The sequence below is a fragment of the Mus caroli genome, unplaced genomic scaffold (genome assembly GCF_978045245.1).
Source record: "Mus caroli unplaced genomic scaffold, Mus_caroli_1 scaffold_11, whole genome shotgun sequence".
Lineage (NCBI taxonomy): Eukaryota > Metazoa > Chordata > Mammalia > Rodentia > Muridae > Mus > Mus caroli.
This window is the reverse complement of record NW_028227266.1, coordinates 76,486,862-76,558,626: the sequence shown is the minus strand read 5'-3', so window position 1 is coordinate 76,558,626 and position 71,765 is coordinate 76,486,862. Positions and strand designations below refer to the sequence as shown.

The window sequence follows — 71,765 nt, the reverse complement described above, 5'->3', positions numbered from 1 at the left end:
ATGCTTTGCATGGTTTTCCCAAAATGTGTTTGTCTCAAATACATGGCTCAGCTGCTCTAAGTAAAGAATTTCTCATCCTTAAAGTGACGACCTTTTCCAGTTCCCTTAACCTTCAAAACCTTCTCCTTTAGACTTTTCTCCTTCTGGGTCACGTCCTAGTGTCCCATGCCTTTGCTTATCTCAGAAAAAGAAGGTTCATTTTAGCATACAAACCATGTCTTAAAATGGTCCCATGGCTTCATGTCCTAGAAAATAAGATCCTGAGCCACTCAACACACATGAACATGCATAGGCAAGAACTAAATGATTAAATTATATAATAGATTTATAGTCTTATGCAGTAATGTTAATTGTCTCAATTACATTTTTTTCTTAAATATTTTTAGAACTTAGTGTATGTAAAACATTAAAAGTAACTATTAGTAGGCTACTGAGTAAAATTTCAATTTGTGTAAACATCACATTAAAATGTCATAATTTTACCAAGGAGCAATAAAAATTACATAATTGATTAAGTAATGTAATTCAAACAGCAAGCTGCTACAATGTCCTCTGATTGTCTCAACTTTACCACTCCTTGTTCTGTGAAGAGCTGTCTTGTAGCAAGAAGGGGAGAAGGGATGGAGAAGGAAAAGGAAGAGGGAGGAGGAAGAGGAAGAAGAGGAAGAGGAGAAGGAAGAGGTGGTAGTGGCCAAATCACCCATGGGTGGGATTTTACACAAACACTCTGATATGGTACCCAGCACTGTTACAGGACACACCATCTTTATTAGCAGCTAGTTGGTAGAATAGATCATTTTCTCTTCACCTCTGCTGAAACAAAGCCAAATATATAAGTCAAAGAGTAAATATATCCTACAGAGCTACCCAGGTGTTTGGCACAGATCGACAGTCCCTGCTACTCCGGCTATTGAGGCAGGAGGACTCAAGCTCAAGGTCATCCTGAGCAACCTAGAGAGACCCGAGATCCTGCCTTAAAAAGCACGGAGAGGTCTGTGGCTGAAACTCAAAGAACGTGCGAATCCCTCAGTGTGGCAAAAGAAACAGGGGGGCTTTATACCTACTCTTGTCCTTCTGTTTCACCCAGCCGGGCTTTTCCTTAAATCATATGACTTAGCCCAAGGGATTTGTCTTCTCAAGAACATCCCCGCCCACACTTGTAAATCCAAAGCTCAGGGCGCAGAGGGAGTATTCGTGCAAACTCGGGGCCAGCCGGGGCTATAGAGTGAGCCTTGTTTCAGAAGACAAACAAACAAACAAACAGAAAACCAAAACAGAACAGAAACCTGACGAATGCCTTCCCGTCTTATGCGTCTAGACCCTGCTGCTTCCTGGCATCGCTGACATGGCCCTGTACCTTCTTAGGAGCATTTCTCTCTCCTGACCTCTTTCTCTAACACTAAAACTCTTCTTTGCTCAAGGGCCAGGTCAGATCTGTTTTCCTCCTTTGATTGAAACCATTCCCAGGCCGCTTGTGTGACCCTACTATCTGTAGTCCCACCTGAGAGACATCTCTTTTCTATGACTTTCCATGTCATAATATCCAAGAATATAATCCAAGGGCTGGGCTAATTAAATGAACTGCCTGCCTCTCAGGCCCCTCACAGCAGGGAGGTTGAAGGAAGAGGAAACTCCCGAGCAAATGAAAAGTTTGAAAGAGATATTGGCAAAAGGTGAGGAAAAAACAACAACATCCTTAGTTAGGAAACCGGATGCTAAGTTAGAATGGTTGGACCAGAGTCAGACAAACGCCTTTCGTGTTCTCTCTGAGGAAGGCCTGGGCCTCTGGGCCTCAAGCAACCTTCTTGTGATGGTATTTGATTGCAGTTTGCCCACCCTACTCTATAAACAATGCCCAGCACCACACAGTGATTGCTCTGGTATGGAGCTAGGAATACCCTACGCTCCATACGCAGGTGGCCTTTGACAAAGTTCAAATAGTCAAGGTTAATCTTCATTTCCTCTGTGTTCCTCTGGGGCCAGAACATTGCTGTGGTCTCAGGGATGTTAGCTGATATGGCCTAGGGTGTTATTGCTGTTCAAGCTATGCACAGGCCCTTGCTTTGAGCACCTCAGTACCCTCTTTCTGCAGTAAAGCGATGTAGGCTGGAATAGGCAGAGATCCACCTTACTTCTGAGAGAGGAAGTATGGAAATTGCTCTTTTCTCTCTGACCTCAAAAGTAAGAAAGGGATTTTAGATAATTTTTGACTAAAGAAAGATTCTGTGGTCATAAAAAACAGGTGAATGTCACCCCACACGGTGGCCATCATGTACTCCCATGCCCTTGAGCCAAATTTATTGAGATCCTCTATATGCTAGGTATCATTCCCGATGCCGTGACTACAACACTAATATTTCCTAATTTAAATATTGTATGAGTAAGTAAAGGACATCAGGAGAAACCCTTCTCTTCTGCACAGACCTTGGTAGTGAGTTACTATTGAACATCCTGTAGAATAGTGGGTGGTGGAGAGGATCTGGTGACATTATTCAGGAATTCCAGATCCTGTCAATTGTCTCTGACTGTTAATCAAGGAAGAATAGATACGTAGCTGGTTTCTCCCAACGTGGGTAAACTTCCAAATAGTTTGTTTGAGCCAGTGACCACTATGCTTCACATTTTCTGGACTGTGTCAGTTTTCTAGGTCTACTGTAGCAAAATACAACAAGCTAGGGGTCTTCAAATTGCAGAACGTTACTCTCTCCTGGTTGGAGAGTAACAGTGGAAAACCAAGGCACTGGCAGGGCATGTTCCTTTGAAGCCACACAGAAGAATTCTCTAGCTTCTTCTCATTCCTGGTGGTATCTAGAGATACATACTCAGCTTCTATCAATCTTGGCTTCCATGGCCTCTCTCATTGTGTGTCTGTATGCCTCCAATATTAACAACAAGACAACGACAACAACAACAACAACAACAACAACAACAACACCACAAAACACAGCAAACCCTGATGGAAAAGTCATTGGTAGCCAGTAGACATCGGATTTAGAGCCCTTAACTTAGTTATATCCAAAAAACCTGTTTCCAAATAAGGTCAGGTTCATAAGTACTCTCTCTCTCTCTCTCTCTCTCTCTCTCTCTCTCTGTGTGTGTGTGTGACAGTAATGAGGTTATGCCCTGTAACTAGAGTTTAAGCCATATGGGAATCAACTTGGGAACTGAAAGGGATGCCATTGCTCCTAGCCACAGTGTCCACTAACTGGCAACCGTTGGCTAGCAGCAGCCCTAGTGTGAGACAGGATCTTCTGCAGCAGCCCTAGTGTGAGACAGGATCTTCTGCAGCAGCCCTAGTGTGAGACAGGATCTTCTGCAGCAGCCCTAGTGTGAGACAGGATCTTCTGCAGCAGCCCTAGTGTGAGACAGGATCTTCTGCAGCAGCCCTAGTGTGAGACAGACAGGATCTTCTGCAGCAGCCCTAGTGTGAGACAGGATCTTCTGCAGCAGCCCTAGTGTGAGACAGGATCTTCTGCAGCAGCCCTAGTGTGAGACAGGATCTTCTGCAGCAGCCCTAGTGTGAGACAGGATCTTCTGCAGCAGCCCTAGTGTGAGACAGGATCTTCTGCAGCAGCCCTAGTGTGAGACAGGATCTTCTGCAGCAGCCCTAGTGTGAGACAGGATCTTCTGCAGCAGCCCTAGTGTGAGACAGGATCTTCTGCAGCAGCCCTAGTGTGAGACAGGATCTTCTGCAGCAGCCCTAGTGTGAGACAGGATCTTCTGCAGCAGCCCTAGTGTGAGACAGACAGGATCTTCTGCAGCAGCCCTAGTGTGAGACAGACAGGATCTTCTGCAGCAGCCCTAGTGTGAGACAGACAGGATCTTCTGCAGCAGCCCTAGTGTGAGACAGACAGGATCTTCTGCAGCAGCCCTAGTGTGAGACAGGATCTTCTGCAGCAGTCCTAGTGTGAGACAGGATCTTCTGCAGCAGCCCTAGTGTGAGACAGACAGGATCTTCTGCAGCAGCCCTAGTGTGAGACAGACAGGATCTTCTGCAGCAGCCCTAGTGTGAGACAGACAGGATCTTCTGCAGCAGCCCTAGTGTGAGACAGACAGGATCTTCTGCAGCAGCCCTAGTGTGAGACAGACAGGATCTTCTGCAGCAGCCCTAGTGTGAGACAGGATCTTCTGCAGCAGTCCTAGTGTGAGACAGGATCTTCTGCAGCAGCCCTAGTGTGAGACAGGATCTTCTGCAGCAGCCCTAGTGTGAGACAGACAGGATCTTCTGCAGCAGCCCTAGTGTGAGACAGACAGGATCTTCTGCAGCAGCCCTAGTGTGAGACAGGATCTTCTGCAGCAGCCCTAGTGTGAGACAGACAGGATCTTCTGCAGCAGCCCTAGTGTGAGACAGGATCTTCTGCAGCAGCCCTAGTGTGAGACAGGATCTTCTGCAGCAGCCCTAGTGTGAGACAGACAGGATCTTCTGCAGCAGCCCTAGTTTGAGACAGAAAGGATCTTCTGCAGCAGCCCTAGTGTGAGACAGACAGGATCTTCTGCAGCAGCCCTAGTGTGAGACAGACAGGATCTTCTGCAGCAGCCCTAGTGTGAGACAGACAGGATCTTCTGCAGCAGCCCTAGTGTGAGACAGACAGGATCTTCTGCAGCAGCCCTAGTGTGAGACAGAATCTTCTGCAGCAGCCCTAGTGTGAGACAGGATCTTCTGCAGCAGCCCTAGTGTGAGACAGGATCTTCTGCAGCAGCCCTAGTGTGAGACAGGATCTTCTGCAGCAGCCCTAGTGTGAGACAGACAGGATCTTCTGCAGCAGCCCTAGTGTGAGACAGACAGGATCTTCTGCAGCAGCCCTAGTGTGAGACAGACAGGATCTTCTGCAGCAGCCCTAGTGTGAGACAGACAGGATCTTCTGCAGCAGCCCTAGTGTGAGACAGACAGGATCTTCTGCAGCAGCCCTAGTGTGAGACAGACAGGATCTTCTGCAGCAGCCCTAGTGTGAGACAGACAGGATCTTCTGCAGCAGCCCTAGTGTGAGACAGGATCTTCTGCAGCAGCCCTAGTGTGAGACAGGATCTTCTGCAGCAGCCCTAGTGTGAGACAGACAGGATCTTCTGCAGCAGCCCTAGTGTGAGACAGACAGGATCTTCTGCAGCAGCCCTAGTGTGAGACAGACAGGATCTTCTGCAGCAGCCCTAGTGTGAGACAGACAGGATCTTCTGCAGCAGCCCTAGTGTGAGACAGGATCTTCTGCAGCAGCCCTAGTGTGAGACAGGATCTTCTGCAGCAGCCCTAGTGTGAGACAGACAGGATCTTCTGCAGCAGCCCTAGTGTGAGACAGACAGGATCTTCTGCAGCAGCCCTAGTGTGAGACAGACAGGATCTTCTGCAGCAGCCCTAGTGTGAGACAGGATCTTCTGCAGCAGCCCTAGTGTGAGACAGGATCTTCTGCAGCAGCCCTAGTGTGAGACAGACAGGATCTTCTGCAGCAGCCCTAGTGTGAGACAGGATCTTCTGCAGCAGCCCTAGTGTGAGACAGGATCTTCTGCAGCAGCCCTAGTATGAGACAGGATCTTCTGCAGCAGCCCTAGTGTGAGACAGGATCTTCTGCAGCAGTCCTGGAGCAATCATCCAGTCATCCTGCTCTGCTTCAGTGTGCATTTGGCATATACATTAACAGATATTATATAGCATGTATGACATTTTTAACCCGATCTCATGCACTAACCGTGCATCAACAATTTTCTCATGACATCCGAAGTTGTTTGGAAAAATAGTTTCTAACGCTCTACGTGAAGGGTGTTCTACCATAGAGCACCCACAGCATTTATTTCTTACTAAGCTTTGGGCTGTTTAACTTTCTTCCTTCCTTCCTTCCTTCCTTCCTTCCTTCCTTCCTTCCTTCCTTCCTTCCTTCCTTCCTTCCTTCCTTTCTTTCTCTCTTTCCTATTTATTGATTGAGTGATTGATTGGTTGGTTGGTTTTTTTCAAGAAAAGGTTTCTCTATGTAGCACTAGCTGTCCTGGAACTCTCTTTGTAAGCTAAGCTTATGTCAGACTCACAGAGATCTACCTGCCTCTGCCTCTCTAGTGCTGGGATTACAGGTCAGTGTGCCACCAGGCCTGGCTCTAATTTTCTTTATTATAAATAATGGTGGGACTAGATCTGAATACACATTCAGCAGACATCGCATTTCTTGTCACCTTTTCAAGACCTGCCACAAAATAGAAGGCAAGGGCAAAGATATGGATATTTTAAAGCAATTGGCATTGTGCTTTAAAGCGGGGGAACTTCCCTTCTGCTTCGTCACAGCCAGCATTTTCTGTGAAAACCAATCCCACTTGAGCCTTTGCTTTATGTTATGTGAGTTTATGTTGTTCCATGTGTTCATTGCGGTCCTTTCTTTAAAATATTTTAACTATGTATTTTTATCTTTAAGTGGTAAAACACATATAAAACCTAAAGTTTATCACTTTAGCCATTTTTACATCCTCACCAACAATGCCTAAGAGCACAGCTCTGCAGTGAAGTACATTTATAACGTTCAACCAATTTCCATCTCACAGAACTGAAATCCTGGACTCATTAAACAACTTCCCATTCTTTCTTCCCACAGTTCCTGGCAACTACCATTCACTTTCTGTCTATGAATTTGACTGCTCTCTATGTTATATAAGTCGGACAATACAGTATTTGTTCTTTCGTGACTGCATATTTAACAGCACACTGTCTTCAAGATTCATTCATGCTTTAAAACTGATCAGAATTTCCTTCTTTTTAAAAGTTACCCAATATTCCATTGTGTGTAATATTCCATCTCCCCCCACCCCAGTTGGTCTGTTGTTGGACATTTGTGTTACCCTAACTCTCACTAGTGTGAATGATGTTGCCCTGTATAAGTACATCTTGAGACCATGCTTTCAGTTCTTAGAGGGTATATGCAGAATTAGATATGTTGGATCATGCAATAATCTTACTTTTCATTTTTGAAGGACTTCAGTGCTCCCCTGTTCTGAAGGGCTTTGAAGAAATAGCTCTTCTATGCTCTCCATGGATCTTGGACACAACTCCATGGCAGCTAGACCATGGGAAAGCCTGTTACGACTGTATCTGACAGTTTCAAGGACGTAGCATTCTTTTTTCCTTCCTGAAGAATCCATCTAATAAAACCTGGAGAGCTAAAAAGAGCAGATACAGCCTTGTGGCCATTTCAGCTACTCCTCCAGGTAGCCTGCAAAGTTGATTTCCCGGGACCCCTACCAGCCCAGGGCTGCTACAGCTACTGCCAAAACGATGGGAACTATTAAGGCAACGCTATTGTCCTGATCTCTGAATTGGGCCTCTCCCCCCACAGAAGAAAAGGGGGTCAAAAGCAGGCCACCGACACACCGCTCCGAGAACAACCACAGATTGTTCCAGCCCCAAGTCAGCGCTGGATGTCCTGACCTCAAGATGTACCCTGATACTGCTAAGTTCCTGCTTCCCCGTGTAGTCGCCAAAAGAAAAATTTCCGCTGCCCCATCCCGCCTGCTGAGAAGTACTTCCTCTTTTTCCGTTGCTCTATTCCTCCTGCTGAAAGGCACTTCCCCTTTTGCTAGTGCATTTAAACCTCGGGCCTGGCTAATACATTGGGGCTTTGATGCAGTTTAGAACATTTCCATGTCGTTATTCGCACAAGGCCCTCGTCTCTCTCTACCCCCCATTTGGTTCTTAGGAGAAGGTCCCCTCAAGACCCTCTAATAACTGGACCTGCTGGACGGGTCAAGATGAAGTCTGCTTTTCTGCACTGTCATGTTGGTGCAGTGGGAACTGGCTAGGGTAGCAATGTGTGCTGTTAGCAGTGTAGCATAATACAATATATTACACTAATTATTATATTAATTAAATATAGCACAATCTTTTTTTTTCAATTTGTATCTATTGCTGAACACTCTGATGCTGCGTCACCTCTAAACACACTGGCAACATGGCAGCATCCACCTCTTCTGAATGATGAGACTGGGAGAGAGCAATGTAATGTGACCATGAGATGGCGATTCTCTTTGGAGACTCCACAGAAGCCCACAGAGGTCATGAGTGAGAAGCACAAGATGCCCACAGGTAAAAAGGAGCAGGGACTTGACTCCTGGGATCCACTTTGACTTTCCCATTAGCAGAGGTTTTCTGTTTGCCATCCTCACTGACTTCATTGCAAACACACGCACACACACACACACACACACACACACACACACACACACACACTTCTATGTCTGCACAATAATGAGTTGATGAGGTGGGCATTTTCTCCACCCTGGAGAGACCAGTAGCAGTAAGGCTTGTTTAGGAGGGATATCTTTGCTTTGCATTCCTACTCTCTAGCGACTGGCCTCTGGTCCCCTGGGACTTTCTCCTATGCACCATTGGCTTCAAACAATGAAGGACACCCTTTCTCTGCAGAAAAGGACTTCGGCCTTGAGGTCCTCATGCCTCTTGTTCAAGAATAGTCACCATTGCTTGCTCCAGACCCCAGGAAGTGTGTTATCCTGGCTGTTTCTTTTTCCGTAATTACAGGAATGATGCAGGCAGGGCTGAGGCTCATGTTAACTGAGCACCTTCTGCTGGGCACCGGGCTAGAGGAACACTTCCTGCTTGAAGGACTTCATCACGCACGTGTTATCATTTCCATGTTTATGGGGGAACAAGAGGGAAAACGGGGTCACAGAGTAGGTTTGAATTCCAGAGAATCTATTCATTTTGATAGCAAGGAAGATTCTGTGGGATATGTATATATATATATATATATATATATATATATATATATATACCCATTGAACTTTGTACCAAAAAATGATGTCTTTGTCAGGACATGCATGTAGCAGACACTCACTTGAAGTAAGTGTACACTAAGTTTCGGATTTATTGGGTAGGACATTTGTCAGCCCTTTAGAATATAAGGACAGCTGGACAACCCTGACCTCAGCCTCAGGAGTCCTGGGTCTATCTCCCTAACATCTCCCCATTGCTGGAAGTAGTATCCCGTGCCTGTGTGCTAACTGACTCTCTCAAAGGCCAGGCCCTCGGTGGCTCTGAGGTGCCTCTCCTGCGTTAAGCATTTGCCTCTAGTCTAGCCAGCCATCTCCAAGAGTCATCGGGTAAAAACAAGACCTATGGGAACTAATTCTGTTGATCAATAAATGGTTCCAATCGCTGAAGAATCAGCCACCAAATGCAGACACTAGTGCATGTGCCAGCAAGATTTTGCTGAAGGGACCCTGATATAACTGTCTCTTGTGAGGCTTTGCCAGTGCCACAGAAGTGGATGCTCACAGTCATCTATAGGATGGAACACAGGGCCCCCAATATAGGAGCTAGAGAAAGTACTCAAGAGCTGAAGGGGTCGCAACCCTATAGGTAGAACAACAATAGGAACTAATCAGTAACCCCAGAGCTCGTGTCTTTAGCTGCATATGTAGCAGAAGATGGCCTAGTCGGCCATCATTGGGAAGAGAGGCTCCTTGGTATTGCAAACTTTATATTCCCAGTACAGGGGAACACCAGGGCCAAGAAGTGGGATTGAGTGGGTAGGGGAGCAGAGCGGGGGGGGGGGGGGAGGGTATAGGGGACTTTTAGGATAGCATTTGAAATGTAAATGAGAAAATATCTAATAAAAAACATGTGTGTGTGTGTGGGGGGGGGAAGAATTAAACCACTACAACAACAAAGACCCAACTTGCGCTGAGTGACTATTGGACTTGGCTATAACTCAGTAAATGCTTATGGCCTGGTATGTTTAGGGTTCCAGAAGTATGTTTATTACTCTCCATAAAGCGCTTTGAGAACCTTGACTGAATCATGTTTTTTGGCTTGTTAGTGTAATTCCCAGGCAGGGGCTCATAAGGTCATACACAGCCAAGACAAATATGTGACATTTCTATAGTCCAGTTGTCCTTTTGTTTACAGCCATAGGGGCCATCCAGGAAAGGAGAACTGAACTATTTATTCTCAAATGCTTGCTTTCAGGGGGCCGAGGAAATGGGAAAAACATTTGTAGACAGGGCTATTGTGTTTGCTGCTGGCTGCTGTCCAGTACTTATGAAAAGGGCGCTCTCACCAAGTAGACGCTTTGTGTCCCCGTAAGAAACTGTTTCCTCTGTCTGGAAAGTGAGTTGTGTTTCTTTGTTTCTAAGGTTAATAACCCAGATGCATGAGGCCCTTTGCCTCCTTCAGAGTAACCTGATTTTGCGGTTCACTGGGTTCTGGAGTTTGTGCCTTTGCCTGTAGGTGAGCTGAGTCTGGAAGACTGCTGGTATATTGACATGGTGGTGTTATACCGCCACCATGGGGGCACTGCTGGAATTTCAAGGTACTTAGAAAGCTTTGTTTTCGTCTCCAATGTCCACTTTCAGAAGTGAAAGTGAGCACGTTAATTTTACATTATGTCGTTCAACTCAAGTACTATTAAAGTTATAATTTATCAAAAACCATAAGGACACAACCTGCCTGCGGGAAGGCTTTGGAGGGGTAGATAGCTTCAGCAGGTGTGTCTGAAGGACTTTAAATAGGAAGAGTCTCCAAAGATCCATATAGTGAAGGCTTGACTCCCAAATGCAGCAATGCTTAGAGTAGGGCCCAGTGAGGTGATTGGATCAGGAATGTTCTAAACTCATCTACAGAAAGTAGGTGAGTCTGTCGGTGAGTTCATAGATGAGGGCTATTAGCATATAGGGCCTCGCTGGAGGAAGTAGGCTACATAAAGAGAGAGTGCTCCATCTCCCCTCACCCCTGCTCGGGGAGAGGGCCACTGAAGGCTATGTCTCCCCTCACCCCTGCTAGGGAGAGGGCCACTGAAGGCTATGTCTCCCCTCACCCCTGCTAGGGAGAGGGCCACTGAAGGCTATGTCTCCCCTCACCCCTGCTCGGAGAGAGGGCCACTGAAGGCTATGTCTCCCCTCACCTCTGCTAGGGAGAGGGCCACTGAAGGCCATGTCTCCCCTCACCCCTGCTAGGGAGAGGGCCACCGAAGACTATATCTCCTCCTTCTATCTGCCTTCTGCCTGTCACCAGGTGAGTGGCTTTGCTCTAGCACATGCCCAGCCATGATGCTGTCTCATGATGGCCCAGAAACAAAGTGGACGGAACCCTGTGAATCTACAGGCCCAAAGAATCTGAGTGGGTTTTCTCTGTGTTTCTCAAAGCAATGGAAGACTACTAGCCTGATTTAACCTACAGACCAGACATTTCAGTCTTCCAAGCCACAAGTGTAGTGAACCTCTGATAGGATTTCTCCAGCTCAGCAGTAGAGCTCTGACTGAGGCCCTGGGTTGGCATGGCATGCACACACACACACACACACACACACACACACACACACACCACTGACAGAATTCATTTCACCACGTTTTGTCTTAAGTGACACAGACTGTTTCAGTCATTGGTATTTGGAAATTATTCAGTGAAGGACTGCTTTGTTGCTATTATCTGACACTGACTTTGCCTTTGGGCAACCTTATGCAAGACGAAAAGTGTTGTGGGTAAACTTGCTCGAAACCCAGTGAGGTCAGCACCCAACCTGCTGCTAGAGAGGATGCTCCTGAGACCCCTGGGAAGTTGGAAGAAACAAGTAACAGCACCAACATTGATGCTAATTGCCAAGGTGGGGATGAAATCATATTTTAATTGCTTGATCCTTTGGAATCAGAGAATCATAGAAAGTACACTCCTCCTCCTCTCCCCCCATGGAGCAACCAACCGGGTGTTTAAGTCACTTTCAAATTAAAATGTGAGCCACTGGAAGGGTGACTAGAACCTAAGATTTCCCACAAATCATCCAGTGCTCTTTATGTAGCATCAAGATATCACCAATGGTCACCAGTCCATATCGCCTTCGACTGGACTAGTTACAAAGCTACTTCATCCAGCGATGTATTAGTCCCCATCTTGGCAATGGAAATAGCGACACCCTATTGCAGAAGGCTGTGATGAAGATCAATGAAATGATGTGGGTCGAGCATCGAGAATTGCACATCACTTGTTAACCAGTGTGCATGTCAGCAGAGATAATTGTAGATGAATCCAACTATAGAAAGTAATACAACCCCCCCCATGCACCCTTTATCATTTGTCTCCAATGTGCATGGCTGGCCAGACTGTGCAGTATCATCTGTGGGCTCCCCGAGTCTCATCTGGACTGTTCTTTGTGTTATTGTCACACACGGATCTGTCATTTGTGTAGGCTCATGTAGTCGCAATCCTAGTCAACTTACTGAGCAACTCCATCATCCACGGCATCTCTTGCGCTGACCCACCTATTCTAACCACACTAATCCCTCTTCTCTGTCCCCGATGTCCTGGAACTTGAGGAACCTAACTGGCACAGGGCTTTGTTGTCTTGGCATTGATTCACTAGGGACTCATCTAAGATAGCTGCTCAGATCAATACTTCATCCCGTTTGTGAGATTACTACCTCATCTTAGATGATACAGATGTACCGTTGTTTGCTTGAAGGATAGTCGAGTCGCTTCTTCAGTTTGGCTGCTAGGAATAAAGCCGCTACAAACACGTCTTTGTACAAACAGGAGTTTTCATTTCTTTGGGACAAATGACCTACAGTACAGCATCTGGGTGGAATGGTAACTACATGCTTAGCATCAGAAACCCTCAAACTGTTTCCCAGAGTAGCTGTTATCATTGTCCTGACCAGCAATGTAGCTACACTCTTTTTTTTTTTTTTTTTATTTCAGCATTCCTGGTAAGTTGTAATAACATCTATTGTGCCATGTCCTTTGTCTTTCCCAAGTAGCTAGTAACATTGAGTGGCTTTTCATGTGCTTATCTGCCCAGTGTCTTCACCTGCTAGGTAAAATATTTCTTCATATTTTTCACACATCTTATAACCGAACTGCTGTTTGCTAATGAGTTTTTTTTGTGTGTGTGAGCAATCACTATTGCTAGCTCTTCACATATGTGAGATACAAAGACCTTGGGTGTTTAATTTTTAGTCTAAAGTACCAACATTGGATTGTGAGTAACATTACCCACTTCAGTAAAAGCCACCACCCAAAGATTGGTGACCAAAGAGTACACAGACTCTTATGATTTGAAGACTTATTGACTCCTATGACTTGAAGACTCTTAGGTGACTCTTACAGCACACAGGAACCATGATAGTGCAGATCCATGCCTCACTGTGATATGTTAGAAATGTGCACTATGATCACTGAGAAGTATGTAAAGATGGACCTTTAGCAGAAACGAACGAGCTAATAGTGATGAGAAGATTACATAGCCCAAACCAGGAAGAAATGTGCACAAAAGGACCAGGAAACAAACAAACAAACAAACAAACAAACAAACAAACAACCCAAGAGGTTGATGTACCTAGGCCTGGCCAAACCATAAATGCCCACAGATGAAATAACTGCAATTAAAATATTTTACAAGTTAAGGCCTAGTGTTGAGAGGCTTTAAGGGATGTAGCTTAGTTAGAAAACCAGATAGGTATATAGAAGAATGGAAGACATGTTATGAAAGTGCCATCTGGAGAGATGAGATGATATCATGAAAATATCATCTAAAGAGAGCTGATGTGACTATATTAATCAAGGTAAAGACCAAAGCAGAAAGAGAGAGAGAGAGAGAGAGAGGGAGAGGGAGAGGGAGAGGGAGAGGGAGAGGGAGAGGGAGAGGGAGAGGGAGAGGGAGAGGGAGAGGGAGAGGGAGAGGGAGAGGGAGAGGGAGAGGGAGAGGGAGAGGGAGAGGATGCTGTCACAGTCAACTGCAGTGCAATTGACTGAGAAAGTGCATTTCAAATCTAGAGGCCAAGGCAGCCAAGCACAGAGCTCAGGTTTGTTGGAAAAACCAAAGTGGAGAAGACAACCCCAGTCACCTTGGACGCATCACCCCAGGTATTGAAAGAAAAACAAGAATACGAGTATAGAAAAATCTGCACATTGCCAACAAAGATCCCCCACTGAAGGTGCCAAGTGGACATTGTATGGAAGTGACTACAGAATTCTCCATGAAAGGCCAGATGATGAGCTATTAAAGAGATTTTTAAAAACTGCAAAGCACCGAGATAATTCAGAATCTTTTGTGAGCAGAGAAATTATGCTAGACATCAAGAATAATTATCTAGAAAAATGCTCAAGGATTTTGAAATCAGGCTACACACTTCTAAATAAACACCCAGCCAAAGAGAAAACTCCAAGTGTTAAAGAACACTGACAACAGCCAGGTGTGGTGGTGCAGGGAGGGCAGAGGCCCGCAGAGCTCTGTGAGTTCTGGGGCAATACACAGTAAGAACCTGTCTCAAACCAAACAAAGAAAAACATCAGAAACAGCAACAACCAAACCAAAACCAAAACCAAAACCAACCCATCCGCTAAAACCAAACCAAACCAAACCAAACAAACAACCTCACCCCACTTATAAGTGAATAAAGAAAATGGGGCTGTAGATGGTTCAGGGCATAGGGGTGCTTTCATGTAGGCCTGACAACCTGACTTCAATATCCTGATCCCATAAGGTAGTCAAGAGACCTATCCTCTGACCTCCATATGGGGTGTGGATGTGTGCGTGCAGGCTACTGCATGCAAAAAAAATATATATATTTTTTCAAAATAACAGGGACGTGACAGCTGTGGCAACAGTGAAAACACTCACCATCTTGTGTTAGAACGAAAGGTCATTTACACCTAAATATAATAACGGAACTAAAGTACATCTCAACACGGAGTTTCCCACTCCCAGAGGATCCAGCGCCCTCTTCTGGCTTTTGGGAGCACCAGGCATGAACGTGACTTGCAGACATACATGCAAACAAAGCCGTCATACACGTAAAGATAAAAGCTCAGTGTGGAGTTTCACTTTACAATCAGCTGTTCAGAATAGGTATTTGTAGAGGAAGATAGGCAAGACCAAACTCTGAATGAAACTGCATCAAAGAAGGCACCAACAGAATAGGTGGCTCTACCATCTAGCTTCAAAGGGATGAAGGCTTCCTTGTCGGAAACACAATGGCCCTAGAGGAGATCTGAGAGAGTGCTGAGATTTCACAAATTTTGAAAAGAAAATCAAGGTCTAGAGGGAGCAAACAGCAGTCCCGATATCAGAAGTCCCAGGAAGACTCAGAACAAGAGCGGTCTTCACCATACACCCGGACTGGCTTTTGCTTGGGACTCACAGCCAATGAGAATGCCTTGAGTTGCTGGAGCAACTGTGGTCACGTGGGGACCGTACTCTGAGAAAGCACAGGCCCACTGTGGAAGTCTAGGACCTGAGGACAAAGTGTCACATCTTGGACATTTTACTATTTAAGTAGATAGGTTGGTTAGCTTAGTTTACTTTAGTTTGGTTATGAACTCGAAGCCAGCCGAAATCAGGCTCTCTTGCCACTCACACCTAACAGCTCTACACATGCCCAGCACCAACACCTCCCACGAAGGCTGAGAATACTCAAAACACATAATTCTATTTTGACACAAAGTAACCCAAAAGCCAAACTGAAAGACTTGTCTCTAGGAAACTTGACAGGCGTGCTGTTTGAGAAGTGACTGAAAGGGTAAGCACTTTTATCACCACCACCCCTACCCCCCATTTCCCCCCAACCCGACTCCCCAGCATCTCAGCTTTGTTTCCAGCGTGGCTGGGTTTTTTTCTGATTTCTCATATTGTTGGAAATGTCTCCGAATGCAAAGGAGGTTAAGAAGACGTGGTAGGCTGGCTAGAGTTCAGGGGGTGTGTTGGCTATAACAGGAGAGCATCCTCTGAGAGGACAGCAGTAGGGGTAAGAAGGCCGTGCTTGGCTTTTACTTTCCACCCATGTGATGCCTAGGAACAGAGAGGTTAGATTTGCTATTTATCTATTTGCCAAACCAGTGTATGAAAATACTAGGGTTTTGTTAAGAACATAGTTGAACCTGTTTTGTGTAATTACAAGAACCTTCTGTGTGTCTTACAATAATGTGATGCCTCCAGCTCGTTGCCAGGCAGCTCTGATAAGTCCCTGGCAGACCACTGGGACAGCTCAGGTGAAGCCTAGTCCAGCACTGGCCTTGATATGCTAATGAGCTAACCCCAAGGTGGTGTTTTTTTGCTAGAGAACCAGCCCAAGGCTGTGAGCCTTGAAGAGTACAAAGCCACTACCTGACGAAATAATACAAAAAGTAGAATTGGAAATGATCCTGAGATGGACTTCCAGCAGTCTGGCTGAGCCCAAGCAGGCCCAGCTGTCAGTGGTCTCAAGGGCCTCCTGGGCCATCAACCAGTGCCACCCTCCTACACTGTCACAGTTGGACATCAAGGCAAACGTGGGGTGAGCCTGCAAGCTTCCCAAGTTTTCTCACCAGCGTAGATTCCCCAGTATAATCCTGCGGCAGCATCTCTGCCCAACCGTCTGTCTCTCCACCGGTGGAAAGTCTGTGTAACTTTTATTGGTTTTTGTTCTGTTTTGCTTTTTTGTTGGAGACAAGGTTTCTTTCTGTGTGTCCTGGCCATCCTGGAACTGCAGGATGGCTTGAAGGTGTGTGCCACCCCACCTGGCCCTATTTAATTTTTATATTATCAAGACATTATAAGGGTTGTTTGTTTGAATAAACCTAGAGTATTTGAAAAACAAATCTTGAGTGGACATCCTAATTGCCAAATACCTTCTAGCTCATAGGGGTGCTCTCCACAGGTTTGAATGAGTCTGTATGGCTCCCCCCCACCCCCACCCCCATACCCCGCTAGAAGTGCTTGTGTCCTTTCTGAACACAAACTTCCTAGATTGACATGTGAGCTCTCAAAAGGCTTTAAGATACCACAAGGAGGGGCTTCATGTGTAGAGAAGGCGTAGGGTGTGGTTCTGATCTCTGACCAAAAATGAATGCTGAAGGTCCTGTTCCCCAATTGGTTCTCGATTGATCAATAAAGATGCTAGCAGCCAGTGGCTGGGTGGAAGAGGCAGGACTTCCAGTTTCTGCCCAAGCAGGCTAGCAGGCATAGAAGGAAAACGATTTCCCATGCTTCGGAAGGAGAGGGAGCCATGAGCCATGTGAGATCTTGAGTGGAATGCCCACTGGCTGCTTCCCTAACTGGGTTTGGAGTAGCAGGTGGGAGATTAGAAGCATAACTAAGTTGAGGACAGAGGTGTTGAGCTGGGAGTGAAGATAAGGGCATGTTTGCCACGCCCTCCGGTCGAGTCCGCTTGACAGGCTGAGAAGCCTAAAAGCCACTGACGAGGCAAAGAGTTTCACAGAAACTCACTTCCTGGAGTTTTGGCGTTATCATTTACCCACATACTTATACTCTATTCCCGAGTTAGTCTGGTGTATGGAACTACGAGCTCTCTTTTAACCATAAAGGAGCCAGGGAATCCCACTGAGATAGAAATCTTCAGTACAGGCTATATTGTATATTAGAAGCAAGTTGGTGAATTCTCCTGACAAATGGAGATTTTCCAGTTACTTAAAAGTTACACTCATATAAGAATTTAGCAAGGCCTAGGAATTAGGGGGGGTTGTGATATTGCATTATTCATGAGGCCTGCCAAGAGCAGAACCCCCTGGTGCTGTCCTTCACAAAGTTCAAAGGTATAACACTAGAGTGTGAGATCCTTACCTGTCACTAAGCTGACCCTAGGCAGGACTGCTTTATCTTTACTGTAAACATTTACCTGGTTCCTGTAAGTCCCTTTGAAGTCATTTCTTTGTTTTGTATCAGGTAACGTCAATGTACTCTCTGAGCAGGATGTGTGTGTGTGTGTGTGTGTATGTGTGTGTGTGTTGATGTAGCTATCCTATCTACAACTGAACACTCAGTTGCTTCTTATTAGCATTCTGCTCAGCAAAACAGGACTCACTAAGCACTACCACTGCAGTGAGTAGCTTCCCTGAGACCAAAGGTACCAATTGATGGGTATAAAAATCATATGGAAGGCAGCTTGACAACATCATCATTTAGAAAAGCAGCAACAGGTTCTCCCCTGGGCTTGTTAACTTCTCTAGCCATGAGCACTGTGTTTACAGCACTAGGTATTGGCTCCCTGCTGTGGAGTAGGCCTCCAGTCTGATCCAGTGGAGGGCATATCTTGTCTGGTAGGTGGGTACTGTCACATGCTGAATCTAGTCTACCACTGGGTTCTTAGAAGATTGGTGTCTTTTTCTCCCCCAGAAGCCTACACAGCCCTTTTTTGGATCTATAAAAGGAAGCATGCAAGTAAGTAAGCAAGCAGGGAGAGAGCTTCCTGGACAGAATAAGGTTAAGTTTTCTGTGTCCTGCAATCAAAGCACGTGGAGTCGTTTTCAGTAATAGAGTCTTAACCACCTTGCCAGGCACCCAAGAGCACTGGTAATTATCTGCATCATCTCGGGTGCCTTTGGAGCCTGACTGCAATTCATATAAAGTATCCCATGCCTGGCACTGAAAATTTTCACTTAGTAACTGTCTTCTCGGCACTGTTCACTAATGTGAGGTACTTCCATCCAAACTCCTCCTTTAAAGTTGTTTAGTTAGCTTACAAGCCAGTGGCCTTTCCCAAGGCTTCCTCATACATTTTCACGGAAGACAGCGCATCTTCTGTTCATGTCAGTGTTTATAATTTGGCTTGTGATCCTGAATGCTGTCTAGATGGTAAAGCTCATGAGTTGTGGGTCATACTTGCTCTGTCTAGGAGTGGAGAAGAGCATATGACACAGGCTGAAATCTGCCTGGTTTAAAATTTAGCAGGACAATCTAGACATATACTGAGGGTGAGTGAGTACTGAGGCTTTAAGTTGATGGATCTGAACTTGGATGTGAGGTGGTAGTAAGTCTTGATATTCATGTGCTCTGCAGACAGCAATACGTAGGAGCTTACTAGCAATGTATTAATGCAGATGCCACTCTAGGTTACATAGAATACAGCTAAGTGCTGTCGAGGACCATTTAAGAAGTGGGCGCCCTGATTGTACCGCCCAGAGGAAGGTGAGCCAGGGAAAGCCCTTTGGGAACACAGTCCTTCATTAAAGCACCTTCCACATGGCTTCTCCTTTATTTACAGCGAAAATTGCTGAAAGCCCAGTACACCAATGTGTTCTTGCCTTGTTTCAAGAACCAAAACCTGTATACCATGATCTTGAACTAAGCAGCCCAATTTCCTTCTTTTTAAAAAATTTTTATTTATTTATTATATGTTTTGTTTATTTATTTGTTTATTTATTTATTATATATAAGTACACTGTAGCTGTTTTCAGACACTCCAGGAGAGAGCATCAGATTTTTTGTTACGGATGGTTGTGAGCCACGATGTGGTTGCTGGGATTTGAACTCAGGACCTTTGGAAGAGCAGTCGGCACTCTTAACCGCTGAGCCATCTCACTAACCCCCCAATTTCCTTCTTAAATTATCACCTTAAATGGAGCATGCTTGGAAATGTCTCTGAAGTACTTTTCTGAATGAGGTCCCTGAACAAAATGAAACCGCTTTGTGCTTCCTGAAGGTAGCACTGTTTTGGAAGTAACTCTGGCGTTATGGGTACCATGTCTCTCCTTTATGGCTGGGCTATACTTGTCTAAGCTTCATACGCAGGAAGGTGTGGCCCAACAAAGCCATATTCCATGAATCTGCTGTGTGTGAGAAGCTGGGGGAGGGACAATGATCCAGACAGGTGGGAAACAGCTCTGCAGGGTTCGCTGGTTCCTCTGTCTAGGTGTCTCCAGTGTAGACTACATTCTCCATCCAGACCATCACTGGCCCAGCGGCATGAGAGTGGCTGAGAGTAAAAGAAACATTCATTTTCCTAAGGAAAGTAGTTTATCGGCTACAGCTCGGGTCTTGTGAGAAGGCTGCTGAGGGAGACCCGTCTGTCTTTCTTAGTAGTCCTCTTAGAGCTGAGATGATGAGATGACATCATACAATCTGGCCACGCAAAAACCCTCCTGACCAAGGCTAGGCACACTGGCTCATGCTTTCAACAGTACTAAGTGGATAGAGGCAGACAGGTCTCTATAAGTTCAAGGCCAGGCTGATTTACATAGTGGGGACAAACCAGTAGCCAGGTGACATAGTTAGAAATAAAAACAAAACCTGAAACAAAAGCCCCCCCCAATCCAAACACCTCCCCGAAAACCACTCATACACGTACTACCTTTGAATAGGAATCCCATTCTTTTATTTTCTCAGACCACGAACATTTTATTCTTTTTACAACCTAATTTACAGAAGAGAACTGTAGAAAAAAAATACTTTCTGAAGTAAATGAGATATAGAGCCAATTCTAGTATTGAAAGCTTTAAGATGAAGCGACTTTATTGCAATCTTTCAAAATTACCATTACAGTGTAAATATTTATATCTGTAAAGCTTGGCTTAATCTACAGTACAGTTATTTTAGAAGTAAATTTAGTTAACAATTAAAAAGATAACACAAAGCTAAAAGCAATCTATGAAACAAATTATTTACAATTAAACATTTAGGGTCCTGATTCACAAAAATTAGTGCATTTCATGATTGATTTGTGAGTTTTATAGAAAAAGCAAGCGGCATGCAGACTACTCCCCGGGGAAAGTCTGGAATGAAATGAATGGCTGTTATAAGACAGCCTGTCAATCTGCTCCTGCAAACTAGAGAAAGGGCGGAAACCGTGGCTGCTGCACTGAGTTGATTATTCATCAGCACAGGGGTCAGACAGCAGGTGGTAATGGAAGAGCGGACACCGTTTGACAAAGCTCTCTCTCAGTGTACGTTAGAAGGAAATGATTTTCCTTTTCAGATGAAACGAAATATTCTGAGTCTGTATATTTAGACAATTTCTAAAGTAGTTTCTTTTCAAGAGCTAGCAGAATTCAGTGGCAAGAGAGTGGGGCTGCTTTGCAAAGGAAATATCACAGGTAAGGTGCCTCGCCCACGGAGGGCATCAATGCAGTCCAGTGACTTTACCTACATAGTAAGAGGCGACTCAAGAAACAGGTGTGAGAAAGCTTTTTTTTTTTAAGTAAATTTCAGTGAATCAGGTCCCAGGTAGTATTAAAAGGAGATTTACAGTAAACATTTGAAACTCTGGAATGCCGGTATTATTGTACAATTACATTTACAAAACTGCTTAGACAGTAGTTGCTCCAGAGTAAGAATTCAAAATGTACAAGCCAGTTCACTATGACTTTAGATACACTGTTATTAAAATACACTGTTAATCATAAAAATACTTTAGTATATACATGTACAAACTGAGATTTACCTACTGAAGGGAGCTTCTAGTAGCCACTTACAGGCAACTGGCGCAGAAACACTGCAGGCCATCTTGGTCTTCCCAGCATCCGAGCGGGCCAGGAGTCAGGGCTGCACTCACCATCCTGAACAGCGATCACCCTCTCTGCTGGATGGCTAGGCTGAAGGGTCGCTTTTACCTCCACTATACTTTGCTTTTCTAAATCCTGATCCAAGTAACTCTGGACATTCACACAGCTCATTTGCAATTTGGTTGCACTTCCAAATGAGGCTATAGTTGATTTCATCAGTTATTACACTGTCTTGCTTATAGTCAGGATGGTTTGCAATGAACTCTCTCATCCACCTGGCAACAGTCATTAGTTCTCCTGAAGAAAAGAAATAGGCGTTTTTAAAAGTAGATATTTAATGACCAGTGAACATGTGCCTCTAAAAATGAGATCAGCATGACCTGGGAGTGTCACACAGTAAGGGCTGAGAGGAAGGCTTTTATCACATTCAAAGGATTCCTGCTGGGGACAAATGGCAGGTTGCAGAACAGCAACAAGAACACATACACATACACATAAACAGTTGCCACCCATAGGCTAACACCACAAGCTCTTAAGGACAGAGTCAGTATTTGTAAGAGCTGGGTTATTCTCCTCCTTGGCCAGAGGGCTATGTCTCTAGATGCTGCCGTTACAGAACTACTTCAAAGGACTATAGAGTCCTTAGGGGGATGAGCAGGGGAAAAAAGGGAAGTCATAGATACAACATTCTGGAGGTGATATTCTCTTTCAGATGACCTGTGTCCCGATGTCCTTAGTCGTTAGTATTTGCACTGAGGTTTGCATGGGCTGTTCCCTGTGTAAGTTCCAGCAAGGCTAAGAACGACAAGGAAAGGGCCTGGGGTAGGCCGGAGGCCCTGTATAGAAGCTGAAAGCCGCACACAAGTCAGCGGTACAGCCTCACTGAGCCGTGCTTACTTAGCCCGACAAAAGTTAGCAGTGACGTACAATACACACAGGTGACACTGGACTGACACTGCAGTCACCACACCTCACTGATGATGCCACATTTTAAAACCATCACTATTTCATAAGCCAGTAAAGAAGAGATAAGCTCTCTGAATTCACTCCTGAGAGTGTAAGGTGCATACAACTGTACAATTAGTCCAACTCGGGGAACCGAGCCTGGCTAAAGTGGGACAGACGGACTGCCAAGCATGAGACAGAGGCAGACAAGGAAAGGGAAGTAACTACCGTACCAGATGCTCTCTTCTTAATTAGCTTTAGGTAGTTCAGAATACTGCATCGGGTGTCCACATCGACTTCCATGTTCTCCAGATAGGAGTTCAGAATGGGGATGAGTCCAGGAAACACCCCTTCCTACAAGAAGAACACGTTATAAACCCTGCCAGTTGGCGCTCACAGCGCAGAGCCCCGTTCAGGCCGTACCTTCCCATTGATGATGGTGTCTATGCTCATCAGGGTGTACTCCTCTGCAGCTGGCTCCGAGCTGCTCTGGGCCTTGCTGCACCCATCCACCACAGCGTTGCCGCCTGCCAACCAACCAAGGGGAGCACAGGTGAGCTTCAGCAGCTTGCTCAGCATAAACTGACCCTAGATCCCCAACACGTGATACCTTTGCAGATGTCTTTCCTGAAATAAAACATCCCCTGCAAGACAGCATCTCGCTTCTGTGCCATTTTCATGTTCTCGTCAACCTAATGAGAGGAGGAGTCAGGACCAAGTCAGAACAGCTTGGATCAAACAAGCCAGTGCCTGCATGGCTCCCCTCAGCCCTTCACAGCAGCAAAGACAGACCATGCGCTCATCATATACTATCTGTGCAAAACAATGGGAATTTAAGGGAAGCTTACTTTACAAACCAAACAGAAAATGCTAGCTCTCTTGGTCTCAAAGTCGGTGTTCTCCCTAGCCCCATCTTGCTTAAGTGAACCACGGGGCAGGAGACTGTTTTTTGCTGTACCCAGTAGTGCACCATGGGGAAGAGTCACCAATGCCATTTGCCTACCTGGCAACTCATTCATGAATTCTCAATTTCTCCAATAAATTTTTAAAATTTCTATAATGTTATCTTTATCTTTTTCTCTTTCCATTTTATGTGTATGGTGGTTTTGTCTGCATATATGTTTGTCCACCATGTTTGTGCAGTGCTCTTGGAGGGTAGAAGAGAGCATCAGATCCCATGGGACTAGAATTTCCGAGGGTTGTGAGCTGTGATGTGGTTGCTGGGAACTGAACCTGGGTTCTCTGGAAGGTGGGTCACTGCTCTTAACAACCGAATGGCCTCCCCAGCTCTCCGTAATGCTAGCTTATGTATAGCCTCAGTATATATACAAACACAAGCTGGAGGGCCAGGGTGGGGGCCACAGTTGATATTGGGGTGCCTTTCTTAATCACAGCATCCCTCTGAACTTGGAACTTCCAGTTTCTGCTAGGCTGGCTGGTCACAGCCTGGGGTCCTCCTGTCCCCACCTGAAGAACTCCGGATCCACTGGTAGACCGCCACACCCTGCTTGAATGATGATGAGGACCTGCACTCTGCCTGGTGCCTGGTGAGCCATCTCTCCAGCCTGCCTATAAAGTCTTTTGTGATCATTTAACCTCCTCCCACATTAGTTATGGAGAGAACCCTGTTGTTACTCCCTGATGCTTTTAAAGGGATACTGAAAGACCTTGTGAATATCTAGACCATGTAGGAACACACTCAAGTAAGAGGCTGACTGCAGCTGTGCTGTGGGCAGCTCGAAGGTTTGGGGCCTATGCTTGGTTCTTACTAGTTTTGTTCCAGCAACATTCACACCATGAATTCTCCTGCCCATCAGTCATTCAAACTTCAGCTCACTTCAAGATTTATTATATTAGGAAAGACACTTCAAACTTTAAAGAAAAATAGGGGATTTTTTTCTTGAGTATTATTTTGTTAACTTTTAGTGGGAATACATTTCAGATAATGTCTACTTTTGAGAAGTGAAGATTTTTCAACTGATTTTTATCAATCTTCAAGGCATATAAACAAAAGATGCTCTTTTGGCATGACATACCTGATCTAACCTACACAACTAAACTTGTTAACACTTAATTAACTTTTAATTAACTTGTTAACATTTAATTCCTTACAGCTCTTCAGCCTGTGATTATGTGTAAGAGTCTTAGCGGTTCATCTATTAGGGACCTATATGGCCCTATTCTCTATGTGGAAGGAAGTACAGAGACCTAAGCAACTTGTCCACAGAATAAACAGCTTACGAATTTAGTTTCTTATCTCACACATTTATTTTCCCCACATTAAATGCCTCCAACAACGTCACGACCCTTTGCTGTGTAGACAGCCAATGCCGCTGCTGCACATCTTGGGCGAGCGCCAGCACTGCTGTCTCTAGCAGCCTGCCTGCCTGCCTGCCTGCTGCACATTCTATTTTGTAAAGCACTTGGTCATTCCTGCCATGGTTTTAAAAGGTCATTGTTACCTCTCGTTTTGTATCTCTATATTTTCAGCATTTGTCCTTGTTTTGGAAATGTCTTATAAAAGCAACATATACCGGAATGTTGCAATTTGATGTTACCTGTTTCTTCATAAAAAGATTTTTATATTTGTTTGCTTATCTTTGTGTTTGGGTCAGAAGCAACTGTGTGGGAGTCCTGGGACTCACCCGGCTTGGAGGCAGGTGCCTTTACCTGCACAGTCATCTCTCCATGTCTGCGTCTGTCCTCAGTGATCTTTCCTGCTTGCCCCTCTGCAGGATGTCCTCACTGTACTTTTATAATACCAAGACATTTTCTCTCTGGTGCCTTGCTTTTGAGACAGTCATTTAGAATTAACAAATGCTCTTTTCAGACTATTTACTTTTTATGTTTGACACAGGTTCTTGTTTATGATGCCAAAGTGGCCTTGAACTTGTGATCCTCCTCTGCCTCAGCTTCCCAAGTGCTAGAGATCTTAGGTGCATTGTCATCTGCTGCCACTGATGACCAATGGCTTTGTATTTTTGTCTTACTTTTTGTTGTGGTCAGAATGACTGACTCATCAGACAAGGGCTCTGCAGTGAGCTTTACTCCTAGATGTTTTATTTTTATTTCAAATTACTTATTTACTTATTTAGTTTATGTGGAGCAGAGGGACCACACATGTGCTACATGATATACATGTGGTAGTCAGAGGACAACTGTTCTCTCCCTAAGTTGCTTTTGGTCACAGTGTTCATCACAGTCACAGAAAGCAAACTAGAACACGCACTAAGTTATACAAAATAGAGAAATCACTTGCTGGGAAGGGAACTCAAATAGTGCTCTTTTCATCTCTCTGGCATTAGATTTAGTCCACCCCACCCCATCCCATCCCACCCCACCCCGCAGGTGTCCTTACCCCAGTCTCTCCTGTCCAGAACATTTCTGCTGAGATAAAATCCTAGTTTGGGTTCTGGAGTTAATGGCTTCACTGAGGACAGTCTGAGTGAGGAGTCCTCTCTCTTTCTTAATTTTCTGTCAGCTTTGGGACATGAACTCATGCTCACAAACAGAAGCCTGGGTGTGTGGCTCACTCACATGGACTTCTATACCTAAAGACTACAGAAGCCTCTAGAATCCCTCCCAGGGTTGCTATGACAAAGCTGCTGCCACTCCTATGCAGCCGTACTCCTTGAGAGGAGCCCACAGCAGCAGAGCCCGCATCCATTTAGCAGTCTCTCCTATCCGCCATTATGTCAGAGTTGTTCATGATGTTGACCACCTTAAGGGCTTCTCCAGATTACATAGCTTCGTGGCCTGAGCAAGGAGATGCTCAGAAGCTTGGCTGGCCAGCTTCCTCCAGAAAGCCTCTTCTGTGTTCTTTGTGGGGGTGGGGATGCGAAACTCTTAATTTGCCATCACATCCTCTGCAAACATGCTAAGTTTGGTTGCACTGAAACCTTCCCTGAATTCTACCAGCAAGCCTAATTTTGACATTGTAGACCAATGGGATTATCAGGGAGATGGCTCCAGTTTGTGGGACCACCTCACCATTATTTTTAAACAAAACCTTAGATTTAGGCTTGCAAGAAAAATCAGAGTTCAAGTAGAGACAATTTATCCTGATGAGTAAAAGAATTCTACGTAAAGCTAGGTTAAAACTGGACAGTGAATTCCATCTACACTGTGCATGTTCATCAGGGTAAGCACACCCATCTGTACCTTGGACAGTGGAATGAGGAAGTCTAGTTTGTATGAGAGGATCACCCTAGTGAGCAGTACCACGAATACCACATAGGCAGAGTTCTCAAAGTCTGTTAACTGCACCTGTAGATGAAGAGCAGAAATGTTAGGAATCCACTGCCTACCCCAGCTGCCCCGTCTCCACACCTTCAGACTGATTATTCCCAAGCACTTTCATCTTCCCCATTGGAGGATGGAAGTCCTCTATCCAGGTCCACACTCTAGATAGCAGCTCCCAGAGACGTTTGGAGTTGCTATTCATAGGAAAGTTTGGATTCCTACTGCTTTTGAATAAACTCAGAGCCCTCTGAGAAGAGCATTGGAAGGGTGGGGAGCAGCCAGTGGGAGCTTCTGAGCTGAAGCATGGGTCTCACCTCCATTGGTCGGAACTCTACTCTCCATCCAATATCTGAGTTTGGAGGAGGAGGCTTAAACCTCATTGTCTGCCAGTTTGTGGACTGAATATTCTATAACGGCAAAAAGAAAGAGGATGAAACCAACTTTCTACACATTTAGAGCACGTTTAGGTTACATGTATTTACTCAGGGACAGAGACTGTCCACTGCCCACCTACACCTAATACTTCCCAATTTACAAACACCAAAAGCAGTTAACAACTTAAATGCTTTGTCAAATGTGACCTGTGAGAAAACAAAGTGTGTTTCCTGGAAGTCAGGATATGTCTGCAACACTTACTCTGTGCTGCTCGTGTTTAGTTTCACAGAATTGAGAAGTAACTAGGAAGCGTCACGGACGCACTGTAAGTTCATCCTTTAGTCTTTCTTACTCTTACTTAGTTCTGTATTGCACTAGCTAATCGCTAATCCTCACAGGCACAGAAACAAGCCTACTGTAGTTTGTGGAGTGAAATCCATTTGAATGGGAGATACCTCAAAATGGTCAGACTCGTTGGCATCATCCAGGTGTATTTTCTCTTCAAAAAGGGTGAGTGGGTCTCTAATAAAGAGATGAGCAACGTGCTGTGCCAGAAGATGATCGATGCCTGCAAAGACAGACACAGGGGACTAACCGCAAAGGGTACAGCACTCTAGAATTTCTAAGTCCACAGACTGAAGAAAGGGTCTAGAAGCTTGGGAATGGCTGGGTGGTTCAGTGTTCTCACCTTGCCCAGGGTTTTATCCTATGGACACTGGGGAAGACTCGGAGTTTACTCACTCCTCACACAATGCCTGCTGGGCACTGGTGTGGACCTAGATACAGAGCTCCAACAAGTTCCTTTTGCTAAAAGTCAAGAAGATCTCACAAGTATTTGGAACTTGAAACTTTAGGAACAAGCAGCCTCATAAGAAAAGTTAGAGACTTCACACTAAAAACAGAAACCAGACCAGGAGTCAGCAAAAAGTTTAAAGCGCTTTGAAGAATAAAAGGTGCACAGATGAACAACGTCGGCATGTGGGACGCTGCTCACCTTCCTCCAGGAGCTGCTCGTAGATCTCCTTATCGATGGTCAGGTCGATGTCATTGTACTTCTCCCCACACTTAGACAGGTAGCTATCTATTGAGTCATACCGAGACTTACTGATCCTAAAGCGATTGTTCTTCAGAGGCTAAAACACAAGCAACGATCTGAACTTAACAGCCAGGTAATTAATTGTATAGAAGCACCCTTGCCTGGGGACCTACACTCAATTCTTGGAACTCAGAGTGGAGAGAACAGACTTAAAGTGTTGTTCTCTGACCTCCATGTATGTGCTCAGGCACACGCCATGCCATCCCCAAGCCTTTCTCTTTCATACACAGCAACACAATTATAGAATATGTTCAACAGTTTGTGAATAATTATGAAAGGGCCAGAGCAGAAATGCCCATAGTGGGAGATGTCCTTTGTGGAAGTCTTTAAAACAATGATGTCCAGCCAGGTCCCTGTCCTGCAGAGTCTTATCTACCATGAGCCTGGGAACCGGGCTCTGTGAGGTGGGTGGTGACGCATGCTCCTGGTGCTAAAAGGAGTTACACACTACTATAGTTCAGCATGGACAAGAAATGCTAATAAGACTAACCTGACCTTACAGGGCAAAGCCTAAAGCCTTCAAATGAGAACATCACCCAGCTTCCTAGCAGAAACTACTGGAAAGAAGGTGGTGGCCAGAGCCTTTTGGTAAAACAGCTGTCGGTGTGACTGCTTTAGCACAAAATGGCCAGTATTTTTAAAGGAAGCTATATGTAATGCAGATTTCTAGACTTCCCACCCAAACCAAGCACCCTCCTCCTGTGTACCCACTTAAAACAAAGCCAGGCTCACTACCTGTATTCTCTTCCCTGATGTGAACACCCAGAGGGTAAACATCTAAGGGAGACTTCAAAATGCCAAGTGGTTACAATATACACATGTCCCCTGTGTGATGGAAAAGATCTATTAGGGTTAAAGGAAAAAAAAAAAATCATTCCTTACCTCCAGTCCTCTCTCCTCCCGTGTTCTATCATCTACAGATGCAGAAATCACTCCCCAGCGACAATCAATGTCTGACACGTAGCCTCGGTAAAATGGAGATGCAGCACTCAAAGCCATCTAAAAACAAAACAGCAGTGAAGGGTCAACGTGCTGCGTACACAGAGAAGGCTCCACCCACTCACCATCCTTGATGTTCCACTATATGTACTCCCAGCTACTGTCTTATAAATAGAATGTACAAGAAAGAACTCCAAGTCTGTACTCACTAAACTCATCCCTTCTATAGCACGAGGACATACTGGCAGGCAGAGAAAGAATGGTCATACTCAAATACAGCACTAGCAACAATAAGCAGCTATTGCTCTTCTCCTCAGTGCTCCTTCTATACGTTCATCAAATCGCACATGAGCTTATTTTCTACAAAGACGTATCTACAGAAAGACATACTTTCTACTTACGACAATTGGGCAGATAGTGGCCAGCTGATCATAAAGGTATCTTGCCTCAGATATGCTGCAGGCTTGGAATGTCACCTGTTTGAGAACAGAAATTATTAAAACAACGTAAGTCATTATCAGGCCCACAAGCAGTAAGTCTGAGAAGGACGGTGGATAGAGAAAAGAAGGTGGTCACGTCACAGATGCAAAAGCTTCAGGTATGACTTACAAGTCGTCTTGGGTGAATGTCTGTACTCATGTCCCACAACTCATAAACACACCAGTGTAAGCCAAAACCACTGTCAGGCCAGGAAAGAGAAGAGAGACTTGCAAAAGGCAGCAGAGCTTTGGTCTCTTGTTGGCTTCCAGTAGCAGCGGGCTTACATGCATTTTGGTATAAAGACGGGTCTGGAGGGGAATATTTGGTGTATTTTCCAAGCACGGCAGAGTGAGGTGAGGTTGTTGGGGATGTGGAAGGTAGTAAGGCCAGAAGGAACTAGAGTAAAATCACTGGTCTGAGAAGGAGAAAGCTCAGGGCTAGAAGAAGGGGCATGCCAGAGTTGAAGAGGTGGGCTCTGGGGACCAGTGGACAGAGCATGAGGGAGACTTCTGTTGGGTGTTCCTGGGGCATAAAGGAAGAGGAGGCTAGAGGATAACAGGTACAGGTGCTGTGACATGTGGGCTAATGGATGTTAGGGGATGAAAAGTCCTGGAAACAGCTAGGTTTCCAAGGCTCTGGACTTCAGAGGAAAGAAAAAATTAGTGCCGGAGTGTTTATTTTGACAATGCCCCAAATTCAGGAAGATTACCTAGGAAGCCTGACAAGGGGAAAGTAGGCACCAGAAAATTATAGGAAAATCGCATTGGTTAACACAAATCCTCACAAAGTCTTGAGTTCCTTCACAGGGAAGAATGGTCGTGGCGGTCAAGGAGCACAGTTTGTGAAAACAGCACAACTATTATAAGTACAAGTTGAAAACAATTTTACCTTCCTCCATTACGGCCATTCAATAATGATGGTTTGAGTTTGGTGCTGATGCAGGAAATAATTGATGTGCTGATAAAAGCACTGTTACGACTCTCAGTGTTATTGTTATGACTCTTAGTTCCAGCGGTTTAACTGTCTCTCTCAGCTGTCCCTTATATCATCAAACAAGTTCCATGGAGGACATCTGCTGAATTATATATGGCAACTGACTTCTGAAACAATTATTTAAATAACTTGGTGTTCTGATCTTCCTGTAGTTTCCATGGTAATGCTAAAATGAGTAACACATTAAGTAATGACATTGACTAGCCACTACAGATTAAGATAATGTGAAGCTATGTTGTAGCCATTAAGGAAAAAAAATTAAAATGTTAGAGTAAAAATTGAGGAGAGCTGGAGATAAGGTCACTGATAAGCAAGGCAAGGCATCTTCTCTCTAAGGACATGAGACCATCAAACAATTTGAGGCCAGGGAGACAGCTGAGGAGGTAAAGTGTTTGCCTTGTTAGCACTGAGACCTGACTTTGATTCCCTAGAACCCCCACCAAAAGCTGGGTGTGGGGCTGGTGAGGTGGCTCAGTGGATAAGAGCACCCGACTGCTCTTCCGAAGGTCCAGAGTTCTAATCCCAGCAACCACATGGTGGCTCACAACCATCCATAACGAGATCTGGCGCCCTCTTCTGGAGTGTCTGAAGACAGCTACAGTGTACTTACATATAATAAATAAATAAATCTAAAAAAAAAACAACAACAACAACAAAAAAAACAAAAACAAACAAAAAAAAAAACCAAAAGCTGGGTGTGGTGTATGTGTTTATAGTCGTGGGGCTGGAGAGGCAAAGACAGGCAGATTCCTAGGGCTCGTTAGCTCTAGGCCAATGAGTGACCCTTATGGACAGTGCTTGAGGAACGACAGCTGAGGTAGGCCTCTGGTCTCTGCATGCATGTGCACACTTTATGGAGTAAGGATTTGGTGTGGAATGGAGCTGGATAGGCAGAGCACTGCTCACTGTCTGTGGTCCTATCACCAGGACTCTGTCTTGATGTTTTCAGTCCCAAGAATGTGGGGCAGTGTTTATTACCTATTTACTAAATTGACAGAAGGTCATGAAGGAAAGAGGATGCTGGGATGTAAACCAGTCAAGTGTTTCTGGGTGTTGTGACGCACAGTCTGTTGGACATGCGTTTCTTAGTAGATCTGTATGAATGTCCTGTGACTGTTAGGTATGTTACTGTGCATTACTATCTTTAGTTTTGCAAAGATACTGTAATGACAACTTTTCTGGGATGGTGTCCTTCCTTAGTAGCCTGGGAGAGAGTAGGATTCGTAGGTACATCCTGAAAAACCCAGCTTTAGAAAACTCTATGAAGAGGAGGGCCTGGGATTTCAAAGTTGCAGTGTAACAACAGTTATCGTAAGTAGATTTCCTAACTACCTTCCTGTCTCTAGAGCCAAAACACTATGTGCAACAAGTCAAGCGGAACGCCACGAGAAACTGTGACTTTCATAAACAGTGACTTTGGTGGGGAAAGCAAAACCAAGGAGCTCTGGCCCCTGACAAAGGCATAAGCATGGGAAGCTCCAGCTGTCGTTGCCCTCCTTAATCACATGGGAGGCGATGTCATTATGACACTGACTAGAAAGGAGGATCTATGAAAACAGGGAGATGAGAAACCAAACCTGAAACTTACCTAGAATCTGGTTTTGAAACCACATAATTTTCTAAGTAGAAAAAAGGAGGAAAAAAATCCATAGCAGGCCATGACCTTTTCCTGAAGTGTAACGATTTATTTTTCTCTGAGATGGTCTGGATATGGAGCCCAGGCTGGCCTTAGCTCACACTCCTTCTGTAGCACTGGGATCCCAGGCAAGCACTATAGCACTCAGCAAGCTCACAAACTTGGAGGAGTTTTGTTTTGTCCAGTTAAGTCTACTATTAACTAAAAAATTACTTACCATTTCTTTTTGTGCTTTTCTATAATAAATACTTCCTTCAGGTCCCAGTCAGAAGATATAAGGCAGGGACTTTTGTAGCTACTTCTGAGTTTATCTCATTTATCATATGTCTTAATTATGTGTCACTACAACCTTTTGAAGTGGAATACTGTAACTGGATATGTTGGGAGAAGTACTAAACTCATACCTTAAATAGATTAGAGAACTGTGTCTTTACATATGAAAATGTTTGGCCCCACCAGTAGGACTCACTTATTTACATAAATCAAGTGTCTCAAGAGAGACTGTCACTTTGTGCAACCCTGAAAGACCCTGGTTCAATATTAAGCCAAGAAAGGGCTGGGTTCCAAGAGCACTCCCAGAATACGGAAGTCACATATTTTAAGTGCTGCAGCTTAATGGTTCATTCCAGAAATGTTTGTACTTAAGATAAGAAAGCGGGTAACACAGTCAAAAGTCAGCCTCGTTTTAAATGATGTGTGACCATTCTTAAGGGAACATTCTGGCCTCTGTTTGGAGGCTACATATCTGATTGTACTTAAATATGCAAAGGAAACAAAATACCTTTTCATGCTATAGAAACATGTAGCATGGGAAAGTCTGACTTGGGTATTAAATCTAAATTATCTGTACTTTTAAAAATAACAGTTGGAAGGCTAATGTGACAACTGTGTGTACAGCTGCAGCCCTAAGAAAAGAATGCTGAGGTTTGTGCCCTTTGTGCTGTGGCTACAGTCAGTATAACTAAGTAAGTCAGCTCAGCATGGAGGCAGCAAGGGCAGAGACAACCACGAGAGAGCTTGTGTGGGCTGGGAGTCTGCACTCCCTACTCTGCTCCTGAGGGAGCCTGGTGCAGTCACTGTTGGAGGCCATCAGTTATTTGATTAGGTCCAGCAAAAGTTTTAACTGTGCGAACAGAGAAATACTATTGTATCTCTAGTGTAATTTAGCCAGGGGCAAGGCAAAGGCTGTTAAATATTTATTCCTTTTAAACCACGAGGTAGCTTTGCACAAGAATAAAAATTTAAATGCCAAACAACCTTTGCCCTTGGATCATAAAGTCACTGGATTCTCCCACCAGAGGTCATTTTCAGAAATAGAGATCTGAGCCTTGTATGATATCCTCAAAGGCTGTCACTAGATGGCAGTAAAAATCAGGCATCAAAAAGGGCATTCACCAACATTTGTTTACCAATGGATACTAAGTTTAGTAACAACCACACACCTCTGTGGTAAACTGTGAATTCTCAGTCAAAAGACAGCTACAAAAGACGTTACTAAAGCACCATCATTTTTCAGAAGGCAAGCTATCTTTTGAATCAGATTAGAAGGTGACTTTAAACAAGACACATGCATAGTGAAGAGGACACTTAAGTCTCTGTGCAACAGAGGCGATACCTGGAGACAGCAGTTGCCCATCCCGAATCCCATGGCATCCATGTAGATATGGTCTGGCTGAGAAGCCTTTGATGCCTCTGCATCTTCAGGAAATGTTTCTACAAATGGAGATGGTGTATTCTTGTCCTTGAATACTGCATTATTAATTAAAAGAAGAGGAGCTGAGAATCAAAGCTGCTGGTTGGCCATGCTGCCCCAGCCCCAGCCCAGCCCCACCCACTTACTTGGCACATTGATGACAACCTTTTCTCCTCTCCTATGCCGGATGTTTCTTGTTAGAGTACTACAACAACCAAACAAAAGAACAGGTCACCCCAGAACTACCACATTAGAATCTGAGCACCTACCGCAAACTAAAACTCCAAGACTGGCTCATGGCACGTGACATGCTACCCTAAGGGTTTCCTGAAGGGGACTGGTGAGCAGCAGTTCCTGGGCTCTGCCTGGGGACCATCCCTTCTTGCTCACCTAGTCAGCACAGGTGTTCATGGCAACCACAGTCCAGCTAATTCTAACATTACTCATGAAAATTCCAATGATTTTAGTCAAATTTAAGAACTTAGGTTTTGGTTATCACTGAAGTCTCAAAATCACCTGCTTCAGTCCCCAATTCCAAAACACTAGACTGATTCTTACCTCATGCATACATTATGGCCGCCAACACGTGCAGTGACTGGTCCTAATTCAAACTCACAAGTTTAACAGCACAAAGAAAGGAAAAAAAAATTCCTCTCAGATTTTTGAAACTGACTCTAAATTGCAGCAACACTTTAGATAGATGAGGTTTGATAAATTATGAAACCAAGGTTCACTTATTTTTATGTTATATAACGCCTGCTTTGATCCCTCAGTCAGGACACAAGGACCTCCTGTGCTGGCCTTTCCCGTGAGGGATTCTGGGTAGCTTTTATAATCATCATGATCCATCTTTTGCAGCAGCTCAGTATTTTCTTTTTAACACACACAATAATGGCTCTTTAATCCCAGTACCAGAGAGAGAGGTAGGAGGATCTTTGTGAGTTTGAGGTCAACCTAGTCTATACAGCGAGTTCCTGTATAGCCAAGGCTTCCTAGACAGACCCTGCCAGGAGTAAGTAAACAAACAAACAAACAAGCAAGCAAATGAATGAATGAAAGAACAAACAACAGCCCCTGCCTCAAATAAACAAACAAATGAACAAGACAGTCAGTCAGTCGATCTCTGTCTATCCTTACAAAGACTTTGAATGTACAACTGTGGGAGCCTGGAAAAGGAGTAAGCTGAGAGTTCCCTGTGTCCCTCATGTTGGGTCAGGGGCTTCTTTCCATAGAGGAGTTCATAGGAAGAGAGCCAAGATCAAGCTGGTGAAGGAACTGAAACAACTTCAACTACAGACCTAGGTACAAGGAAAGTGCCTATGTGAAGTGCTGTAGCCACCTGACTGTGTCAGAGCAGAGGGCAACCTGGGTGAAGAGAGATCCCAGCACTAGCTTGGACAGGGAAAGGAAATCTCCCAGTACATGTGTTTGTAGAATCAGGACTGAAAACTGTCTGTAAACAAAGTGCAGGAAAGGAGCTACGGCCTGTAAAGACGGCTCTGAAATGGACAAAGCAAACCTGTATGTAGGAAGCAACATGAGCAGATATGTGTCTGCTGTCTCCTCTGAATCCGACGCGTGGGTGAGAGGAATTCACAGACCGCAGAGTCTGAGCCTCACTCACCCGAAGCGGGGGTGCTTGTTTATGGCTTCATCTGGAAAGAAGAGGGACTTTGATGCGCCTCCTTCCTCTGGGTTGGGTCTGTGCTCTGGCAGTGTGAATCCAGGACAGCCTAGTCTGCAACCAATGGAGAAGGGTAGGTGGGAACCGGCTTCAGAACTGATTAGCTGCACCTCGCCGCAGTCTGTCCATCACTCCCCATCCAAACCAATGTAAATGCTGGCTCCTCTGTGGCCCTTTTCTGTACTATACTGTCCTGCATGGGGGTCTCTATATAGGAACATTTCCTCAGCTTCCCCTAAGGTCTGAATAAGCTCCTTGGTCACCTGCTGCTGTGAGGTTCAGGTGCTCTCTACAGCTTTGAAACTAGCCAGATACATGTTCAAAATGACCTCTAACCCCGTTCACTACACTACTCCTGATAAATCTGGACCAGGTCTTCTGTTTTTGCCTCTGCTATCTCCTCAGAAGTCCCTCAAGGTTAAGCTGTGTCTCCAATGTCCCCAGTATACACCAGAGTGCCCTCTGATAGCCAAGATCCAACCTTATTGTCTTACTTAACCTTAAGAAGAGTTCTAATTTCAAAACAGAAGGACAGGTTCCATCCAGTTCCCTAAGTAGGGTGGCTCAGACCTCCCACCTCACTTGAGCAAGGGAGTCCTTCCAAGTTAATGAAAGCAAAACCAAGCAGGCTCTTTCCAGGGTTCTAGAACAGTAGCAGGAACTACTAACCCAGACCTTAGTTCAACTCCCTGCCTTTCCCAAAGACAAGTCCTATAGGCTACCCACCACCCTGCCAACAGCTATTCTCATCTGCAAAGCAGTTCCTAGCACCACGGCTTCCTGGACATTCACGCAGCCATTGTGCAATCTGTTCTGAACCTGTGAACTTAAGCAACAGTAACAACAACAACAACAACAACAAAACCCTTTAGGAATGTGACAGATATTAACCTGGAGGAAATCCTAGCTTTCTAGAACTGGGCAGAGGCAGGCAGTTAGAAGCCAGCCTGGTCTACAGAGCAAGTTCCAGGACAGCCAGAGCTACACAGAGAAACCCTGTCTCAAAAAGCAAAGCAAAGCAAAACCAAACCAAACAACAACTGAAGAAGATGAAGAAGAGGAGGAAGAAAAGAAAACAAAAAAAGAGAAAGAAATATTGCAGACTTTCTGAATGGAACCTATTTAATTCACTCTATAGTAGAAGAAGCAACTATAAACTTTTTCTCCAGAGAAAACTATTCCACACAGAACCACTAACTGAGGCAAGGTACACAGTGGAGTTTAACTAAAGACATTTACTCTGTGGCCCAGAAAGAACACTGTCTTTCAATGCTGGACATTTCTTAAATGTCTAAAACCTTCACCTTTGTGCTGCCTCCTCCTGTCCCACTTTAGTTTGCTAAAGCAAGATGTATATATAACTCTGCAAGATGTATAACTCTTTTAATGGTAAGGAGAGAGAGCATTTCCAAGTTTGCTAAAAGTTGACAAGCAACACCCACAGCTTGACTCCCAGGCTGCTACTCCATTATCCCCAGGTTCCCCCCAGTCACCTATAGCACTATCCTTCATCTGGCCCCTCCTCTCCAGCAGGCTAGCTGATTCTGTCACTTTATGACCCATCACTTTTCCACTGTCACCGCCTACCATCAACCAGGTCACCATGACAGTGCCTAGGGAGCACCCTTTCCCTTACCTGGCACACCCTGCACTTGCTATGCATTTGCTCTCATGCCAACAGCCGAGACAAGGGCTACAAAGCCAACATGTGATACTATCTACCCAGCCTAGATTCCCAAAGTCTCTATTGCTTTCAGAATAACAATCAAAGTTCATAAGAGCTTGCCCGGCCTCACCTCAGCTTCCTGGTCACAGTGGATAACTCCCTTTCTTCTACTCCCCACCAGGCTGTCTATGTGAATCCTCTGCCCCCAGAATATCACTCTGCTCCCTCTCCTGTGAAATTCCTCCTAGAGTTTTGGACATCACTCCAATCATCTTCCCTTGGAGAAGTCTTCCTCTACCCCAGAACTGACAGCCATATTCACACCCATGCCACTCCTTAATTTTATCATTATATAATTATATAATAGGTATTTGATCTCTGCTGTCTCCTCAGCTCTGCAAAGCAAAGCCTCTCTGGGTCTGGAAAAGAAAAGGTGCTCAGAGTCTCTAAATATCTGACAATTGACTTGAAGGTTTTAGCTACTCTATGTAGGAATGACAATAGGGAGCTTAAAAGCTACTAATTCCTATTTAAAAGAATGCCCTTCTAGGATCAATGGTATGACTGAATGCCTGTGCTCTCAGAAGGGAAAACAGCATCACAACAGTTCAGCCCTTCAAGGCTAAAGGTGTCTTTGATGGAGCAGGCAGACATCTTAGCACAGAGAAGCGAGCTTGATGAGCAGAATCCCAGACTAACACAGGGCACTGTGCTCAGTATCCATATTCACACATCCCTTTCTAATCTGGGATACACTTTACTTCCTGGTATTTACCGTCCTAACTAGATTTGGTAACAAACCCTAAATCTCCAGCACACTATAAATGTGACTTAGCCTGTTGTTCAGTTAGTAGCTGGCGAGAGCACTCCAGGAACAAGTGTGCCCTGAGGTACCACTCCCCAGGATCTCGCTTATCTGTGCTAGATCTGCCAGATTGTGAAAGCCTGCTCCCTCCTCCATGTTCAAAGGTTCTCTCGGGGTTGGGATCCACAGCTCAGAATACCTCAGAGAATGCTGGAGGGCAGATGCTCCTTTGAATTCAACCGCTACAGTCCTGACAGGAGCCTGGGCTCCTCCCCAGTGGGCCAGAATCACACTCTCCCCACACTGCCAACCAGTCCCCAGTCACAGGGACATTCCAACCCTGTCCACGTGTGTGCTCTTACCAGCGCACAGCCCAGCCACCAACTGAAGATGCTATGCACTTTTACAGCAGCCCTATAGCAGGAGTGTATCAAATGTTAGCAGGCAAATCCAACCCACAGCCCATGGGCCATACACGGCCTGGTTAGCTGTGAAGGTGGCCAACACAAGATTTGGTGGGGGCTGGGGAGTGACTCAGTTGTGCAGTAGTTCCTTAAGGTGAACTCTTCAGATGGCAGTGCTCTGCTGTCCAACAGTGTGAACCTCTCTGTTAGGCGTGAGAACTGTCGAGGGCAAAGCACAGGGCTTTCCTTTCTTCAGACCCTCCAGTCTGATGTTCCTGCTAGAACAGGCTGACGGAGGAACTAACCTGGGGAATGAAGTGATGGTGCAGAGAGCCTGATGCTCCCCTAGTACAGAAGTAGCCTCCTTCCGGCGTTTCCTCATGTTGGCCTCCACAGTGTTAAACTCAGACATTGTTCCTCCGTAGGGCTGGCCAGGCGTTCCTTCGATCATGTAACTCCCATACTCTGGTCTCCAGAGGGTCGGATGGCTGTAGAGAAGTCATTTTAATTTCAGCTTATTCTTTTGCTGTAGGCCACAATTTTTTGAGTTTTTAAAAGTTGCTTTAAAATTTTTAAATATATTAGGCACAGATGAATAAAATGCTTACTAAAGCTGTAAATTTTCCATAGCTTTTTAACTACTTAAGACTGCTAAGTGTTGAGTTCAAAATTTATAAGTTTCTGGAAAATGCACACAGGTACTCCGTCCAGGACAAAGCTAGACCACTTTACAAGGAAGGAACTGAGCCTAACAGGCTGTAAGTCAATATCAAAGTTCTCCAATGCAGCTTCTCAAAACAGCAAGTAGAAAATGAACTAGAGAGTAGATGCTCCTGGCCCCACTCCACTCTCAGGTAAAGAAGTACTTAACCAGGAGAAAAAAGTCAAGTGTGGTAGCACACATCTTTAATCCTAGCAACTGGGAGGCAGAGACAGGCAGATCTCCAAGTTCAAGACCAGACTGATCTACAGAGCAAGCTCTGGGATAGCCAGGACTACCCAGAGAAACCCTGTCTTGAAAAACAAAACAAACAAACAAAAAGGAAACAAGAGGAGGAAGAGGAGGAGGAGGAGGAGGAAGAGGAGGAGGGGGAAGAGGAAGAAGAGGAGGAAGAGGAGGAGGGGGAGACACTTAAACATCATGCTGCCAAAACAAAACTGCCTACAGTTTTGTCAGCATCTCTGCTGTGGATCTCAATCATATTTCAGAAATATGTCTATGAAAAAGTCTCTCCACATTGTAGCTGACTGTGCTGAGTGTTCTGAAGTGCCTGTGAGGTGACTATGGTTATCCAAACTTTATAGAGATGAGACTGAGGCACAGGGAGGTTGTTCAAGGCTACTCACCAACTAGATGAGGCAGACTTGGAGACTCTAACTTGAGATCCAAGCCTACACTCTTACCCCTGACAGCTGGGAAAAGACCCTATATCCCAGTCACTCAGAGGCTCTAGAAGCACTAGGCTGAGACTTAAGGGCACAGCTTACTTGGGGTTTGTCCTCTCCCCCTTCTCCTGCAGAGTCTCAAGAACATCGCCTCCATTCAGTAACAACTGGACTTTCCTATTTTCATGATCGAAGGACACCAACATGTACTCCACCTGTGGAAGTAATAGAGAGATGAATGTTTTCCCAGACTTGACTTCAACATGACCTTCAGAAGCAGAGCCAAGCAATGTAAAAGTTGCAAAGGAGTCACAGAAAATGGGGACAGCCTAGCCACATGTGCTTGTACCACAAGCCTTTGCATAACATCAAAGCCTGCAGAGCTTGGGTTGTCTACAGTTCACTGTGAGAGGACAAGAACTTATTTTCCTTTTTCTTTTTGGAGACAGGGTTTCTCTGTGTAGCCCTCCCTGGCTGTCCTGGAACTCACTCTGTAGATGAGGCTGGCCTTGAACCCAGAAATCTGCCTGCCTCTACCTCCAAGTGCTGGGATTAAAGGCATGTGCCACCACTGCCCGGCCAAGAACTCATTTTTCAATCCCCCTTTTCTCTCCTCTACTCCATATCACACAGAAAAGTCAAGATGTTCATTTTGACAAGAGCTGCTTAAAGGAGGCGTCTTGGGAGCTGGGATGCTGAGAGCAGTTTGTGAAGAGGCACCTGCTGCTCATCTCCTCAGCTGGTGACAAGAGGCTCTCCAGATGAGTCAAGAGAGACTGCACTTCCTGGCAGATTCTTCTATATTCCTGTAATTTCCCACCCTCCTCCTTCAAGAATTAAAATCATAAACAGGCCAACATAAAGACATTATTTTAGAAGCTCCAACAATTTAGTTCGGGCATGGCACAGGTAATCTAACACAACGTCCTTGACCTGTAATGCTGTACCATGTTTAATGCAGGACACACAGGTGCATTTATTACACACGGTAGAATCCACCCCCTCCCCCCAAAAAAATCACAGAGAGACTTTTGTGGACAGAGTACAACTTGAGCTTGCTTTTGTTTTCTCTGATATAGCATGCTTGAAAAGCAACAAGAGTTGGTGTAGAAGTTTAAGATTATCAATCACTATCTGTGATTTAAATGAAATGCCTATTATCCAATCTAAGTGAGAAGTTGTGGGGCTGAGTTATTCAAGCCAATGCTTAGCTGACTCTTCGAAGACAGCAGCCATAGAGAACATGTGGCAAGAGAATGGCCCACAAGACAAACCAGTCCCATATATATATGATATATATATATCATATATATATGAAATCAGGCTTGCAGGCTTGGCCTATTTTTATTAAGGAAAAGGGGGGACAAAGGAAAGACAAGGTAGGTTAGAGTGTGTCTACTTTCTTTTTCTGACATTTCATATAAACACTGAGAACCACAACCTTACATCTATCCAGAAGCCAGCCTGCAGCCTGGCTGCTTTCTCCTGAGATCATGTCGTTGTTTGTCAGTACCTCTTCTTTAGTTATGTGGGATTAGCTCAGTATTGTTGGGCATTTAAGCTGTCACTCCAAAATTCGTTTGCTGTTATTTGTTTTATTTTTTATTTATTTGTTTTATTTTCTCACTTAGTTGCCCTGACTACCTTTGAACTCACCATGTAGCCAAAGCTGGCCTCAAAATCTTCCTACCACAACCTCCTTAGCACAGAGAGTACAGGTGTACACCCATACCAGGCAGAAGCAATAATTTAAAAGGATATTTTGTTTTTCAGTTGTGATGGTTTGTATATCCTTGGACCAGGGAGAGGCACCATCTGGAGGTGTGGCCTTGTTGGAATAGGTGTGACCTGGTTGGAATGGGTGTGTCACTGTGGGTGTGGGTATAAGATCCTCACCCTAGTTGCCTGGAAGTCAGTCTTCCACTAGCAGCCTTTGGATGAAGACATAGAACTCTCAGCTCCTCCTGCGCCATACCTGTCTGGATACTGCCATGCTTCCACCTTGATGATAATGGATTGAACCTCTGAACCTGTAAGCCAGCCCCAATTAAATGTTGTTTTTTATAAGACTTGCCTTGGTCATGGTGTCTGTTCACAGCAGTAAAACCCTGACTAATTAAAACATACAGACAGATGAACATTTATAACCACAGGAAATGGCACAGCAGTTTAGGAAAACAAAAGAAAACAAAGCAGCCAACTGACCAACCAAGTAGACCACGTGCAGTTAATATTACTAGTCATCTAATTGATGGAGTTAGGTTCCTGTCAAGAATGGGTGACACTGACTTAGGTATGTGAAATGATAATACAAGATGTTATGCCCCTCAGTTAATGTAGTAAAAACAAAGGCTGAAGACGGTGAAAGGGTCGTCCATAACAGACTTCCAGTCAGCATCTAGACCAGGACTGACGGACTCCTCAGCTTGGCACTGTTGGAGCTGAGAGGTACATGGAACTCACTCCCTGAATCAGTACTGTTGTCGCCATAGATTTGTTACGCTGTCTGCAAATGAGCACGAGAGAAAGGGTGCCCATGACTTTTCATACATAGATCTTAACCTTTTAAGCCTATTGTTACAGTTTAAATGTGAGCTGCTCCCACAGCCTCAGGTGCGGCAGACAGCACTGTTCTGAGAGATGGTGGAGCCTGTGGAATTGGAGTTACTGCTGGCACAGGTAGTCAGTGGGAGCCTTGAAGGCTGCATCTGCTTTTTGTCGTGAGCTCTCCGCTTCCCACCTTCATGTTTCATCTACCAGCAGTTCCCACTCTCATCAACAGAGCCTTCTCATGTACCATACACCCCCACTTCTCCACAGGTTCCCACTGCCAGGACAGACCAGGAAAGCGCTCCCTAAGTTGCTTCTCATAGCTGGAAGGAAGCTCCCCCTTAAACTCTTTGGCCGCATGCATCTGCCTGGCATCACCAGTTATGGCTACCTTAAGTAGATAAGACACTTTCTACAAGAAAGACTAAGAGATAACTTTTAGTTTACTGGGTCTGCATCATTTATCTGTGTCCAAAATAAGCAAGAATATCTGTGGTAATTATACAGCTAAACTGAACTGACTTTGGTTAGTTTCCTAGTTTAAACCTGAAATCCTAAATTTCAGAAATCCTGGCCTCAAATTTGAAGCATCAAGAAGAGCAAAACGACAAAGAGCTCAAAATCGACCTGTTTTACATCAGCGAAGATGCTAACAAACCTGACTCCTAATCAGAGACAATCATCCTGTCATTTTCTACAAAGAAAAACTAACTTTTTAATAGGGCCTAAATTAGAATGAAATCTTATAAAAGTTCCCGAGCACCTTTTCAATCTTAAGTATAAAACAAAGTGGGGCTTGTCTCCTCTCTCATTTCCATAGCAGCCCTCAGACCTGCTCACTCCATTACTCCAGTGCAGCAGCAGCAGTCACCTCAATACACTAATGGACTCTCGAACAACCAAAGGCTTAACGGGGCTTGGCCCAGTCATCTAAATAACGAGTGATAACCAACATGACAGAGCAAGCCAAAGCTTCCCATATATGACATCTGAAGCCACAATCAAGGATCCCATGATGAAGCCTGATCTCACTCCTTCCCTGTTTCCTTGGATACAACAGAGAAACGGAGCTCCCGAGAAAACAATAGCACAGTGTGGATGGAGGCCTCTGTGTCTACTGACCCCAAGGACTAATACCAGACAGCATTCGCAGTCACTGCACCAGTCATTCCTATCCTGGGAAATGTGCGGCCACACAACTGAGTGTGATGGAGAAGGTAAGGCACCCAGAAATGGAAGTGACAAATTATCAATAAGGTAAGATTCAAAAAAGCTCAAAGGCAGAAGTGCCAGATAAACCCACAAGTCATTTCCCAGCACCTGGGTTCAGGGGGTTACAGGGAAATGGACGTGAGAGGGAGGGGAGGGCTAAAGAAAAATGAGTATTCACACCTTTCTAGGAACAGCCAGATTAGTCAGTGACTCTTTCTACTTCTATGTTTTTCCAGTTGCTACCATGGCAACTCTCAGGTACTGGGGTGCTAAGGATGATGAGGCTTGAGGAGCAGTTGTCTGACAGACATCTCAGAACCAATTTCTGCTAGTCTACCTGAATAGGGACTTCTGACCCACAGGTACCCCGTTCTCCAAGAGGAACAAGTTAGAGCAAGCAAAATCCAGCTAGGTCACCTAGGCAGCACTTAGGGTAACCAACAGGAACAGCCACCTTACATGAGGTTTTATTTCTCTGGTTTCAGCCACCTGCAGTCTTTACTTCTGACAAAGATCAGTCACATCACTCTTCTTAGAGTGTATTTTAATTCTTTGTTACGCTCTCACTGTGAGCAGCAACTAAACTTGATTATATGTAGGACCATCCTATGTACGGTTCAACGCTGTGTATGGCTTCAGAAACCTCTGGAAGGCTGTCTTAGTAACTAACCCTACAATAAAGGACTGACTAGGCCGATCCTCTACCCCTGCCTGGGCTATCTAAGGCCAAAATCCCTGCACCATCCCATAAGCAGACTGAACACATACACCATTCTGCAAACAAATGGGCTGCAGAGTGACTGAATTTAACGTCATGTAATCAGTGTAGCATCCCAGAAGTAGCAGGGGAAGAAGAAACCCTTCTAGCTCCTATGTCTGTCCTCCATAGCACAGAAGACAGCTTCCTACAGAGTTTAAAACAGAGTTATCCTTGCATATGGAGAACAGGCCCAGTAAAAACGCCTGCCTACTTTGCTATCTTTTAAACGAAGAATGCTTTCTCTATACGTTACCATTTAGGTTCCTGACATTTCCATTGCTGAGAGTAATTTTTATCCTGTTAAATACAGGTCCCTAATAACTTTCAACAGCTGAACCGAGAATAGAGACAAAAATCTAGTCTCAAATATCTCTGAGCTACTGAATCAAGACAAAGACACACACAAAAGACTATTGTGAACACTGCTGTGTTAGTGTTGCTAGGAACAACCAGACATAAAATCCTAAGTCATAATGCAGGTTTGAGCAACTGTGAGCATCTTTATACTCATGTGAAGTTATACCGATAAAAATAAAGAGTCTTAATTGAGGCTGATGTAAAGTACTCTGTAATATACTGAGGACAGAACACACATACAGCAGATATTTGTAGTATTAAAGGTTATAATAACAGTAATATTTAAAATCTTAGGAATTATATGACGCCTGTAAGTGGCATTTGCCAGTAGTACAAATGAACATTTCCACCTCCTCTGAGTTTTATAATTTTGAAGCCACTGGGAAGGGAGCTAGAGGCTGTGCATTTAACGGAGCACTGCCTTCTTGCTTGCTGCTCGGTGAGTAAAGAGGAAGCGATCCGTTTCTCAGGACCATCGGGAAGTTTTCCAGAAGAAGATGTACTTTGGGGAAGCTCCTTTGTCAGCGTTTATAACAACTAAGGAATCTCCACACTCAGAAAGCATTTAACCCATCCAACACACACCTGAGCCTGATGTATAAAAAGCCACAAAGTACTATATATTACCCCCATTTCTACCCCCAGCATGTTGGGGACTCTACATGCTAGGGAAGGTCAATGTAGAAGGGCAGGATGGCAGAGTTTCTTATAGCTTAGACAAGTCCCCTCCCACCGTTCAGGAGCTGGGCTCAGGCCAGCCCTTCTGCTGTTAGCTGTCTTCTAGCCTCTGTAGAGTCACCTTCTAGAACCCTCAGCACTCCCCAGAAACCCACTTTTCTCCTCAGACCAACTCCACAGCCATTGTGATGGGCAAGGAACCGGTGAGAACAGATTGCTAAATCATTGATGGCTGGGAGTTCTTAATATTAATAAATTAGTTATTAATATTTTGCTGTGTGCAGAAACTGTTTTCTAGATCTAAGGCGTGGTCCAGCTAACACTATTTCTTTTGTTCTTTCATCTCTTCAACAAAACCTTGAGCTGAGCAGGTATCGGGACACTGAAGAGCCCAGGAGATGCAGCTTCTGCTCTCAGCACTGCACTAGAGTTGGAAAGGTGTCAATAACACAAGAAAGCTAAATTAAGGTGCTCGAAATATATGTGCAGCATCAGGGCCTAATAAAAGATTGGGATTCAGAGGGCTTCCCAGAGGATATTCCACTTAAGTTAAAGCTAATTCCTAGAAGGGACACTGGCCACACAAAGGCAAGTGTCTATAGAACATTCCTTCAACATAAATACAACTTCCTTCAGCACACTCTACTTCCACAGTCACTCCTGAGAACCGATGTCTCTGCAGAAGATGTACCAAGAGCTCACATACTGGACATCATCCTACAGTAGTTATCCTCTAAATCATCAACTCTTAACCCTGGGACCTTGCCTGGGGTCTCAGAAACCAGAGTCTCAACACAGATAAAATTAATAACTCATTTTGGGGACATACCCTCAGCCATCAAGTTGGATAGCACCATTTCCACATCCAGAGTGACACACACACCTGAAGTGCCTGAAGGCTCGAGATGCACTGGTACTACTTAATGTCAGTCACCCACAGCTAGGTAGACTTTGAATGTCAAGACTGAAAATATTTGCCTTGAACACAGTGTAAAACTGAGAAATCTGCGAGGCAGTGATGGTACATGCCTTTAATTCCAGCACTTGGGAGGCACAGGCAGAAGGATTTCTGAGTTCGAAGCCAGCCTGGTCTACAGAGTGAGTTCCAGGACAGCCAGGGCTACACAGAGAAACCCTGTCTCGAAAAACCAAAACCAAAAAACAAACAAATAAACAAACAAAACAAACAAACAAAAAATCCCCAAACCTAAGCAATCTGTGGTGCTCAGAATAAGCATGGCTTCCGTAGGCTCATGTATTTGCCATATTGAAGTGTCCTGTGGCTTTCTGCCTGTGATAATATGGCAGTACTGTAAACTAGTGAGATGTTATAATAAATTGCTCATGCCTCAAAAAGGAGTGATTCTAGTAGACTTCTAAGACATCTCGTATATCCTATAATAGCTCCCATCCTCCTTATACACTTCAAGATGTCAGTTTATATCACAGAGTCATAGAATATATTCCAGAGGAAGTTTAGATATTTAGAAATCAAAATAAATCTGGTTCCATCCTGACCTGATATTTGGGTGGTATCTGGCATGCTTGACAATCAGGCCTGTAGCTTCCAGCGCTGTTCTTTTACCTTAGAACAAATTAACTGTTCATTGCAATTTTAACACTGCATAAGTGAACTTCTCTTGTAAGTGACTTTGGCCCACAGAGGAAATTCTCCACATGCCTAGGTCAGTGAGAAGAGGCCCACGTGAAAGATCAAGACTTTAAAGGAGAGAAGAAAATGGGATTGCGACTCTTACAAAAGAAAGTTTTCCTTGTGGTTTAGACTCATTTTAAATATAAAATAAATTTCAGTTATCTGATCTCAACTGAATAGTTCAGAGTGTTTAGTACTAGAACATATCTATTACTGTACAAATGACAAAACCTAAGAAGGACCAGAATTCTGACCCAGACACTGACAGTGGCACAAAAGAAGCCGCAAATGTAGATTTCCTCCCTCATAATTACAGTTTTCTCCACAGTTCTTTATAATTTAGGCTTTGGGGCGGCCGTGGTGCCTGTGTATGGAGATGGGGTGATAACTAGTAGGAGCTGCCTATAATCCCACCATCACACAGGCCCCAGCAGTCCTATCCAGGCTGCTGGGGGTGTGGGGAAGCCACCTGTATCCACTAAGCTGCCCTGCTTCTTCACGCTTTAAGTATGACATAAAATATCTCTTTTCTGGGCCTCTGAATTTATGTTAGTTATTTTTTTAATCATGCAATCACTTTCAGCATGCCATCTTGAACTGTCTGACATGTATGAAGCCCCGCCCTGTTTATGAACTGAACTCGTCTTCTCACTCAAGCCTAAGAAGGAAGCACATCAGGTTACTGATGTGATGGGGGTTTGGCCAGTAATAACTCACAGCATTATAAATATAAGTAGTTATTTACCTCAAAACAACTGTGCTTCAGGACTTCAGCATCTAGATTTTAAGGGCAAATGAGCTCCTTAGCTCTTTTCCCAAACTATATTCCTCTGCCAGAGTTCCAGTCACAGTGTACAGGGAGGCTGTTTTCATTGAACTGCCCTGCAGTAGGCAGAGCTGGAGAGGAGCTGAGGTCACCATCTTAAGTGTGTGAGAACTGTGGACTGGGTGGCCTCAGCACAAAAGCAGTCTAGTACTAGAGAGAACATGCATGGGTGTTCTCTATGGGTGGCACCCCACTCAATGCCTGAGGCACCAGAGAGGTGAGTAAACACATCCCCTTATACCGTGTTTACTTTGTCCTAAGTCCTGTGAGAAACGGGAGAATGTGGTTTACGTTCCTAGGAACCAATCACAAAACAGGTAACTCCAAAGCACCCACTGTACTCACAAAGGACCATGTATGCCTCAGAGACAGGATGTCAGAACCACAAGCCCCCTTTCTCCCAGCATTTGTAGTTCAATGTCATTCCAAACTGTTAAGAATCTGAATGCGAGTGAATACTCTGTAAATCACAGCTCACAGAGGCAACGTCAGGGTCCCCAAGCTGTACCTGATATTAGCAGGCTGAGCATCAGCATCCCAGCCTGCTTTAGACATGACCTGGGACATTCAGACAAAGCTGAATCCTGTCTAAAGGTCAAGGGTCTCTGGTTCAGCGGAGGCTGCCTAACTCTAAAGCAAGCTCAGCCTGAGAAGCTTCTGAAGGACTGGTCTAGTTTTTGCCTTTCCCAGGGTCAGTGTGCCAGCAGAGTGGCTAGGAAGGCTGCAGTTACACATTCAACTTGGCAGCCTCTGTCCTCTGGACCAAGGAGTACACTAGGCAAGCAGTGCGCAGTGTCAGCGCGCTGACCTCTCACTGTCTGGTAGGGAAGAATGCCTATGCTTATGTTCACCTCTATGGTTCTGAGATGCATCCATGTCCTCGGGAGGAGTGGTACTTCATCCCTTGCCCTAATCCTCTTTCCCATTCATCTGTGGTGAAGTCTGTACATACCACCAGTTCCTCCTGCCTGCCTGGGCAGCGACCTGTGGGGAGCAGTGAAGAGTACAGCCAATCCTTTTGGAACCACATGCCTCACTTTCTGGTGTTTTTATTGTAGTATGTTTTCTTGTAAAACACGAAGACAGTATCAATGTCACGGGGCCCTGAAGAACCAAACATACTGGCAGCGCAGGCCAGTGCTCACTGCTGTCTTGTTCTACAGCAGGGTTGATTACAACACCTTGGTGGCCATGTTAGGTATGATTAATACTAGAAAATATGTATTTATTGTAACAGAGAAAAAAAAAAAACAAAATATCCTATTTAGTTGACAAAAATACTGTTCCATGAGAATCTTATCTGGGATTTGGTCTTAGTTAACCGAAGGCTGCCTATATACTAAATGTGCAAACAGGGTGGCTCAGGGTCCTTCAGTGTGCTGCTCAATCAGGAGCATTAGGTAAGTCCCATCCTTCATCAAACCTCTTCCCACCATGCTGTAGGCACACTTGCCTTTCTGCTCCTCCAGGAACCATGCCAGGTCGCCAGAGGACTCTTCTGTATCCCTTCTTTGAGGGAGCTCTGTAGGCCTCGCACACTGACTCCTCCTAAAGCGACTACCCACACTGTAACAAGCTGCCTTACCTACTCTGCCTTCCCAGAATTCCCTTTTTACGCAAATGCAATCTTGTTTCTAAAGTTACCCTTTGGAACACAGGCTTACAAAGCTCTCCATATACATGAGTGGGAATCGGAGCCAACTGCACGCTCTTCTGTTACCAGTAAGATGCTGGGCACATTTTCACTTTGTATTAGGTCTTTAGACTTCTTTAGACAATTGCATTTCTTTTTTAGTTAAAGCAAGTCACTTAGAGTTATTCAGAGAGGCCAAACTGGCTCTTGCTATCTCCACCTCAATCCATTTTCCCTAGTTCATTCTGAGCCAAGCAACTAGACAGCCAGGCTAGTCAGAGCTGAGTAGAGAGTAAGCCTTTTCTGGGTGAGAGCTGGGAGTGAAGTGCCTGTGAGTTCTGTGCTTTCATTCGGCACTTCCTGGCTTACTCTACTTGATTAGAAGGGTCAATGGATCCTAAGCCCTAGACACAGCCACCTCTTGGCCTCGCAGCACAGTCAGGACTACTGGGGAGCGCTAGGCAATGGATCAGCAACACTTAATTCCCCTTTAGATGTCTGAGACTTGCAGCTCAGAGAATAAACTCCGAGGGGTTTTTGTTTGTTTTTAACTTTCTGAGCTCTCCGTGACTGCTGTTCCTCTATTTTAAGCAGTTCAGTGAAGTGTGGACGATCCTTCAGGACCATGCCTACAGCTGTGGAGCACATAGAACCCCACCTCCCGATGCCTATGTGTATTTAACACGTGAGATGTGTAGGCGCACTCCTGGGCATCAGTCTTCTTCTTTTCTATTTAGCTTGAGACAGTCTCTGCCATTTTTCTACTGTGTGTGCTAGACTAGCTGGCCCACAACCTTCCAGAGATTCTCCTGTCTTCATAAGAGAGCAGGGCCACACAGCCTGGCCTGTCACAGCTGGGGATTGAGGTCTGAGGATGTGGACTCAGGTCTTCACTTTCCACAGTAAGGACTTCACTCACTGAGCCATTTCTCGGGTCACACCTCAGATTTTGAATGGTTTCTAAGTTTGAAGAAAAGTATTCAGGAGTCCCTTACTTTAGGGTTTCTGAGAAATCTGCATGCCTTTTAGAAACAAAGGACTTGGAAGAATCTTGCAAAGAAACGGCAAAGAAGACAATAGATGCGTGTAGACAATTGTGTCACCTGGGATATCTGTCTTTGGGATGGATACCTTTGTAATCTTACTGTGGAAATCAATTAAACTACAAAATCCTGACCACAGCAGACATAGTATGAACACAGAGAGCACTAAACAACACAGAGTAGGACCACCTACTCTCCTAGGGCAGACCAGGGCCTACAGCCAAGTTTTCTGGTTACTTACAATGATGCATCAATAAACTCTTAGGGAGGATGAGCTCTTGTGGCCGCCATGTGTGAGGTCCTCTAGGGTTGACGCAAGCACTGTAACACAAATGTTTAAAAGAAACAAACTAACATCCCGACAAAAACCCCCGCTAGCAAGCACTACATGCTTGCCCATGAGCCTGTCCTATGTAGCCTCAGTACTGTCCCATCTAGAAGAAATCTCCAAATACTATCTTTGAACCTCCAGGCAGGCTATGTGTAGCACTTTCCTCCAAACTAAAATACTTCCTTCATGAAAGGGGTAGGGAGGGCCACACTCCCGAGACGCAGGAAGTTCCTGAAATTAGTGAAATCTACAGGTTCCCTTCTAAGACGATGGAAGCAGTAAACAAACACTGGAGAGGATAAAGGAGACTGACAGAACTGTCCACTGCCTGTACGTTCCACAGCAGCCCCAAGACTAGCTTCACTGAGTCAGCACCCAGGCTGGGGTAGCCTTTCCTGGGATACAACTGCCTTCTAGCTGTCTGTTCTTCTGAAAGTCATCCTTCCCCTAGACCCTTGTAAGTGTCCCCAGTAAGTACAATCAATGGTTTGCCAAGCAGGACTTAGGTGCAATTGTTTCTTTGGTCTGCCATCTGTGCCTTATCCAGGGTGAACGAACATTTGTTCACTTCTGTTGCTGAGTCTCATGCAACAACTTACAGTCCCACACAGCTCCCTACTCAGTCTATAAACAAGTACACTAAGAACATGGCCTCAACCTTCTTTTTGGCCTCAACTTCTGGCCATTCTGTTTCCCATGCTGGCTCTGTCAAAGCCACGTGAACTCTGCTCTGGAAATGGAGCCTACCCTCCAGTCACTGGCTTCCTCAGCGGTAGCAAGCTTCTTTCTCTTCTTCACTCTCTCTTTTCCTGGCCAGCACAGGACACGGTAGTATACAGCAGTGGTTCTCAACCTAGGAGTCAAGACCCCTTTGAGGAGGGGTGTCAAACAACCCTTTCACAGGCGTCACCTAAGACCATCAGAAAACACAGATAATTTACATTATGATTAACAACAGTATGAAGTAGCAATAAAAATGATTTTATAGTTGGGGGTCAGCACAAGTTGGGGAGCTGTATTAAAGAATCACGGCATTAGGAAAGTTGAGAACCACTGGTATACAGGAAGTCGTCAATAAATACTCCTGAATTTGAAAACAGCCCACCATGGAAATATGGCCTTTGGAGTCTTACCATGTCAGAAAAGTTGAAGTTTCAATTTCTCTGAAGAGCAAGTTTGTACCACTTAATCTGCCTGTTAATTTCTTAGAATAGCTGCAAGGGGATGCACTTCCTTGGTACAGACAAAAATCCCTAAGTTTACTATGCACGACTACACAATCTGATGGCAGCCTTTAGTGCATGCTGCGGCAGAGACAATGTTAAAACCCCATCCAGACAAGGAAAGAAAACAGATTCTAACATTTGTTGTGTACAATTCAGAATTTTCAAAACCTGTGGCATTTAGAATATACTCAAACAGTTAAAAAGCACGTGCCTAGAATGCACAAGGCCCTGACTGGAATCCCTGGCACCACAAAAACAAAAGGATACCAAAAGAAACAAGAAAAGCTTGGCTAATCTTGGTTATTGAGTGTCTCAGAACCAGGAGGACAGCCAGCTTGGACAGAGTAGAGGCAAAGGAGAACAGAGCGGGGAGGATAACGAAGTGGAGAGGGAGGCTTCCATTCCTACCCTTAAACAAAATGAATACAGAACCCAAACACACAAGAAAAGCCCAAAGAGCTGCGGAGCCTCTTCCTCAGGAATTCAGAATATTATGCAGAATTCAAAGTTATGCAGGAGTATCCTAAAGTATTTGCACTCCGATTAAATTCTAACTCAGGGGTACTGGGTAGAAGACACACAAGTATGTAGACTTTTCTGGAGCTACTCATAAACTATAAAAACTACTTTTTTAAAAAAAATCCTCTCTAGCCGGGCGTGGTGGTGGCACACGCCTTTAATCCCAGCACTCGGGAGGCAGAGGCAGGCAGATTTCTGAGTTCGAGGCCAGCCTGGTCTACAAAGTGAGTTCCAGGACAGTCAGAGCTATACAGAGAAACCCTGTCTCGTAAAACCAAAAATATAAAAAATAAATAAAATAAATAAAAAATCCTCTCTCTAATTATATTCCAGGAGTATTATGAGCTCATACAGGAATACATTAACACTAAGCACCTAACAAGGTAAGTTTATTTCTATCATTCAGAGATTACCAGGCATCAAAGCATAGAAGCATACTAAAAATGGAGGTTAGGTCAACTAAATGGCAGGTGACCTGGAATGTCCAAAGCAGTTGTTAGAACCACACTAATTATTCTAATTCAGTGTCCAGAAGACTGGGTTTAGAAGGTGGAAGGATAAATGACAAATTTAGAAAATCAGCAAGTTTATATGCTCTTGTACGTAAAGACCAACTACAAAGCACTGCTGAGAAATTAAAGATGTACAGAGACTTACTTGTTCGTGATTAGAGAGATTCAATATTGTTTAGGTTTCAACTCCCAAATTGATATGCAGACTCCATAGAGTTCTAATGAGATCAAAATCTCATAAGAGCTTATTTTTTTTATATATATAAACTGATTACCTGGTTTTAAAACTCATGGAAATTCAATGTCTCTAGAAATAAATTTAAACTAATTAAAAAAAAAAAAAAAAGCAGTACACAACCCTTTAATCCCAGCCCTTGGGAGGCAGAGGCAGGCAGATCTCTGAGTTTGAGGCCAGCCTAGTCTACAGAGCAAGTTCCCGAACAGATAGGGCTACACTGAGAAACCCTGTCTCCAGAAACCTGAAAAACAACAAGCAAGTAAGTAAGCAAACAACGAACAAACAAACAAACAAACAAAAACAACCCCAAAATCCAAAGCAAAGAGATGGTATATCGTGACTTTATGCTCTACAGAAATCAAAGGAAAGTCAGATCAGCGGCCAGTGCAACAAACACAGAAATAAAACTGCACAGAGTGGGAAAGCACACCTTTACAAGCAAAGGAAGCCTAGTCCTTTCAGCAAACACTGGAGCAATATTCAACATAAATACATGTGTATGCAGACACAAGACATAAGTTGCCTTTCTTTTCTATGAAATATAGATAAATTGGGGCTAGGAGAAAGGCATGGACCCAGAATCTTTGTAATACCTATTAAGAAATGAATTGTCTTCACTTCAGATAAGAAGTTAATATTCAGAGTTTATAAAAATTGCAAAAGTTAAATACCAAGGATATAAAACTGGCCTCAGGTGGAATGGCTAACATCAATATATGTAACAACAAATGTTAGAGAAGATGTGGAGAGAAAGGAGCCCTCATTCACTGCAGTGGGGGTGAAAATTAATATAGCCACTGCGAGAATCAGTTTGAAGAGTTCTCAAAAAATTAAAACTAAAACTACGATGAGTACTGTGAGCTACACCACTCCTGGACATTTCCCCACAGAACTCCACACCCTACCACAGGGGCATTTACCTGTTCATTGATGCTTTTTCCCACTATAGGAAGGAATCGTAATCAACCTAGTTGTCCATCAAACAGAGGAACAGATAATGAAGAGTTGGCATCCATACATATAAATAGTGTAGATAAATACTATTTAGCGTTAAAGAAAAATGTGATCACAAAACTTGCAAGAAAATGGACGGGCTTAGAATGGACTTAAGAGAGGACAGACAAAATCAGAAAGAAAATCTCTGCATGTTCTCCCTTATATTTGGAATCTAGCTAATAATATATATAAACAAATGTACATGTAAGTACAGTGTAATATGTAGGAAAGAGAACTTTAAAAAGCTAAATATTAGGGAATAAGAAAGGACTGAATGCATGTAACAGACCCAAACTATGTAAGGCTATAAAACTAATTGTTTTTCTAGTTCTATTCATTTTTGGTAGTAGTTATACATATATTCATTCAACTGTCAAGATATAAAATCCAACATGAAATTTCAGTTTGTGTTCTGAACAGCTATTCTGCCAGAACATGGTCCAAGAATGGAGTCATGTGAGGAGAATTCTGAGTACTTGTGAGAAAACTCCAAAGAAACAATCTTGTGACCTTAGTTTCTTCAAAACACGGATCTGTTCATGGAATGAGTTTACACGCTCCTCCCAGGAGTGTCGGGCAGGAGAGAGCTCACTGCAGATTACTCATTACTGCCCACTGGTGTTAGTCCATTAGATGTTAATCTAGCCAGTCTGTGAAACGGTGGGCGTGTCCTAAACTCAGGTGATTCTCACCCCTCAGTGTATAAGCTGTCTGAAGCTCTGAATAGAGTTGGTACTGCAGGAGACTTCTGTCTACCCCATTTATCAGCTCTGTTGTCCCAGGTCCCACCCATTGCCTCTACAGTGATGGCACTATTCTAACTGCAATATAAGTTCTTTGGGTCTTTGGGTTCAGTCTAATTTTGGTGTGTGACATTTTTTACTTACAACGTTTTACAAAATAAAGTTTAAAATAAGTAAAATTCAAAATAGATGTGTTCAACAGCTTATCCTACTAAGTCAATAAATGTGGTTCTGAAATGCAATGTTATTATTCACTGTCATCTTGTTCTGAGAGTATGTGTGTGTACGTCTGTACCCCAGGAATGTAGCACTCTAAGAGGCCAGAGGCGGGTGTTTGGGACTGGAGTTACAGTTTGTGGAGGCAATGGAAACTGGGTTTTTCTGGACAAACAACAAATACTCTTAACTGTTGAGCCATTTTAAACTCCATCACAAACTACTAAGCTAATGAAACAGATCTGGCTGTAAAACCAAAATGAGGAATGTGGAATGGCTCACCTGCAATGCCTATGGTTCTTTAAATGAGATGTAAGGTAAGGCCTGGTGACACAGGTCTTTGACCCTAGCCCGGAAGCAGGAGGTTTCCAAGTTCACGGCCTGTGGGCTGAGGCTGTAGCTCCATGGCAGTGGTGCTTGCTGAGCATATCCTTGAGACCAAGCAGCAAACTTGGAATAACTGGGTTTGGGGAAGACACTCTGAGAACGAACTACTCTATCTGGTTAAAAACATCTCAAAATATTTGCTCTCTTTTTCCTGCATTAAAACTTTTTGTTTAAATTTCTATTAACACATACTAATTATTTTTCAAGGTCTCATCTTTACCACATCTGAGGCTGAGATGAAGAAAGAACAGACACAAATAGGGCTCAGATAGGCTATGCTCACTCTGATGGTGTGGCGCCAACTACAGCAATACCTGAGACTCTCTCCACACAGGAGCAGGGAATTAGCTGGTCTTGTGGGGGGTCTCTGTAGGTGAGTAGTTTTAGGATGTAACAATCACACTCAGACCAGAGGAAGGCTTTGCCGGTTCTGAGCCCGACTGGTATGGGAAAGGCCTTGCCAATGTCCCCTGAGTCTGAGGCTTTGGTCCCCATTCCCTCAGAGCTTTATTCACTCCCGCACGTCATGACGTCATCCATACATCTGCTTTTTGCGTTATGTCCTGACAGCTCCGTGGCCTGCATACTGTAAGTGCTGTAAAAGGGGATTTGGGAGCATGCCAAGCATTGCAAATATCTAAAACTTTAGAATCAGGTTTCAATTCTGCTACTAAATAACTGAAAAGGCTTGGCCAAGCTGACAGCAATTTTTTTTTTTTTTTAAGTAGTAGCTACACTCCAGGATAGTGGAGATTAAACCAAGGGTCTTATGCAGGCTAGAAAATAATTCTCTAACTGAACTATACCCCTAGCTTTGCATCAGTATTTTATTGATGGTTTGCCGGTTTGTGACAGGGTCTCTCAATGTAGCCCTGGCTGTCCTGGAACTCACTACATAGACCAGGCTGGCCTCAAACTCAGAGATCCAACTGCTTCTGGAAAGGTGTGTGCCACCATGCCCAGCTTCCTCCAACAGTATTTTAAAATACAAACACTGAGCTATAAACAAAACCTGTACCCGAAGACTCCTCCTTTCCCACATCATCCTCACCGGGGAACAAGAAGTATTCTGGTTCTTTGAGTTAGAACTTCCATTCCCCAAAGAAACATCACAGTAAACGGTGCCCAGAGTTAGGAGCTGTCATACTAACAGTGAAATAGGCATGTGGAGAAAAAAGAAAAAACAAAAAAAAAAACAAAAAACCAAGCAAACAAACAATCCTATCCAAACAGTCCACACTCAAACTGTAAAAGCTGGAAGAAAGAAGAGAAAATGAAGCAATTGGGTTCAAGACCCAACAGTCAGTCTGGCAAGCAGCAAACATGGTTCTTTCTGGTGTGGAGATTTAAACACTGTCCTCATACAAGGAGCAGAATATTTCTGAAGTGGCAGGCTCTCTTCCAAACACAACTATGACCAGTTTTAAGGCTTGGCTGCAGTTCTTTTTGTTTTTTACCAATCAAGTCTATGTCCCCCATAGACACAATGTCTACCTTCCTAATGCTGAGACCCTTTAATACAGTTTTCATGTTTTGGTGACCCCCCCACCATAAAATTATTTTCATTGCTACTTAATAACTGTAATTTTCCTACTGTTATGAATCTTAATATAAACACCTGATATGCAGGATATCTGATATGTGACCCTCCCATTGTATTTGGTACTGTGCCTATCCAGTGCAACACACCACATCTAAAACACTTCTCCCAGGCAGAGCTAGCCTCATCTCCAGGGCCCACACCACCCACCACACCTTCTCCCTCTTATCTACTCAGTCTGTCTCTCAGTTACTCTCTTCAGACATCTCTGTGTGACAGTAAGTTCCCACTGTGCACAAGGACTTGTGATAACTTCTGCTCTTGTACATAAGGCTGACATCATCTTCTGGGCATGAGACTGCCAGAAGAAATAGAAAAGTACCACAAGAGAGGCTAGGTATCTGTACTCCAAAGGTCATGAAGCCCCTGGAGGGGAGAGACCAAGGCTTCATTGAAGTGTCATTCAGGAGCACCAGAATGATGGGGACTTCTCCTTACCGTCTAGGAACTTCTCACAGTTCTAATCCTTCCAGTGTCAGGCTATTTCCAAGGAAACGTCCAACACTGGAAGGCCGGGGGGGGGGGGGGGGAGGTTCATAGGTTTCTATGTAACTTATGACAAGAATATCTGCAAAAAGACATTTGGAAATGCAATTGAGCAGGCACTAAACTTCCAAGGGATATTGCTGATGTCATCTAATGTAGGAACAGTGCTGGCCAGGCAACTTATTGTCGGAGGATTACCTCTGGAGTCCAACTTCTCAACAGACCTGCCTAGCGTGCTCTGTTCAGGAAGTCTTAACTGTCAGGCAATGATGGTGCACACCTTTAAGCCCAGCACTCAGGAGGCAGAAGCAGGAGGATCTCTGTGTGAGTTTGTGGCCAGCCTGGTCTACACAGTGAGTTTCAGGACAGTCAGGGCTACACAGAGAAACCCTGTCTTTAAAAACAGTGCTAATTGGCTGAAATGCTGGGCCCAACATTCTCCCCCTATACAGACAGAATACAAGTGCACAAGATTGCCTGGCTTCTTCAGTCTCCTTGATTTGTGGGGAGGAAGGTAAACTTGGTACCAACTCTCTATCCACGAAATCCTGTCACAATGGAAATGTGTGGTACACCTGAGGTCCTGCTCTGCTGCTCCTATCACATCACTTTACTCCGTCTGCCATGGGAAGTCTCTCCAAACAGGCAGTTAGTTGTACATGCTCTTCCTGCCAACAGGGGGAGCGTTTTTTTCTAAAACAGAAAGAGGGATCTAGATCTGGGAGGTTCCTGGTTATTAGAGAAAAGGCAAGGGGCTTGGAGAACCACTGTGCTTCGACTGCACTGAACATCTGAGGATGAAATTCAACTCCAAATGGTTACAAAGACATTCACTTGTTTTTAATTTTTGTCTTTATGGAGTCCTTGCAAGACAGCGAAAAGTAAATTTTTGATTGCTCAACAGTGGCTGGTTCCATGAGAACCTTAAAGGACGCCACGATTTGCTGCTGCCAACTATACCAGACACATAGTTAGGCCCTAGGAAAAACAAGTGAATAAAACCCATAATATCTCTGCCCTGTAAATGATACACGGAACACAAATGAAGAACTGTCAGATGTAAATACACAACAAACTTTGGACTAAAACTGGAGAACTGCCAAACGAGTGCGTCCCTTTCCTGAAAGAAAATGTGGTGATAGACAATTTTTTTTTGTAGGAATGTGTATTATTAGTCCTAATACTTCCTTAGGCCAAGCATAATTCTTTCAGATGCAGATGGCAGAATCATCTACCAACATTAGATACAGAAAAACTAACTTTTCGCAAGCTATTCTATGCCGGTACAGCAACACTTTGAAACTTAGCCCAAGGATAATACTAAACGATAAATACATACAGGTGGCACGTAAATGCCAACCCCACACAACAAAGGTCAGACTCAAGAGGTTAATTTTATGTATCTTTTTATCAATGTGCTTATTTAAAAATAGGGGATGCACACACACACACAAAATGTTTTTAGCGTTGCCGCTTTCAGATGGTCCCAACAAATGGGTCCCAGAGATCATGCACAAGTTTTAGCATTGACTGGAACGCTTTGCTGCTGGCTCTAACCAGTCTTACCTAACCTCTAAGTTGTAAGCATTTACAGTTAAACGGGATAATGAAGTCTTTTAGGAAGTCAACCCAAGTCCTTAGGTCTAGCAATGCATTTGTTGCAATGTGTAACTCGAAAGTTTGCGGACAGATGTGAGATGTGTCCGGCGTTTAAGAAAAGAAGCTAGAGAAGACCGAGGGCCGAAGCAAACACCCTGGAGATTTGAAACGTGATAGCAAGCCAGCCGGGCAAGTCGGTCCTGTTCACACTCATCTCCAAGGCGAACAGTGCGACCGGACGCCGGGAGGCAGATATTCACACACCTCCCGCTCAGGCCCTCCCAGTATCCGAGCGGCTTGCGTCCCGACAGGAATGAATGAGCCCGAGTGGCCAGCGCCGAGCCGGGGCCGGTGGCGGGGCCGCGGGCGGCCTGGCCGAACAAAGGCGCGCGGGCTCACCTCGTCACCCCACTTGAGCACGTCCTTGTGCCGGTCCTTGACTGCGTGGTAGATGTGCAGGAACTGGAGGATGCCGTGCCTCCGCACGTGGTCGGCGTGGCGCTGGGTCTCTTCCCAGCTCAGTGGCGAGCCTTGGGACAGCAGCCCCATGGCCGCGTCCTCCTCCCGGCCGCAGCTCCGCTCTGGGGGCGCCCTCGGGCCGCGCGGCGGGCGTCCCGTCCGTTCCCGCTCCGGCTCGGACCCCGCCGCGCGGTTGACAGCCCGGGTCGGGGTCTCTCGCCGCCGCCCGGTCTCGCGCTCCCACGCCGGCCCTGCGGCCCTGGCCGCCGCGGCAGCGCTCCACTCGGCGCCGCCGGTGTCGTGCACGGGCTTCCTACTTGCGACCCAAAGCTGCGGCGACACAGAGCATGCCCAGTTCCGCGCCTGCCGCTCCGTGCGCCGCGCTCCGGATTTTATAGGCTGCGGCGGGGGCGGGGAACGAAGCGGCAGGTCGTGGGTGGGGCTGGGGCGGGGGCGGGGCAGAGGCTGTGGGGGGCGGGGCTGTCTGTGAATAAGGACTGAAAAGTCTTGGTCCTAAAAGAAAACTGGGTCAAAAAAAAAAAAAAAAAAAGAAGAGAAGAGAAGAGAAGAGAAGAGAAGAGAAGAGAAGAGAAGAGAAGAGAAGAGAAGAGAAGAGAAGAGAAGAGAAGAGAAGAGAAGAGAAGAGAAGAGAAGAGAAGAGAAGAGAAGAGAGAAAAGAAGAGAAAAGAAGAGAAAAGAAGAGAAAAGAAGGGAAGGAGGGAGGGAGGGAGGGAGGGAGGGAGGGAGGGAGAGAGAGAGAGAGAGAGAGAGAGAGAGAGAGAGAGAGAGAGAGAGAGAGAGAAAGAGATTGTTTGAAGTAATGGAAAGCCCACCAGATTACTTTTTAGGTGGGAAGGGAGCCTCATGCTTACAAAACAATGAGAGAAAAAAAACGTGTTGTGAAAAATGAAAAAGGAGGCAGCTGAAATATCTGTTCAACTCTGTACTGGTATAAAGGGTATAAAGTTAAGAGTAATCCTTTTTTCTTTCTTTCTTTCTTTTTTCTTCTTGGTTTTTCAAGACAGGGTTTCTCTGTGTAGCCCTGGCTGTCCTGGACTGGCTTTGCTGGACTCAAACTCACAGAGATCCTCCTGCCTCCTATGTGCTGGGATCAAATATGTGCACTACCATGCCTGGCTGAGTAATACTGTGTGTGTGTGTGTGTGTGTGGTTTTTCGAGACAGGGTTTCTCTGTGTAGCCCTGGCTGTCCTGGAACTCACTCTGTAGACCAGGCTAGCCTTGAACACAGAATTTCGCCTGCCTCTGTCTTCCAAGTGTTGGGATTAAAGGCATGTGCCACCTCTGCCTGGCTGAGTAATACTTTTTAATGAATGTTGTATGACTCCACATGGCATGGATATGCATAGAGTTGATTGCTGGTTATTTACATGCGTCCATGTATGGGAAGGGATTAGATATATGTATGTCATCATTGTAAACCCTCTACATTAACTATTCGCCAATGGGATCTCTGGTCGGCACAGACATCACTCACTGTGCAAAAGAGGTCTTGTCTTGTCTTGTCTCCAAGTGTGCAGTGTGAGAAGTTTCTTCAGAAGTTTCCCCACCTTCAGAACCGAAGGTTCATCCAGCGGTGGTCATTCTATTGCTCAGGAGCGCTTTGCCCTGAGTGTGGAAGGCTCTGGGAACTGGATTCCATGGGAACGAAGGGAAGGTACCTTGCCCGAGTAGTTATTCGATTAATGTTTTGCAACTGGATAAATATATGCAGTAACTAGATGATCCATTCATGTACAGAGGGCAGAAAACATTTATTACACCCTTCCCCCCGACACTGTAGCTACATTTTCAACATGTAGTTACTTAGAGACAAGATCTCACTAGATAGCCCAACCTGGCCTTGAACTCCAGGCAGCCATCTTGCCTCAGCCTCCTGAGTGTTGGGATTAGAGGCATGGACTTCCACACGGACACTCATCACAACATTCAATGAACACTCATCGATGAATGCATGGTAGGAATATTTTCTCATTGAATGAGTCCATCAAAGAGCTTGGGGCCCCAGATACTGAAAGTGTGGCTGTGATTTGCACAGTGGAATGCATTAAGTATGTGCACAGGTTAGATGGCATCTAAAACTGAGGAGACATGATGCTGTCTCTCTCTAGCACATAGCTGGAATAATATTCTTTTAAAAAACCATTCTAACACCACCACCACTCAATCTTCACTACTTACTGCCCACTACCTTATTGTGCCCTCCCCACCATCCTTCCTAGGTTGTAACTATGTTCTGATCCACCATTCTTTCTTCTTTTCTGGGTGCTGCAGATTCTCCAGCTGATACACTCCTTTGAGTCCTGGCTACTCTGTGTTGTGCCTGAATTTGTATCACTATATATGTTGGATACTGGCTTTCCTTAGAGTAGCTGTGATGTGTGTGTGTGTATGTGTGTGTGCGCGCGCGCACGTGCATCTGTGTGTGTATTTTGTACTTCTAGGGAAGTGTTCAATATAGACTAGTGTTTAATAAACCTTAGGTTCTCTGTGGGCAGAGCAGGTATTGGGAGATGGGGAGAGAAGCTGTTTTACCTGCATGTAAAGTACCCCAAAGAAGATTTGGCTATTCTTAAAGTCTCACCTCACATTTTCATACACCTGCATGATGCAGCAGGACAGCTGCCAGCCTCAAGTGACTATTAAGCATTTGGAATCCCACTGATATAAGAAGTGAACTTTTAGTTGTAGTAAGCTTAATTGTTGGGGGCTGGAGAGATGGCTCAGCGGTGAAGAGCACTGACAGATTTTCTGAAGGTCTTGAGTTCAAATCCCAGCAACCACACGATGGCTCACAACCATCTGAACAGCTACAGTGTACTCATAAAAATAAATACATCTTTAAAAAAACTTGTTTTAAATGTATTTCAAAATTGATTTCAGTGCCAGTGGTGTCTCCCACCTATAACACCCCCCGCTCCTCACCACTACCCCCCCCACACACACACATACACTGGAGGCTGCGACAGAATTACCACAAATTTGAGGCTAGTCTGGGTTAGAGCAAGACAACAACCAACCCGTTAAAATTTCATCTTTCTCTTGGTAACCGGGACACTTTTACATACATTTGGAACAAGTTGAGAACGTGCACTCGACTTTTCAACTGTAAATTTTATTAAACAATATGCAAATGAAGTCTGATGAAAATTTAGTGACCCAGGAGACACCAGATTAGAAGACTTACTACAAAAATGAAAATATCTCATTAAAAAAATCTAGCCAGGAGATGGTGGTGCATGCTTTTAACTGCAGCACTTGAGAGGCAGAGGCGGAGGCGGAGGCGGAGGCAGAAGCAGGAGGATCCCTGTGAGTTCAAGGACAGCCTGATCTACAGAGAGAGTTCCAAGTCAGCCAGGGCCTCAGAGAAACCGTGTCTCGAAAAACCACACACACACACACACACACACACACACACACCGTTAATAGAATAGATTTCAGATATGTTTGGTTAAAATAAATAGCCCATTATTTACATTACCCCCATTAAGTTTCTTCTTCAGTCTTTTTAAGCAGCTACTAAAAAAAAATCTGACATGTCTGCGGCCTCCTGCACTCCACGGCTTTGAAAGAGCTGGTGCAGGCTTTTGTTTACATGTTGGAAAGCACTTTCCCTACACACCTGCTGTTTTCTCACAGAGAGATCAAGAAGCAGTCTCCAGGGAGAGTGTCAACTCAGTGTCAGGAGGAAAAAGATTTGCAAAAAAAAAAAAAAGGAACTGATAAGTTCTAGCATAGTCAAATTATGGCGCGATACTGAACACTGGATTTACTCGGTGATCTGGGTTGCCCTGTACTGAACTGCACCGCTCTCTTGCTGTCTGAACTTTGAACGCTCTACTCCCGTGCGTGGGTCTCAGAACTAAGGACAGTAACTTGGCCACAGACACTGTGGCGCCACTGGGCAAATCTGTTTCCTGAGTGTGCCCTTAACTATGTTTGAAAAGAAGAGACACCACCAGGAATCAACGCTCAGCAAATAGCTCCCTTCTGCCAGAGCTTCCTTTGCACCCGCATGTTCCCAAGATTGCACTGTTACAGACGGCCGGCCGGTCGAGTTCCTCCAGCCCCGGAGCTCATTTTTCAGCAGACGGAGGAGGGATCGAGAGGGGGATGCTAAGGGGAGAAAGAGCTCCCTGCTTGCTCTCTTTCCCCTCCGCCACGATCACGCAAGTAGCGGGGGCCACTCTTCCCAGGAGAAGCAGCTTAGGGTCTTGGGGCACCCAGCGGTGCGTGCAAACTCCGCGCGCGCACGCGCGCAGGCCCCGTCCGCAGGCCGCGGGAAAACCCGGACGCGGAGCTGGCACGGGCCCCGCAGCGCCAGGGCGTCGCCGCACGCCCGCCGTTGTTGTGGGAGCGCCGGCCACGTGACCATCGGCCCGCCTTTCCACCGGGCTCGCCGTGCCGCCTCACCGTGACTCAGCACTCTGCGCGGGCTGGCCGCCCACAGGGGTCCGGTCCCGAGCAGAGGCTGCCGCGTTCCCCGCGGGGAGGGCCGTTGTCGTAGCAGCCGTTTCGGATGTGTGCGTCGTTCTTCGGGCGTCACGTTTCCTCCTTGGCTGCTTCGCTGAGATCCTGTGAAGGAAGCGGAGGCGTAGTGCCTTGGGGACTCTTAGGATGAAAGCTCCCCAGGGGCTGAGAGCGCCTAATGGCCTCCAGTGGGTTTCAGTGTTAACTCTGGACTGAATCTGCTAGATTAACGGGGAAGCCGAAGACTGGAACTAGTTCCCAGGCTTTTCTCAATGCGGCCACGGAGAACCATGTCAGGAATATCTAGAGGGATCTGAACTGTGCTTGCTTTTTGCTACAGCACAGAGCACAGCCTGGGTGAAGCCCTCGGCGGTCCTTAGTGGGATTCCAGATGCGATGCTGATAAGTTGTTACCCCGCTGCCGGAAAAATGAGCCAATTCAAACCAGATTATATTAAAGGCAGGTTTATTGGAAAGCTGCTCTCAGGCGGGCAAGTGACCCCAAGGACCGATGCAAGAGAAGTCGCCTTGGGGGAAGGGCGTGGATGGATAGGGAGAGGGGAAGGAAACGGCTCGCGCAGAGAGAAGGGGAGTCTAAAATGTCTTAATTGTAAAAGGAAGAGCTTCTGGGGGGAGGGCAGCCCAGCTTCTGGGCTGGAAAATTCAAGGTTGGGGCTGAGGGATGCTAGGAGAACTTAGAGGCCTGGTCTGTTTTGGTTTGCAAAATAGCAGTCTCTTGTCAGGGGTCAGAAACCAAACTGATACCACTTACCATTCATACCTCCTTTGACACCCTTCCTCCAAGGCACTCAAGTTTACTTGAAGAAGAGCTTCAAGCTGTGTTTTAAAATTGATGGAAACAGCCAGTACCAAGAGATGCGGAAGGGATTTTATTTTCATTCTTTATTTGAATGATCCTTGGGATTTGTTCAAACCCATGGAAGTCTCTTGTTTATTGTGATGAAAGAGGTCAACAGAATATATTTCACAGATTTACATGATTTACTTACTGTCAAGGGACGGGTTATGAATGAGTCTGGAAATCACCCCAAACATCCTCAGATGCCAGTACAGAGTTGGGGACATGAAAATACTTTTGCACTGTTGGAACTCAACGCTGTTGAGATGTGCTATTATTTGAATAAAAATGGAAAGCTCTTGTGTGTTGTTGTTTGAGACAGTTTCTGGGGGCTTAGCCTGGCCTCAGATTTACTGTTGAGCCAAAGAGAGCCTTGAACTCCTGATCCTCCTGCCTCTGCCTCTCAGGTCCTAACATCACACGCCCTTACTCCTCTTTTAGTTTATTTAGAGTTTTGAAATGTAGAGATGTGTTTGTTTTCCTGTAGTTACAAAGACAAGTGTGTGATAAGGGCCAGTATGGGAAGGAGCAAGACACAATGCTTTAAGAAGCAAGTTCTCACAGGACATACAGATTGATGGATGCCAGACACATGGCTGGTGAGCTCCGATACCCATAGCATTTCCTACCTAATGAAACACTGGGGAAGAGGATATAAGTGCCAAGCTGATGGTTTGGGACAGGGAGGGCTAAATCTGCACCCAATAGATTTTCTTGACTGGAACATGGTTAAAATCAAAACAAAAACAAAAAAACTTTATACCGTGAAAATTTCTAACATCATGAAAGCAGATATAATGGCATACACATCCGTTCTTCATTATAATCGGTGTCACTACAAGCTCATCTTGTCGCTCATAGGGATGAAGATAGAGGAATGCAAAGGATGGTTTCAGCAAGAGATTGGGAGCCTAGGAAGATGGGAAAGAATGAGTGGGTCGATCTCCAGACAGAAATGGTTTCCTTCATTCTGAAAATGGGAATTCTACACACATATCCTGGTGTTTTTCATTCCACATTATCAGATGTTCTAAATTACGAAACATTCCATTTAAAAAATAAAAATTATAGTAAGAATTTTGGTTTCTTTAAAAATTCTTGTTATGTAAATGTTTTTGTTTTAATGCTAGGTGTGGGGTGAGAGGCTGCTTCACAGCAGGTGATAATGATTTGCCTCATGCACTAGTAGGGATTTTTTTGCCCAATTTTTGTGATTTTTGCCCAGTTGCAGATAGTTTAATTCTGGGGACTCTGGAGAGGAACAAGTGATAAAGCCCTGAGAGGGCCTGTGGTCACAGCTACTTTCTCTGCTGCGGCCTGCTGCTTCATTTGCTATTGCTGGATTGCTGTTTGGAGATATTCTACAACCAAGATTGGCCTTACCCCTAGGAACCTGATGCCCTTGATCAGCAGGAAGTCGTATCCAGAGGACTGTATTTCCTTTTCCCTCTAACCACTTTCTTCTCCTTCTGAGTGTTGGGGTGGGGTGGGGGGATGGAAAGAAGTAGAGGTGTAAAAAGCCAATAAAATAACTAAACAAATATGCCAACACTCAAAACCTGTGCTTATCATTCATCATGTCAAGAATGTTTCATAATGACCGGCATGAGTGATGAATGACCCTGTTACATAGACACTTAAAGATTCTACTCTTTATTTTTACATTCTACTCTTCCCATCTCATTCAGTTAAATTTGTATAAATATATGTACTTTTCACTTTAGATATATTTAAATAATTGGACTTGGAACACAACCTACTTTATTTCGATGATGTACTGGCTGGTTTTGTGTGTCAACTTGACACAGCTGGAGTTATCACAGAGAAAGGAGCTTCAGTTGAGGAAATGCCTCCATGAGATCCAACTGTAAGGCATTTTCTCAATTACTGATCAAGGGGGAAAGGCCCCTTGTGGGTGGGATCATCTCTGGGCTGGTAGTCTTGGGTTCTATAAGAGAGCAGGCTGAGCAAGCCAGGGGAAGCAAGCCATCCATGTAAGAAACATCCCTCCATGGCCTCTGTATCAGCTCCTACTTCCTGACCTGCTTGAGTTCCAGTCCTGACTTCCTTGGTGATGAACAGCAGTATGGAAGTGTAAGCCGAATAAACCCTTTCCTCCCCAACTTGCTTCTTGGTCATGATGTTTGTGCAGGAATAGAAACTCTGACTAAGACAGATGATGAGAATTAAAAATGTCAAATCATAGTTACATGTATGTGTAAAGACAAACATAATGAACATTGAACAACTTTGCTTAGACAAGACCAATTTCTAAAATATCGTAATTGTACATAAATGATTTTTCCACAAAACTGTGCCTTCTGTCATGTATTTCATTGTAACACTTAGACTTAAATGTAATAGATTCTTATGGAAAAAAAAGTCACCCAAAAGCATTTTATCCTTCAGTGTACAAGACAGTTGCATAGCAATGATGCAGTTTATAAGATCAATAGTACCAAGTGTCAGATTGGGAAATGTAGGTTGATATCAACACACAGACACACACACACACACACACACACACACACACACACACACACACTTAAAAGTCCATTACTTTCCCTTAAGTATAACAAAGCTTTCTAAGGTCATTAAAATGATTTATTGAGAAGAATATAAAATGGTTGCAGTACCCCCCCCCCCCACACACACACACCTCTTCTAAAATGTATTTGGACAGGAAGATGAGGATAGGTGATCAAGTTGCCTATTTGTCTTTGATCTGGACAAGGATGGGGAATTAGGACATTAGAGACATTATTCAATAGTTGATTTGGACAGCTTTATATTTGATTCTTCTGCAAAGCAAATACGCAAAATGCCCAGACTGTGACCTGAGTACCTCAGGGTACTCCTATGCTGATCTCTTCCACCCAAAGATGTCAAGGCAGGAATTGAGTGTGATGATGTTTCCCTGATTGGTTAACAGGGCTGAGGACAGCAACAGCCTTGGAGGGGAATAGACTCTGTGGCGGTACAGGCTCCTTACAAGCATTAACAAGGCCGAGTAAGGAGGGCTTCAAGTTAAAGGTCAGGCTGGACTACATAAGAACCTTCCTCAAATGAATCAGCAGTGAGCTTAGGGGAGGGGAGGGAGAGGAGAGGATGAGTTTGCAGTTACATGCCCTTAAGAAGGCGGAGAAAGACAACTTACTGTAAGCTGTTAACTCCATTTGCCAGAGTGGGAGGGGCCTAACAAGGCACAGTAATGAGCAGAGGCAGAATTTAATCCAGTCTATTTGCCTTCAAAGTCCAAGTTCGTTCCACTTTCCTCACCTTGCCAGAAACAAAACAAAGCTTACACACAGTAGCTGTTGACATTTGAATAGGATCTATAGCTTGCAGAGTGATTAGCCAGAAGGGTAAAGGAGAGAGAGGTAAAGGAATGAATATGTCTCATATATCCACAATATACCTTTACCTTGCACTAAGCGTCTGATTTTATGGTTTTGGGTTTTTTTTTGTTTTTTGCTTTTTTTTGGAACAGGGTTTCTCTGTGTAGGTCTAGATGCCCTGGAATTCACTATATAGCCCAAGCTGGCCTCGAACTCACAGAGCTCCTCCTTCCTCTGCCTCCTGACTCCTGAGATGAAAAACATGCCCCACTATAGCTTTTAAATTCCTTATTCATAAACTTGGTAGAAAACATTGATTTTTTTAATTATGGATTTAGGGTGGGATTTTGTTCTTTGTTTTTGCATATTTTTCTGTGTTAGACTACTTCTAAGGGCTGAACTAATTCATAGAATTCAGTTCTTATAGAAATATGGAGTCATAGAAATTGCACTTAGTCCTAGGTATTTTGACTGAGTGATGGGATAAATCATTCAATACAGATTTTCCAAATAATATAGTTAGGTTTACTGTATTAAGACTGTACAAAGCCATCTTAATTTTGGTATTCTGGGGTTTTAAAAAATTTTATCTATATACCCTTACATTTCTTTGTCTATAATTTTTGATTTTAGAATAATGTCTGCTTTAGGTTGGGATGTGGCTTAATTGGCATAGCACAAGCATGAATCCTGAGTTCAATCTTCAGGAAACCCTCCTACACATACTAGTTATTGAGGTAGAACGTTTTGAACTTCTTTATGATATGAGGAGATACAGGGAAAGACCTATAGGCACACCAGAAGTTGAATCCCTGGTCACAAAATGCAGTCTTGAGAGATGAGAGACTAACACAGGCATTAGACTAGCTCCCCACCCCCTCCCCAAAATCTGCAGGGAATGTTGTGTTTTAAAAGGAACCCCCGCTTTTTTTTTAAAGACCCTTAATAAGCACAGGCCATTTCTTTTTAGAATCATTTTATAATGTCATATGTGAAAATTCATATCCAAAGTGAAAAGTCTCTAGATAGTCTAGAAATGTGTCTTTCAAGGTCACAATAAGGTAAGATTCTTCTCTCTCCAGAAAAAAAAAAAATCAAACTTTGATGAGAGAGCGTGAACTATTTCCACATACTGAGAATTAACCAGTGTTTACATTGCCCTGGGTAGGATCAGGGAATAGTTCTGTAGTCACAGGCAAGCCTGATGAGGACATCCTGTTCTATCCTGTTCTCTTGAGTCATAATGGCTTTGCAGGGGTCCTAGCAGGAGCCCCAGCCCCGGAATGTGAGGACACATCTTAGAAAGTAGATTATGACTGAGGTTACAGTTGGCACTCTTCGTCTTTATTGTGTAAACAAATAGTTAGCAAATCTTTTACAGAGCTGGGAAGAGAGCTCTGTGGTGAGGTGCTTGCCCATACATGCACAAGGCTCACAGTGCTGTCTAGGTGGGGCTGCAGAGAGCTTTCTACAAATGACCATTCTTATTTTCTCATTTGAACTAATATCTTCACAGATTAGCTGTGAGGTGAGTAGCGATGCTGGTCTGGCCACAAAGAACTCACTTTGAAATTTTCCATGTGAAGTAGCTAGTGTGATTATATAACTCAGTCTGTGGTGTTCTCGAAGAGATTTCTTTCTAGAGTCAGATAAGTTAAACTGGATCTTTTTAAAATGTCTTCTTGAAAAACATTATAGGGAGTGCCTATTATATCATGTATCAGACCGCATTTTGTTTAGTTTACCAAAAATATAGCTACAGGCCCTGTGATCTTACATGCTAAAAAGCTTGCCAGACTCTTAAGAGAATTTCCCCTCTTTTTTTCTGGGGGTGACATGTCAGTGGAAGCAGGAAAAGCTTTTACCACTTTCAGGTAAGATAGCTAACATCCTTATAAATGCAAAGTAAGGAAAGAAACAAGAAAATGAACCAAAAAAACCAACCAACCAACAAACACAACCAAGATGCCCAGTTCCCTTCAGTAGCTCCTACTGTCTATGAGGAACCTACAGGTCTTATTTTTAGCTCCAAAACTGAGGAGTGGAGGCTTGGGGGCGAGGTTGGGGGGATGGAGGCTGGAGGGATGAGGGTAGGGGAGGTGCAGCATGGGGGGCAAATGGCAGTGCTGGTGACAGGGTCCTAAACAGAAGGACTCTGGCTGGGTAAACAGAAGGATTGTTGGGTAAACCAAGGCCTGAGGGGAGCTGTTCACCAGGAACCTCCCTTAATTTGCCTCAAAGCTCAACTACTTTGGGCAAGGACATCTTCTAGTTCCCTAGTGAAAGCTGTGCTAACTGGCGCCTCAGATATTCTCATTTGCTCAGGAGTTTGCTCTTCTCTCTCTCTTTATTCAGTGTCCCCAAAATAGTGTCAAAACATCAAAGAATATTTTACATTATAAATTGTCTTGACATACTACCTTTTCCTCAAAATTTCCTTGGGCTGAAGGTAGCCATTTCTGGCACGGTTTTGCTCTCTTATGTAATGACATTCTCTAGGAAGAGAATGGTCCCTGGCACAGGATGGTGAAGGACACAGAGAACGTGGAGGACACAGAGAACATGAATCAAGAAGGAAAAAGTACAGATAGTCCTGGCTTGGTCTATGTGATGATGTCAACTTCATACGATTAAGTAATAGGCCATATTTATTGTATCATGTTAGATTTGTTTGTCAAACTGGGGTTGGTTCTCACAAGAAGTAAAAAGTTCTGCTGATGAAATTGGAATCCTTACTAAAACTAGTTTCTTCTCTTTCTTTTCTTCCACTTTCTACCTGGAAGTAGAGATTTATGGTCATTACATTTTAATTATGGTAGTATATTTAGATATTTTCAAGTCTTAGTTTTCAAGTTGTGACCAGTTTATAGTTTAGGGCGACTTATTATAGTCAGATGATTATATACTTAATTTACTTAAAAGGCAAAAGAAACATCCACACAGGTCTGCAAGTATCTACTTCAACGCTCGATGTCTGCTAACAGCTCAGCTCAGGTAGCATGTTGCTGCATGATTAAACAATGCTGCATTTCTTTCAGCGGCATGGAATACATACTGTTCAAATAATGGCAAAGCAATGACCAGTGTGCTTTTGTTCTTTGATTATAGTAATCAGAAATTCAAGTGAGCCAGAGGAATGACGTTAGAAACTGATACAGAGATAATAAAAGAAAGAGAGAAAGAAAGAAAGAAAGAAAGAAAGAAAGAAAGAAAGAAAGAAAAGAAAGAAAGGGGAAAAATTACCAAAGAAAAGGAGCGGGGGCAGGGAAAGGGATAGAGAATGCAAAGGAAGGCAGCCTGGATCAGTGTCTAGCCTGGATCAGTGTCTAGCCTGGATCAGTGTCTAGCCTGGATCAGTGTCTAGATTCCTTATTTGTTACCTCATCTCTCTTTCAAAATATTCGTGTAAACGTGTTTAGAATTTTGACTAATATGTTTACCTCATAGCCTTAGTTCTGGGGAAAAAATGGGAAAGCAACAACCTGCCAGGCTTGGTGGGCTTGGTGTTGTGTGCAGCTCTAAT

General features: G+C 44.5%; 2 protein-coding genes across 4 annotated transcripts; both read right to left on the bottom strand.

Annotated features, from left to right (window-relative positions):
* Positions 1-20,034: 20,034 nt before the first annotated feature.
* Positions 20,035-59,924, bottom strand: Gclc (glutamate-cysteine ligase catalytic subunit). 3 transcript variants are annotated; one of them, XM_021171248.2, is made up of 16 exons: positions 59,497-59,924; positions 39,634-39,746; positions 38,451-38,633; positions 35,211-35,324; positions 33,733-33,791; positions 33,509-33,642; positions 29,186-29,260; positions 28,728-28,844; positions 27,744-27,882; positions 27,205-27,317; positions 26,689-26,781; positions 26,294-26,398; positions 22,743-22,824; positions 22,556-22,659; positions 22,366-22,486; positions 20,035-21,484 (listed from the first exon to the last, which is right to left on the bottom strand). In XM_021171248.2, exons 1-16 carry the CDS (start codon positions 59,644-59,646, stop codon positions 21,273-21,275), a joined length of 1,914 nt encoding a protein of 637 aa, XP_021026907.1. In that variant the 5' UTR covers positions 59,647-59,924; the 3' UTR covers positions 20,035-21,272. The 3 variants fall into 3 exon arrangements, with proteins under 3 accessions (XP_021026907.1, XP_085700931.1, XP_085700932.1); XM_085844806.1 differs by lacking the exon at positions 20,035-21,484 and adding an exon at positions 21,491-21,982; XM_085844805.1 differs by lacking the exon at positions 26,689-26,781.
* Positions 59,925-62,982: 3,058 nt separating this feature from the next.
* LOC147002073 (uncharacterized) lies at positions 62,983-64,878 on the bottom strand. The gene is made up of 2 exons (XM_085844804.1): positions 64,818-64,878; positions 62,983-64,150 (listed from the first exon to the last, which is right to left on the bottom strand). The coding sequence occupies exons 1-2, from the start codon at positions 64,822-64,824 to the stop codon at positions 63,741-63,743; spliced, it is 417 nt and encodes a 138-aa protein (XP_085700930.1). The 5' UTR covers positions 64,825-64,878; the 3' UTR covers positions 62,983-63,740.
* Positions 64,879-71,765: the final 6,887 nt, after the last annotated feature.

Excerpts from the sequence above, each read along its gene's own strand:
- Gclc (XM_021171248.2), bottom strand. The coding sequence starts at position 59,646 with ATGGGGCTGCTGTCCCAAGGCTCGCCACTGAGCTGGGAAGAGACCCAG. Across the intron at positions 38,634-39,633 it reads GGGGAGAGGACAAACCCCAA|CCATCCGACCCTCTGGAGAC; the intron begins GTAAGCTGTGCC and ends ACTTCTCTACAG. Across the intron at positions 22,487-22,555 it reads ACACCATCATCAATGGGAAG|GAAGGGGTGTTTCCTGGACT; the intron begins GTACGGCCTGAA and ends TTCTTCTTGTAG.